The following is a 52,334-nucleotide window of genomic DNA, read 5'->3' as shown; positions in this document are numbered from 1 at the left end:
AGGTATACTTGGGTGAATTTCATTAGGGAAAAATCTGAGACTTTTGAAGAATTCAAAAATCTTTATGTACAACTTCAAAAAGAGAAAGACTGTGGTATTGTAAGAATCAGAAGTGACCATGGTAAGGAATTTGAAAACTCTAAATTTGCTGATTTTTGTGCTGCTGAAGGAATAATTCATGAATTCTCTTCACCAATTACACCTCAACAAAATGGTGTGGTTGAAAGAAAGAATAGAACCTTACAGGAATCTGCTAGAGTAATGTTGCATGCCAAAAATGTTCCTTACAAGTTCTGGGCTGAAGCCATGAATACAGCATGTTACATTCACAATAGAGTAACATTAAGGAAAGGTACTGCTACAACATTGTATGAACTATGGAAGAATAGGAAGCCTACTGTGAAGTACTTCCATGTGTTTGGGTCAAAATGCTATATTTTGGCAGATAGAGAACCTAGGAGAAAATTAGATCCCAAAAGTGATGAGGGGATATTTTTAGGTTACTCAACCAACAGCAGAGCGTACAGGGTTTTTAACTCCAGAACAAGAACTATGATGGAATCAATCAATGTTGTTGTTGATGATAGTGATACAACAAGTGCAGATCCAGCTGAAGAGACAGATGTCATAACACCTGTCCCAACACCTGATGATGATCAAACTGAACCTGAACCTGATCAACATTATGAATCTACTACAGAGGTTCCTAGACCAAACAAGGGACCATCTACCAGAACACAGAAGAATCATCCTCTTGAACTTGTCATTGGAAATCCAAATCAAGGAATTGCAACAAGAAGATTAAAAGAAGCAATCTCCAATTCATGTTTCATATCAAAGATAGAACCAAAGAATGTTAAAGAAGCTTTGACTGATGAATACTGGATCAATGCTATGCAGGATGAACTAACTCAGTTCAAAAGAAGTGAGGTATGGGATCTAGTACCTAGACCAGATGGTATAAATGTTATTGGTACAAAGTGGGTGTACAAGAACAAAACTGATGAAAATGGTGACATTACTAGAAATAAAGCCAGACTTGTAGCACAAGGATACACCCAGATAGAAGGAGTAGACTTTGATGAAACTTTTGCTCCAGTTGCTCGCTTGGAGTCCATAAGATTACTCTTGGCGGTGGCATGCATTTTAAAATTCAAGCTATATCAAATGGATGTAAAAAGTGCATTCCTAAATGGCTATCTAAATGAAGAGGTATATGTTGAGCAACCAAAAGGGTTTGTAGATCCAAGCTTTCCTAACCATGTTTACAAACTAAAGAAAGCACTTTATGGATTGAAACAAGCCCCTAGAGCATGGTATGAAAGATTGACTGAATTTCTTGTCAGCCATGGATACAAGAAGGGTGGAAATGATAAAACCTTGTTTGTAAGAGAAGAGAGAGGGAAGCTAATGATAGCTCAGATATATGTGGATGATATTGTATTTGGTGGAATGTCGCGACAAATGGTGGAACACTTTGTGCATCAAATGCAATCTGAATTTGAAATGAGTCTTGTAGGTGAGCTAACTTATTTTTTAGGTCTTCAGGTCAAACAAATGGAAGACACCATATTTATCTCTCAAGAAACATTGTGAAGAAATTTGGTATGGAAGGTGGTAGTCACAAAAGGACACCTGCACCTACACACTTGAAGCTTACCAAAGATGAGAAAGGGGTTGATGTGGATCAAAGTCTCTATAGAAGTATGATTGGGAGCTTACTATATCTCACAGCTAGCAGGCCTGATATCATGTTTGCAGTTGGAGTTTGTGCTAGATACCAATCTGAACCCAAGATGAGTCATCTGACTCAAGTAAAGAGGATCTTCAAATATGTCAATGGCACATGTGGCTATGGAATTCTATACTCTCATGGTAATGATTCTACCTTAATTGGATATTGTGATGCAGATTGGGCTGGTAGCGCTGATGATAGAAAGAGCACCTCTGGTGCATGTTTCTTCTTGGGAAACAATCTAGTATCTTGGTTTAGTAAGAAGCAAAATAGCGTGTCTCTATCAACAGCTGAGGCAGAATATATAGCAGCAGGGAGTAGTTGCTCTCAATTGTTATGGATGAGACAAATGTTGAAAGAGTATAGTGTGGAGCAAGATGTCATGACACTCTACTGTGATAATCTTAGTGCTATAAACATTTCTAAAAATCCTATTCAACATAGTAGGACTAAGCACATTGACATACGTCATCATTTTATAAGAGAGCTTGTAGAAGAAAAAATTGTTACACTTGAGCACATTGCATGGGAAGAACAATTAGCAGACATTTTTACTAAAGCATTGGATGCAAGTCAATTTGAAAATTTAAGAGGCAAACTTGGAATTTGCCTTTTTGAAGACAAATAGCAGTTACAGCATGCAATGCGTGTAACTACCTCTCATCACTTTAAGTTACACGCTAATCAAGGAAGTTCTCATTCAACTTCCCACAACCTCCATCAACCACAATCATTACTTTTCATCTATTCTCTCTCTCACGCTCACAAACTCTCTATCTTCCTCATCAACATTCCTCTGACTTCTCCTCTTCTCAGAAAACTTCAATTCCAAATCATGTCTAACTCCGCCAAATCTTCACCAACAAAGACAGATGCTACTCCATCACTACAAAAGGTGGTAATCGATGCTGTTCCTCTCACCACCATACCTTCCATAAGTCCAACTATGAGGAGAAAATCAGTTGCGAAGAAGGAAAAATCATCACGAACGAGCATAAATCCTTCATCTCCCTCCTCTTCAATTAAGAAAACGAAGAAGAAAAGCAAGAAATCGCGAACTGAATCGAGAAGGTCTTATACAATGTCTGAACTGCATGTTGATCCTCTGCCATCAAAAGATGTTCCTACTCCTGTCGTTGATACTACAGAGGACGATGTTGACACATCTGGTAAGAACTCACTTAATCAAAACTCTGATGTTCCAAATTCTGTTGAAAACCTAGGTTTAGAGAAACCTACTGTGTCTGAAAATTTGGGGAAAAGTGTTCCTAACTCCCCTGTTGCTGTTGATGATAATATTGGTGCTACCACTGAGACCAATAATGATGTTGCTGATGAGTCCATTAAGAAAACTGCTCCTAAGACTCATGTTGCGCCAAGTGTTGCAACACATGGCGCTGCGCCAAATGTGGTGCCAGATGTTCCCACATCTTTGGCACAAGAAAATCTGGTAGACTATTCTGAGTCTGATGAGAGTCCCCCACCTAAGACTACTGATAAAGAAGCTGTTTCTGATAAAGTTGTGAATGAAACTCCAGAGGTGATAATTGTTAATGAAAATGAAACTACTGTTAGTGATAAGGCTATTCCTACACATTTTGAAGCTAGTGTGGCTAGGAGGACTAGAAGTAGGGCTGGTAAAGCTGTAGAGGCTACTAACACACCTGTCCAAACACCCAAACCATCTAGGGCTGAAAAAGTTACTGGTAAAAAGCCCCTATATGGACCTCCAAAACCTGTAAGTAAGCTGGTTCCTAGAACTGAGACTAGGAAAAGGAAAGCTCCACCAACAAGTGATTCTGATTTTGAACCTGAGACAGATGTTGCTGCATCTGGCAGCACATCTAGAAAGAGTATAGGAAGGAAGAAGGTTCCTCAAACTGTTCCCTATGCTCCCTTAGATAATGTCTCATTCCATCTGGAGAATGGATCTGCAAGATGGAAGTTTGTGTATCATAGAAGGTTAGCTCTAGAAAGAAATTTGAAGAATGATATTCTTGAATGTCCAAGTGTTGTTGAAGCTCTTGAGTATGCTGGTTTGATGAAAACAGTGGTTGGTTTGGACAAGTGCTATGACAGGCTTGTCAAAGAATTTTTGATTAATGTAGCTGCAGACTGTAATGATCCAGCAAGTCCTGAATACAGGCAAGTTTTTGTTCGAGGAAAGTGTGTTAAATTCTCTCCAACAGTGATCAACCAATATTTGCAAAGGGATTCTGAAGAAGTGGCTCCTCTGAAAGTCACAGACAATGAAATCTGCAAGGTCCTCACTGGTGGAAGAATTAAGGTGTGGCCAAGCAAGGCAAAGCTGTCTGCAACTTCCCTCTCACCATTCTATGCTGTTTTAAATAGGATTGCTGCCCATAATTGGGTACCAACTACTCACTCAGGTGATATTGCAAGAGGATTGGGCAAGTTCATTTATGCTGTGGGTACCAAGGCCAATTTTGACTATGGAGCTTATGTCTTTCAAGAAACTTTGAGTCATGCTTTAACATATGCTGTTGAGAAACCAATTGCTTTTCCCACTCTGCTATGCAATATTATACTTGAACAACACCCAGATATTTTGAGAAGTTCTGATGTTCCTTGTAAAAGGAAAGGGGTGTTGGTGATTGAGCAGAGGCTGCTGGATGGGACAAATGCTGCAGCAGGTGTTGGCACATCTGTCCAGGCTGGTGTTCTTTCTAGGAAGCAGATGATTGCTGATTTGACTGAGACCAGCAGAGCTCTTGAGGCCAGGAAGCTGAAAATAGATCGTGTGATTGATGCACTCAAGGCTGAGGAAGCTGCTGATATGGCTGAGGGTGAACTAGATGGACAAGAAGGAAAAGAGGCTAGTGAGTCTGAGGATGGTTCTGAGGATGTGATGGAGGACTCTGATGAAAGTTCTTCAATCTGATTTCTGATGTTTCCTTATATTTGTTTCTGATGTACTTTTGTTAATTTTCTTGGTGTTTCTTTTGTGGGCAAGGCCCTGAATTTCTAGCACCTGTGCGTGCTCTATGGTCTGTAATAACTGCACACTGATATTCTCTATGCTCTGGTACACTATGATTTCCTATTCATGATGTTTGTCTAAATTGTGGCTAAAAAGGGGGAGTAGTGTGAGTAGTGTGTGTGTGTGACAAGTGTGAAGACAGATGTTCTCACATCTGGCGACTGTTGACTGTTTTTGCATGGATTGTTCGTATGCTCGTATTGAGGGGGAGTGTGAGTAATATGCATGTACTGAGGGGGAGTAGTGAATATTCTTTCTCTATCTGGTGTGTGTATGTATGAATTCAGGGGGAGTGTGAGTGATATTATCTCTTGATCGCCTGAATGTTTGATGACAAATGTTGTGCCAAGTGTCATGGCACCTGACTATTGAGTCCACTATCTACTATGACTGAGAATTTATTTTTCTCAGATGCTTATGGGAGTTTATTTCTCCCTTGTGTTGTTCCATGAGGCTAGTTGTTCTATTCCGCTGTTGCATTGCCTCTGATGCTACTTATCTCTTCTGAAAGTAGTTTTTTTTTATTATGTGTTACTTTCTTTCCTAGTTGTGTGATCATGTTGACTCGAAGGAAAGGTAATACTGTATCTCTCTATATACTGGTCTAATATTGTTTTAGCCAAAATTTGCCAAAGGGGGAGATTGTTGGGTTTTTGTATATTGGCTACATTTTGCAAAAACATATTTTAGCCAAGTGTTGAGACAAGTGTGCTGACCCCAAGTGTTGTGACAAATGTTGTTACACTTTGGAACAACACCTGACTCTGTTCTGCGCGCGCCAGCTGGATGTTATTATTTTCTACTCAATCTTTTGAAGATCTGTTTGAAGAATTGTTTCAAGGTTTCTTACAGAGGAAGGCGCACGTGTTTAATGTGTTTCATGAGGCAGCCAAACCCTAGTTTTATTTTCCAAAGGAATTATATTTTTGGAAAATATATTTTTGCGGTTTCAAAAATATAACTATTATTTTCAGAAATATATCACTGCTGCCGCAATTCTAGAAGCCCTAATTTTGTCTTGAAGCCCAAGTCGTTCTACTACTATAAATACGAAGGCAAGCATATGGTTTCAAGCATCTAAAATCGAGTCTTACAAAGCGTGAGTTTTTAGGGATTTTAGAGTGTTAATTGTGAGCCTATCTTGTGTCTCATTGATGCAAGCTTAGGACCTGAGTGTTATTGAGTTGTAAGTGTGAACTTCTCCTAAGCTTTGAAGTACGGAGATTGTTCTATTGTGTTGTGTGGTTTACTCGCAAGCTTTTAAGCAAGAGTGAATCCTAGTTTCTTAGGAGTGTGTCTCCACCTGTTGTGTTTGTGAAATTGAATAGCAGCGCTGTCTGTGTTGCTAAGGTGGGAATTGGGACGGGGTCTCATATCTAGGAGTTCCTAGGTAGAAGGGTCATTGGGTAGTGATTAAGTGAGAAGTTGTAAACGGGTGAGTTTAGCTTCGAAGTAATACTGCTGATAGTGGACTTCATTCCTGGATTGGTATCCCCCAGAGTAGGCTTTAGGCTGAACTGGGTTAACAACTCTTGTGTGTTATTTACTTTACTGTTTGTATTGTTTTATGTTATTTGCTCTGTTTATAGACAAGTGTTGGCGCACCAGTAACAACATCTGTCTACAACAGACAAGTGTTGCTACACCTTGAGCAACACCTGTCCACTGTGTGCCAGGAATTTCAATGCCCTTCAAAACCACATCTTGAGCATGTGATTTCTGGATACTTCCTCCTAAGTCTGGTAGTACTTACAGGTGCCTCATTGCTATCCTTCCTTCGTTGCCTTTTTGGTCTTCCTTGACGCCTCCTACATGGTGGTGGAACTGGTTTCTCATACTCAGTTTGTGTCCAATACTCTTGTCCTTCAGTTGGTTGAATGAAGTAATTGTATGATGCTTTGTATGCACCAAGTGTCAACCACCCGCTACAATAATCCTCAGCGTTGTGGTTCTTATAAGCAATTGCTGCAATAGCATGTGCACATGGCATTCCTATAACAACAAATTAATTAATCAATTAATTAATTCAGATTTTTACATCAGAAGGCAGCCTATAACAACAAATTTATTTTTTGAACAAAGCCTATAACAACAAATTAATTCAGATTTTTACATCAGTTTGAGTAAAAAAGTTAAAAATGTCCTGAGTTTGATGGTATACCTGTTAATTGCCAGAATCTACATGTACATGTCCTGGCACTTAAATCCACATCCATTTTTTGTTGCCAGTTTTGGACTTCATAACGGTTACCATCACCATCACCAGACCATATTGGTGTCCACTTGTTGCTCTCAACCTTTTGCTGCTCTAGTCTTGACTGTTGCATTGGGCACAATTTTTCAGTACGATCTTGTAACTTCAGCTTGTTAGTACCCATTTTTCTCATGATATAACATCTAATTTCTTCAAGCATGGTCAATATTGGCTTCCCACGATATTTAACTATCTTTGCATTGAAGACTTCACAATTGTTGTTAGTGATGTTGTCCACCTTACACCACTCATTGAAATAAGCCTTAGTCCATGCTTCTTTTGGCCACTTGTTTAAATACTCCCATGCATTAATACTCTTCCTTTTCAACCTCTCCATATGTGCATTAAAAATGGCAGGGGTTGTTGCTTTTGCACATTGCCATACAACTCCTCTAAGCTCCATGTCTTTCCATTGCTTTGTGAAGTTCTTCCATAGATGCATAGCACAGAATCTGTGAGGTACACCAGGCATTACTTCCTGCATAGCAGGAATTAAACCCTACAACATAAAAACAATATACTGTCATTATAGTCCCTGTATGTCACAACTTACTGTCACATTAATCCTCAACCCAATAGGTATATTATCAAAACAGTATAATTTAAAAATAATTACCTTTTGCATGTCACTCATAAAATTCCATCCATGTTGCTTATAGTCCCCCAAGTCTTCATGGAGTAGTGTGAGGAACCATTTCCAGTTGTCTTTGTTCTCTACATCAACTATAGCATATGCAACCACATATATGTTATTGTTTGCATCTTGGCCAACAGCTGAAAGTAATTGGCCACCATAGTAACCCTTCAAGAAACACCCATCAAGCCCAATGAAGGGTCTACAACCAGCCTTAAACCCTCGCTTGCATGCCTCCAAACTTATGTAGATTCTTTGGAATTGTGGTGGACCATTAGGCATAGGAATGCAATTAATCTTCACTGTTGAACCATCATTACTCCTACGCAACTCATGAGCATAGTCCCATATCCTCCCATATTGTTCCTTCAAACTCCCTTCAACTAACTCTCTAGCTTTTTTCATTGCTCTAAACAATTTGGTTTCATTGACATGAACACCAAATTCTCTCTTCATCCAATCAAAGACCTCTATGTAAGTGATATTTGGTTGGACTCTCAATTTCTTCTCTAATTTGCTCACGACCCACTTTGTATTTGCTTTAGAATTTTTGAACACCCTACAACATGAATGTTCGGTTTCAAATGTCTTAATTTGAAAGCTCCTATTCACATTACTCCATGAACAAAATATTTCCCAATGACACTCTTCATTCTTGCATTTTGCTCTTGCCCTTACCTTGTCATTCTTTGCCCACCTAAATTCTCTACCTAATGCTATAGAATAATCACTAACAGCCTTTTTAAAGGTTGTTAGTGTTTCAAACTCCATGCCTTTTTCTAGATGGACTTGACCAAATTCAGCTTCATTAAATTGTGGAAATACCTCTCTCTCCTTGCCTTCAAATTCATCATCAGTGCTAATGGGACTTTTTAACTCCTCTGAATGATAAGAATTATGTTCTTCTTCACTACTTGAATGAATAACATTTTCATGAATGATATTCTCTTGAACATCACCTCCATCATCATCATTATGCCATACAAATGCTGCATCTAAATCTGCATTCTCAGCATCAGAATCATCATCCACCTCAGTGTAAGCATCCGAATCACCATCCACCACACTATCCACCTCAGTCTCAGCATCATAATCACCATCCACCTCAGTCTCAGCATCAGAAACTTGCACCTCCACCTCAGGCTCATTTTGCACCTCCACATCAGGCTCATTTTGCACTTCCACCTCCACCTCAGACACATTTTGCACAGGCTCAGCATCAGTCACATTTTGCCCCTCCACCTCAGGCTCAGCTTCACTTGCAGGTGTGATGATTAGAGGTACCTCGATGCCATGTTCAAAATACAACTCAATCTCATTGTTGTTATCCTTAGCAACACTAACCATGTCCATAAAGTCTTTATCATTAACCAATTCCCTTAAACCATCAAGCATGGTCATCTTAGGGAGCAAATACCATATATGGCTAATGTTAAAGTAGCGCCCACACTTCTTCACCATGGCTTCTAAGTCTAATTTGTTGAGGAAATCAACTTCAAGTCCTTCCCACACACACATTTGACCTCGAATGTACTGCAAGTCGGCACTTCCAAACTTGATGAAATTTCCACCATGGTGGAAGATCAGTGTTAACTCAGTTTCAGTTTCCATCCTAAAAATGATAGCAAAACAATAATTTAAAAACACATTCAAATACATTACATTTTTATGAAACCCTAAAAAAATTCCTAATCTTAAAATACAACTATATAATATAACTAAACATCCACAAATACACTTCTACAACATCATTAAACAAAAAGAAACACAAGTATGAAAAAAGCCCTAAAATAGCAACATTGTTAACAACCACATAGACACTAACACACTATAAACTTGAAAAATGTGTTTTTGAGGAAACAACAACAACAAAAAAACTTAAGAAACTACTAAACCCAACACAAGAACACCATTATTAAGGACACAAAAGTGACGAAAAACAGAATAGATTGACGAAAAATTTTACCTTGTTTTGCCGAAATCGCACGCTGTCTCGATGATGATGAACAAAACAATGAAGTTAATAATCAATAACAATGGAGGAAGGGTGATTGATGAAGAAGATGAGTGACAATTGCTTTGTCACTTTGAGAAAGGAAGAGTGAAAATGAGAGGAGATAGAGAGATGAAACAAAATAGAACCATCTACCGTAAAAAAAAAAAAAATCCATCTACCTTTTTTTTTATTTTTTTACCATCAATTTGGTCCCTGCCTACGTGGCATCAATTTTTAAAAAGAAATGACACGTATTGGTCAGTAAAGTCAACAAAATGGCCACATCAGCACTACCAAACGGTTCTTTGATGCAAACTAACGTCGGGGACTATTCTGATTAACGGAAGTTACTTTCAGGGACCTTAAATTGTTTTTTGATGATTCAGGGACTAGTATGACAGCGAGTGCCACTTTCAGGGACCAAAGTGACAGTTTGCTCAATAAAATTCTAAATTGAAGTACTTGACATTACCAGTTGCAAATTTCTGTTTAATTTTATATTCATTTTTAAATTGTATATATAACATAATTAGAGGCAAATGATGACTTTATTTGTAGATATTCGATTCCTCAATAATATTTTATTTTTTAAGATAATAATTAGTTTTGCGTTGATTTTAATGATAAAATGAGTTTCATTTACTTAAACACTTTTATTACTAGTAATTAGTGGAATTGTTAGACTAGCACTTAAAAAGCATTAGAAATTCTAATTACAAAACAATTTATTCACAAAACTGAAACTAATTACAAAGACAACAGCCTTACAAAATTAAGATCCATAAAATTTTCGTTTCTCTTTGTGTATTATTCACCATTTTTCATATAATTATACATCATTTAGTATTATTTTTCAAAACATAACCCTACTTTGCATTGAAATACGTAAAGTTAACTATAAATACATTTTTGGCAAAATTACATCATTGGTCCTTTATCTTATTTATTTGTAACACTTTGGTCCTTTATCTTTTACCATGTAACATATAGGTCCTTTATCTTATTTATTTATAACACGTTTGTAACATTTTAGTCCTTTATCTTTTATTTTTCCCATATAGGTCCTTTATCTTTTATAATATTTACATATAAATCCTTGTTTTTTCTTATTTTTTATTAAAAATTGTGAATTTTATTTTGTTAAATAGTTTTTTATTTAAATTTAATAAATCCAGATTTTGTTGAACACTGTTTATCAATCTTCATCGATATCTTCATATATTCATCTTCTTTCTTAAAAAATAAAAAAACTTAAAATTATAACAATCACCCACATCAATTAAAATTATAAAAAATTGAATCAATTTCATGATTTTTCAAAGACTAAGAACATGTTCAAATTGAGAATAAATCAAAGACTAATGAAGTGATGCCAGTAAATGTGATATCATCGCCACTCTGCCACATGCAGTGGAGAAACTGTGTTGTTTCCTTTCCTTTTTGTTTTTTTTTCTTCATATTTGTTCAATGTAGTACTTAACTATAGTTATACATCTATAAACCCAGAAATACAAAAAAAAAAAAATTCAACATCTTCATCACCAAAAAATAAAAAATCCAGAAAAGTTCATTACCCAAAAATTCTGAAAATCAAATATTAAAAACTCAAGCTTCAATATTCAATTTTTCCCCAAATCTTGAAACCTAAAAATCTTCACAACCAAATTGATGGGTTTCACAAAAACAATTTCACTAAATTTTCCACAATTGTATAGTCGAAATATTGATAATCGTTGGATTAAAATTGAATAGTTTAAATTTTATAATGTTTATTTCAATTTTTTAAAACAAGACTAAAAAATTGAACCGGTGAAATATGACAGTTTGGTTTCAATCCACCGACGTATTATTGGGTAGATAGTTGAAATCCAAATATTTTCAGGTGTTGCCATGCATTCATTCAATTGTCATAGAAAAGAATTCCAACATGCTTTTAGTAATGCACACAAGTTGGTCATTTCATCAGTCATATGTCATGATTAAGAAAAACAAGAAAGCAACAACTCTCTATAGTACAATTGGGGACATCAATGTCTTTCATCATAACTTAAATCATTTTTAATGTTGATTCATATAGTAAGTAAATTGGTTTACGCTAAAAAAAAAAAAAAAAAGTAAATTGGCTTGCCTCATAAGTCATCAATGAATATAATCATGAAAATGGAAGGCAAAGCTGAATCAAAGTTGATTAGTTATACATAAATTTGGTTATCCTATATATTTTTTAGATAGTTGTTCTTTGTCCGTCTCAATTGATAAAAATTTCTCTCATTTTCTAAAAGATATTTTTTTTGTAATGTAAATTTTATCGAAACATATTTTCTAATAGTATAAAAATCCTATTAAAAAATATATTTTAATAAGATTTTTTTTTAGTATGAGCAATATGTCGAGCGAAAAACAACCATCTATTTTTTAATTTACTTATACAAACTCTAGTCAAATATTGATAGTCATGCTGGTTGCAACAACTCAATTAGTTTATAAATATTTATTAGAAAATTATATATTTGATGTCTTATAAAAGTAGGACAGCAGTGCATAAAGTAATAATTTTTAAAATGAAAAATATTAGTATAGTTAATATTTTATTCTTTTTAGAAAATTGAAGGACATATAGTTGAAACATGTCTAAAAGAAAGTGAGTCCAATTTTTCAATATCCTTTTAACATAAACTTTATTTGATGATAATGAAATTGAATGTTGGCAAACAGAACTAACATAACCCTCTAATGTACAATGGATCCTCACAGCTAATGCTCCTAATTTAACAACATAGAGAATTATTTTATTTATTCTTAATAAAAAGCTAATTTAATCCTAAATATACTTTCTAAGCACAACACTCTTCTCTTTGCATCCTCAATTGCTTGTAGAAATTTCCAATAAAAGCTTCAGCTCAATTTAATTAAGGATATAATAATCAAATTTCATAAAAAAATAATGAAATTATAATGGATATAGTTAACGGACTCATGTGCTTAAGTTAAAGAAATAATTATTAAGCTGAAATTTTTTCATAATTTCTCAAATTAAACATAATGGCTTGAAGTTTACTTACAAAGATAAATAATTACCCTTTTATTTCACAGCAGTTGGTATGTGTAATTTAAATTATAACTTAAAATTTGATCATTTTAAGCTATAATTTGATCGACATAATAAATACTAACTTAGTCGTTAAATCAAAACTCTTCTTTATTTAAAAAAAATTCAATCATGTTTGAAAAAATAAATTTTCTATTAAAAATAATTGTGATGCTGATGCACACAATTTATAATATGAGTATAAAAAAAAACACAATTTATAATATGTGATGCAAATAAAAAAAAGTATTAGTGGTAACTGAAACAAAATCAATATTTCTTAATAAAAAAAATCGTGGATGAAAGGCATTTAAGTATTTGAATTATTATTATTTTTTTTGCTTTCGCACCGGTTTCCGACCCACCAAAGGTGGACGACTAATCCGGCTGTGCGTAGAGGCATGCGCACTGGCCAAGCGTTGTTCCCTCTGGGAATCGAACCTGGTATTCCCCGGATACGTCCTTGGAAGGAGCTCCTTGCCACTGGAGCCCAAGCAACTTGGTTAAGTATTTGAATTATTAGTCAAACAAAAAAAAAAAAGTACTTGAATTGTTTCCTTTATAATACAAAAATTAAATGCAAAATTATAAGAAAGAATGTGGTGAAAGCAAGCATTTAATGAGGACTTATAAAATAAGCCTCAAATTTATATAATAAAGATAAAGATTTCTTTTTTGTCAAGTTAGCCTCATGATTCCAAATTATACCTAAAAGTGAATAATATATGGAAAAAATGAAACGTATCAATTTGCAATATGTTAACTTCACACAGTTTTACAATTTTTACAAAAAATTACTATTTAGGATGTTTAAAGAGTGCCCTAAAGATACTCGTTAACATTTTACTTAATACATAAAAATAAATATTAGTATATAAGATATTACATAATTTAATATTATTGATTTTTTTAATAATTTTTAATATTAAATAACTTAACATATTAATCTGTGATTAACTACTTGTTTTGGGACAAAGATATGTACAAGTCAATGAAGTCCTAGTTTCCTAGAAAAATCACCAATATTGACCATAAAATTGGGTATTAACATGATATAGTGATATCTATCTAGGCCCCTAGCTAAGAGTCAACATAAGCAAGTATGATAGAAAAACTGTAACAGGTAATAGACAAATGACAGTTGAAGAATACAAATATGCTTTTATCAATTATCTCTGATAGCTTTTTAATACAAAAAGCAACCCTTTGGTGAAGAAGAGTTTATTTTTTCTATATCTCAGATACAAGCAGAAATACACATATATATCTGACATGAAATCAAGTTGACTGCGAGATATCCAGCTAATACTTATACTTTTTTAGGAACATGTAATTGTAGTTAACATATCTATATGCTTCCTATTTGCAAACGACTTTTAATATGATTGGCATCTTCCACGATCTTTTGAATAAATTCATATTCGTACCTGCAAAAGTATGTACAAGATCTTTCAATTCAGTTATGCAGATAGTTTTGAATTTATTCAGTCAGAAAACATATAATGTTTAATATGGCTATAATTTTTCAAAAGAACAAGCTGCCACATAGAATAGAAAACCTGCACTGAAACCTCAAACAAAACTTATACAACAAAATAGTCATGTCTTTCTTGTTAGTCAAATCATGCTTAAATTAATAGCCTTTGGTCATCAACCATACACTCAAAAGTATCCAATAGATTATCCAAACCCTTGTGATTCTCCCCAACTGCCTTCAAAGCAAACACTAACAGCATTATCAGAAGGAAAAAGTAAAACCGATCCAGGACAAACCTCAAGCTCAAATTCTTCATACTCTTCCACATTTTTTTCCCCATTCAACTGCTTCCTTTGCAACTTCTTCACCATAAACCCTTTTGAGAGTGCTTCACATGCTTCAACACAAGACAAAATCTTGTCAAAACCTAACTCATTAGATTCACATTTCTGCATCCAAATATGAGACAAAGATGTAATTGAACCATATTTGGTAATAGTAACAGTAATGGCACAGGTCCTCCATAACCACTAGTTACATCATCACCATTTCGACGAATTGAAATTTTCTTAACTTCATCATTCACAACAACACCACCATCATCATCATTCACTTGATTCACAGTTTCAACCCTAGAATTATTGAAAATAACATCTTCAACATCATTTTTCAAACCAGCACTATCAATATCAATCAAGTTTGAATCTTTATCACAAAACAAATCATGGGCATCTTCAATTTCATCAGAAAACAAACATTTTGACAAATTGGAATCAAATAAGTGAATAAGGAATTGAGATTCAAATTTAACATCAGAAACAGTGGCAATTGTGAGATTCTTGAGACCCATTTTAGCAATTCTGGTAGAATTAAGAGGGTGATTACACTCAAGAGCGTGTTGAAGAATGGTTACATTGATGGAATTAGGGATTGGAGAGGTGAGGATTCGAGAGCAGAGACAAGTTCGAGTGGGTTTGGAACATGAAGGGCAAATTGGTCTTTTGGATTTTCCCTGTGACATTGAGATTAACGTTTTGAGGGATTTTGGTAGAAGGGGTTTGTGTCTGTGATAAGAGTTGAATTGAAATGTGAATTTGGTCTGAGTTAGAGAAAAAGCCATTGTTGGTTTGGGAGGGAAATGTTGGATAAAACCCTAGAATTCTAAGGAAAGGGAATGTGGGGATACGATGTCGTTTAGAGTCTTATGAATCATTTTTTTTTAAAAAAAAAAAAAAATAGTAGATTCATATCGGAGAGAGAAATTCGAAAGTCAAATTTCGACCCCTTATTAGATTTCATTCGAGTTTTCTCTTTCATGATTTTTTCATCTGGTGTTCTGTCTAGTGCGGAGTTTTTGTTTTGATTTTTCGTCTTGGTACGATGTTTGTTTTTGTTCAGATTTGCAGGTTTGTTTTGATCCAAATTCAGTGCAGATTCAATGACATTAACGTTGCAGATTCAAATACATTATTCCAGACATTTGAATTTTTGTCCTATCAATTCTACCACTTGATCAACTAAATTTTTGATTGCACAGAGAAGGAGTGAAATGCCAAATACCTCCCTTTGAAATTTCAAAATTCGTCAAATACCCCATGATATTTGGAAATAGGCAAATAGCCCCCTGAAATTGTAAAACTTCAATCAAATTGCCCCCTGCTCCATTTACTGCGTCTATTTTGATGATGTGGCTGTTAACTGCATATGTGCCACGTCACATGAGGGGAGAGGGGGGGGGGGATTGATCAAGATACACGTCACATGGGGGCGGGGGGGGGGGGGGGGGGGGGGGGGTAATAGATGATAAACTCTATGACTGAATAGCAAAATAGCAATAATATGTGAACTTTCAATAAACTCTCTGACTTCTCCATACATAACACACAGATAATTCACTGAATTTCTGTATTACACATGCAGAAAGGATACAAGGGGCAGAAACTCAGAGGTTTCACGGCTCTAAATTCACTGCAAAATAATTTCTATTTTGGATTTAAGAAACTTCTTCAAGTTGGCAACACGTAGTTTCGATTGTGGCTAATGTAATGTCCCTCAGGCCTATTTCCAGTGCAGTCTGCAAGCCCCATCTGACACCCATTGCTTCGGCCAACATTGGTTCCACTGAGATAAATTCTCTTCAACCTGTTTTAACTGCCATGATGCCATCCTGTTACATTATGCAGAAAACATCCAGTATCGACGATGTGTACATCATAGTGTTTTGATTGACTTGCTCAGCTGGAACTGGTTGCTGTTCCGATTGTCGCCTTAGGGTCACTCTTGGATTGGCTTCATTGTATTCTTATGGATTGGCTTCATTGTTTTAGAGAAAGAGCTAACGTTCGTACCTTACATAATAGCTTTTATGTGGTTAATCTTCGATATGCAAAACAATCTTTAATATGATTAACATCTTTAATATGATTAACATCTTCTATCAAAAAAAAAATCTTCTTTCAAGTCCATATTATGCTCTTCGTATTTGCAAACGACTTTTAATACGATTGGCATCTTCCACGATCTTTTGAATAAATTCATATTCGTACCTGCAAAAGTATGTACAAGATCTGTCAATTCAATTATATAGATAGCTTTGAATTTATTCAGTCAAAAAACATATAAAGTTTAATATGACTATAATTTTTCACAAGAACAAGCCGTCACATAAAATAGAAAACTTGCACCTGAAACTAAAAACAAAACTTTAACAACAAAATATTCATGTCTTTCTTGTTATTCAAATCATGCTTAAATTGATAGATATAAAGAAGACCATATTTCTTTTTTAACAAGTCACATGCTTTTAAAAAGAATGGAATTATACTATATGATGTCCTTAATCTATCACTGGCAGAGTAAAAAATGGTTATTATATGGAATAATACAAATAGAAGTTTTTTGAAGTATATTACATACCCGGTTGTATAAGCCTTTCCGGATAAATTAGACACTTCAAACAAAGCTGACCTCCATTTCTGCACTCTTTCTGAGTTAATTCCAAAATTATTTTCATGTCGATCCATGTCTTTGCCATAACATTTTCTCAGATGCCTTATGTCTGATGGGTCCACTTTGTAAAAGATAGGCCAAACTAATTGATTCTTCAACTTCATACACTCACGAATCTTGACAAGTTCTTCAAGACACCATGAGGAATTTGCATAGTTTTCAGATAAAACAATAATCGAAAGCCTCGATGCTTCAATTGCATTTACAAGAGAGGGTGAAATTTGGTCTCCAGTATGCAGTCCTCCATCATCCATGAAGGTCTTGAATCCCGCTTGAGATAAAGCTTGATAAAGATAACCTGTAAAAGAGTAACGTGTATCTTCTCCTCTAAAACTAAGAAAAATTTGCCATTTGGCCATTGAATGTTTCAGAATATCTAGTGTTGTTTTCCATTCTTCAATTGGTCTACTTTTTAAGAAAGATCCCACATCTTTAATTGTTCTAGGTAACCCTTCACATTCTAAAGCAACTTCATATGCCACATTCAATAAGTCAAATCTCGAGTATTTCTCATCATCATAAAAACATGAATGTTTTTGAAACAAACTCCAAGCTTCCAGTCTAGATAAAGGATCAAGTTGAATCTCCCTTTGACCGGACAACAAGTCACAATCTTTTTGGCAACAAGTGGTCAAAAGAATCTTGCAGCGATTACTATTACAAGGAATGCCTATATCTTCTGGGTCGAATTTTGCTGGAACATTATCAAAAATGACTAGAATTGGACAATTCATACTTTCTATTGTTGAGAATATTTCTCTGGCTCTTCCAGATTCACTGTTTTTATCAAATTTCATATTTAATGAGTTAGCAATTTCATCTTGCATTGTTCTAATATTTGAATTTTGGGTTACCTTGACAAATAAAACCTCATGAAAAATCTCTAAATACTTTACTTTTTTGGCCATTGCTTCCACCAATGTTGTTTTACCCGAGCCCTGGCTACCATACAATCCAATCATAGAACTATCATCTTTCAATGCCACAAAAAGTTGATCGGAGATCTTCTCTCTAGAATTAAAACACATTAAATTTCCTGAAGAGAAGTGTTCTAAACTTGGAATTGGAGTTGAAGATTCCTGAATGTAATTTCCTGAAGGTACTTTCGTGTTCTGTTCCATTACTCTTTTCAACAATTTTTTAAATTGTTTTCTTGTTATTGCTTGTGCCGACAGATTCTCCAACTGTTGTATGAGTATATCTGTTTCCTTTAGCCACTCAAACACAACATCGCTAACCTTTCCAGTTTTATTATGAGTTCTTTCAATTTTGTCACGCACAAAATCTCGATGTGTAACCAATCAGTTCTTTTCTTTTTTGAAATCAACTGGAAAAATAATATAGAATAAGTATATGTATATGCATTGCAAAATTTTATATAGAAATATGTAAATCAGCATAGTTTTTAGCGTGCGTGTGTATATAAGGGAGAAATCAAATTACAATTAGTAGTATTTGAATAATGTTACACTGTTCAAATAACACTTTAAAGAATATAAATTTTAAAATCTAATACCTATAATTAATTGATAGTCGTTTTTTTTTTTGACGGATTAATTGATAGTCGCTATTAAATTAATTATAGGTAATATGCTTTATATCATATATAGATTATTTATGTTAAATTTTACAAAAATTTAAAATCGTTTAATATGTTATTGAAATAGATTAAGATTAATGGTATTAAATAACATACCAAATAATTTTCAATTTCTTTAAAAAAAATTATGGATAATCCATATGATATAAAATTTCAATCCAATGGTGAATTTTGTAAAATTCGTGTTCGTTATACTATTATTCATTAATTTGTGCACCATAAAAGACTTTCTACACTATTGCACATCAGCCAAAGCCTATATATATATATAAGACCCAAGAGGACTATTTTTAAATGATTTATGAAAATATTATAAAAATATTAATCCTTTTGTAAAAAAAAACATATTTAATCCTTAAATTAAGTAAATATATATTTTGAGCATTATGTGAAATATATGGTGGATTATAGGATGAGGGCTCTATTAAGTCCCTCACCGGTGTATCATTTAATTTCACTGTTCGATTAAATTAATCTGCTTGATCTAATATTTCATCACCACACTAGATCCAATTTCTAAATCTCACTCTTTCTCTCTATGCTTGAACTTTTTTTCCTCTATGTTTCCCTCTCCATTGCCTATACAGTACTCTTTTAAATCTTAATGATATTTTTGGCCATGTGAAGTTGGAATTTAGTGCCTAGGACCAACTTGCTACGTATAAAAAAACACTTTTTACAATTGTTTTGATTGAATTAGCAGTTTATAATGTTGCTTTCCAATTTTAAGTTCGAATGATAATAAATACTAACATGTTTCTCTTTCGATGTCAATGTTTTGGGCAAATGAGTTCTCATTGATTATAAGATGCCATTGAGAGTTTGGAAAAAACTGGTTTCTATTATAGAGCAAAATTTGGTGGACTTTGTGAAATTTCACCATTGAAGCATCATGGGACGGTTACACAATTGGAGAGAGGTATAGACATGATTGTGTGTGGGAATATGTTGATGTTCTAATGTTTATCTTTAATGAATCTCAACCATTAACCAAATCGGATGGTGTATTTTGTCTACCTCACCGGTGAAGGACTTAATAGAGCTCTCACCCTAGAATCCACCAAAATATACACTACAAGAAAACACATTTTTCGCAACGAAAAAAGTCGTTGGGAAATGTCAAAAGTTGTTGCAAAAGAGCTTTACCCCAACAACCAAAAAGTCGCTGCTGGTTGTTGCGATAAGTTCCGTTACAAAAAGTTTTGCAGCGAAATTTAATATTGTTGCCGTTTATTGGTTTTTTGCAACAATATTATTTGTTGCCATTTTTTAAAATTTTGTTGGGATAAGTTAACTTTTCCAACAAAAATTGTTGTTATATCTAACTTATCTTAACAACTAAAGTTGTTGCGATAACATTTTTTTCAACAATTTGTAATCTTTGTTATTATATTTTTTTTTTCTTTTGCCCATAATAAAAGTTGTAGCCATAGAGTTTATTTATAAGTTGTAGCCATATAGTTTGACATTTAAATATAAATTATTTTCGTAACGAAAAAAAATGAACACAATATAAATAAATTTAATTAACATAAATAAATAAATATCATAAATTTGGTTTACATAAGAGTTATGTTTGTTTCCCTTCAAAGAAACACACGAATTTCTCTACCAAACTTAAAAAGAAAACAGAAACACAAGAAAATGAGGAAAAATATAAAATAAGATTACAACATATATTAATTAAATCTCCTAACTTTATCTTGACCCTCTCTTCGTAAAGTAGTTGAAGCTTCCATGATTTCCCTGCAATTTTTAGCCAAATTTTTTTTACAAGTTTAGTATGTCAATGAATAATGTATAAAAGTAAATATATTAAAAAAAAAAAAGGTCAGCTACCAAAAACAATTAAATTATTAAATAACATAATTATAGAACTCAACTTATGCACTTATTAATACAAATTAAGAGTAATATAAAAAATGTACCAAAGAAAAAGAGTAAAATAAGAAAATAAGAATACCTTTGTGCCCATATGTTACCAGTACTTTCAACTCTATGATCATGGTATGCTGCATTGTTCCTAACACTAGAAAATTGTCCAGCCTATATAAATGTTCAAATCAAAACACAAAGATCAATGAAAGATTAAAAATACTAAACTAATAAACTTGTAAAAAAATATTGATTTATTATTATTTTTTACTATTTAATCCATACTTACAGTAAAAGGATTCCTTCTAAAAAAAATATGTGCCAATTTTTCCTCAAGTTGCTTCTCCATGCGGTTATTCAAGCTGTCTTTGGGTCTCTTCGAATTGTGTTTCCATTTCTTGTCTTTTGCGACGCTCTTCTTGAAGTTGAGTTTCAACCTCTCTTTCAATTTTATTTTTATATCATGTCTCTTTTTACGTTCACTTGCTAACTCTTGATTTAAAGCTGAAGATTTTCCTCTTGTTGGTTTAATTCCAACTCCAAGACCGCGACAATACCCAATTCGCTTTCCCACAATTGATTGGAAAGCCTCATTAATAATTTGGTCTTCATCAACATCTTCATTAATGTCTTGCAATATATCAGAAGTTGCTTCTTGGACCTTCAACTATTAAAGGAAAGTAAATCAAAATTATAATTCATAATTGAAAATAAAAGTTCATTGAAACTATTAATAAATATAATAATTAAGTCATACATGAACTTGTTTGTCAAAAAAAAAAAAAAGTCATACATGAACTTCTCTAGCTCCATCTATCCATTCTCCACTATTCTTCATATGAGTCATTTGCCATAAATCTTGAAAATTAGGCTCTTTTCAAGTCTCAGGATTTCTCTAAAAATACAAACACAAAACATTATATTAATACATTATAATATAATAGAAAATTAGTAATAAATTGTCATCTTTTAATATATTATTACCGCATCATAGCTAATAGCTTGAAAAGATTTTCGTCCACATATATAATTGATGACTTGTTTTGCTTTGTTTGATTTGTTCCTTTCACTCATTGCCTAAGATAATACAAAAAAAAAAAAAAAACTTTAATTTATATTGCATTATACATCTTAATTAGTAAATCTATAATATTTTAATTCCAAAATACCTTGTACTCAGGGCTTGAAAAATAATTTACCAAATATGCCCAATCATCTTCATCCACTTCATCAGGTTTGTTCTCTAAAGGTTGCTCATTTGTTTCAAATTTTTTATAGTGGCTATGAAGTCTTGCCCTATGATTTCGGGAGAGTCTTCTTGATGTTTCAAGTATAACATCTCTATTATGCTCTCATTCATCAATGTCAAAAGTATCCTACATTTAATGACGGAAATAAAAATCATTATTAAATACTATTAACTCAAGAAACAAAAAACCATGTGTATGAAATTAAGATTACCAGAACTTTTGATACTATATTTTCTTTATCATCTTCAGAAATGTCTTTCCAATTCTCAACATTGAGAGGGGCACGCTTCTTAGTAATAGTGGAGAATTCAGTAACAAAACCAGAAGCTCCTGGCCCAACGACTACCATTTTATCGTCCGGAATAAAAACATCTAATTTTCCTGTAGCACTCTTCCTCTTTTTCTTTGCAACACCTAAACCTGCAGTTTTACCTCTTCCATTTTTTTTTTTTTGGTACATTCTTTTTATTTATATCAAGAACATAAAAAGAAGTTAAGATAGACTCAAAGAAGCATGGTTAAAAAAAAGAAGGAAATTAACATAAAAAGAAGTCAAATTATTCTACCTTTTTGAAGTAAATCCATATTAGCACTTGGAAGGGTTTGGATGAATTGAATTTGATTGATGATTTGGATGCTCCATTATGAGATTCTCATGGTGTAAGCAAGTGGAGTTTGCAGAGCATATTTAGATTCATGACAGAATGTTTATAAATGAGTAGAGGTTTGAAATGGTTTCCTATATTGGCAGTTTCCAAAAAAAGTGCAGCATATATGATTAGTGGAAACATTTGATTTTTCATCTTAGAATGAAAATAAATTCAGCAGCTAAATTTTACAATTCATTTAGCGCCTAAAAAATTATACAGTGAGAAAACTGCAATGTAAGTTCATGGCTTCCAGCATTTTCTCACCACTAAGTGAGTCACTAAGCAAGAAAAAGTGATTTATAAATTAATACGGTGGATTAGTCTGATGCAAAAAAAAAAGGGTGGGTTAGTTACCTAATTGATAGGCATGAATTTTTTTTGGTTTACACGATAGACATGAATTACTTACTTAGTGATAGGCATGAATTTTTTTTTTTTTTATAAGCACTAATAGGCATGAATTGGTTACCTGATTGATATAATTTTTTTTTTTTGTCTTCAATGTTTTTTTTTTGAACTTATTGTGGATAAATTAAATATTAAATACTGCAGCACGTATGTAATTTATTTATTTTTTTAATCCACAATATTATTTATGTGTAAACGTAATGAGCTATATGAAAAATCATATACATCCTCCATGGCACAAAACAAGTACTGATTTATTTATTTATTTTCCGTAAGAGGAAGTTCATTTCTTTTATTATTTTTTTAAGCACAAGCATTATTATTATTATTATTATTATTATTATTATTATTATTATTATTATTATTATTTCTTGGGTTTAATATAGTTTTATCCTGTAAAATTATCAAATTTTGTATTTAATTCCTATAAAAAAATGGAATATTGAATTACTAAGAGAACTGAGTTAAATTATAGCAAATTAGAGTTAAATTATTGAATTATTAGGAAGTTGTTTCTTTAAGTATTTAATTATTTTAAATTTAAATAAAATTACCACCCACTACCTAAAATTAAGGATGTGATTGTTGTTTTTAGCAACGATCTCGTTACAATATTGCTGATAATGTATTATACTTCCCAACAACACTTAAATTGTTGCAAAAAAGTCGCAGCAAAAACTATCAATTCTTGTAGTGTATATATAGTATAAAGAAAATAATTGAATTTTTTATTAAAAAAAAAGAAAAAGAAAGGAAATTGAACTCACCCGTATTGTTGCAGCAGCCTGACATTAAGGATGAGTGTAGTAACTTCAAATTAAACAAGAAAGTCAACAAATAAAAGAAGGGTGCTGCTAAACAGTGCCCCTGGGACACTGTTTAAGGAACAATAAATTAAATGGGTCCCACTTATTAAACCTTGATAAAAGTAAAAAGTCTGCAATTAATAAAACACCACCGTTTTTTTTTTATTTTTTTTTATTTTGCAAACAGTAAACACAACAAACTATGAGATCTGTTGAGCCATTGAACAAAAATCGTTCCTTTTCCTTTTCTGGTGAAAGATGATATTGAACGCCGGGGAAATCATTGGTGAATAGTCGCCGGCGAAAAGGAATGTTGGGTCGGTGAGATTCGTCAACGAAGAGATCAAGCTAGACATAGGTTAAAGCAAACCAGTTTCACCGGCAAGACGGCAGCGAAAATTTCGACCGATGAGCATGGTTGCCGGCCGAAGAGCTTATCTGCGGAAAAAAAACAAATCAATCATCGGAGTCGCCGGAAACTCAACTTGTATCAATTGTTGAATGAAGAATCGGAGAAGAAGAAGATGAGGGTGGATGGTATGCAAAGTGGTGAGAGAAATAGTACCTAGAAGAAAGAGGTGGAAAGCTAATAGACAAAGCGTTTTATATTTTTAGGTTTTTTTATTTAATTTAATTATCAGCAGATGTACTCTGTCTCTTCAACCAAGGTAAAACGTGTGGGATCCAGTTACTTTATTGTTTCTTAAACAGTGCCCCAGGGGCACTGTTTAGCATTTGCCATAAAAGAATAGGGAAAAATTGAAATACTCACTTTACCTTATATTTTCAATCACCCGTAAGCTTACAATTAGTAGAAAATTTAAGATTGAGGATTTGAGGTTGACACTGATTTTGCTCATTTGAGAATTGAGATTGAAGATGTGAATCCTTTTTGCTTATTTTAATGAGAATTTGTGTGAGAAATTAGTATGTAATGTGTTGATTGTTAGAAGGGATAGGTAGGGTACAGTCGAGAAGGTAGCTAGTGTGTTAATTCAATCTTATCTTAAAATTTTGAGGTATATATTATTTTGTTGATTTTTCAAACATTTGGAGACTATGAAAATGAAGCAGAGGGAACAAATTGTGAACTATAAATCATTTTTAACATGTAAAGCATCTAGATATAGAAAAAATGCATTTAATAATACAAAAAATTCATTGTTTAAAAAATTAAAAGCATAAATTTTAAGAAAATATTTCTACATTTATCTTCTTAATATTAGTCAAGTATTTATTAGCATTTTCCAACATAGATAAAGCGAAGGTTGACAAACAAATTTTCACAACAATAAACTGTCACAAAAATATAACAACTCTGCATTGAAATTCAAAACAATACTCATTTTTTAAGCTATGATCTATACGTGTTGTTGGTTCGATATTTCTTTTAATCAAAAACAAATTTAAATAATAGACTTTGTTTAATGTGTATAAGTAAATTAGTCTTACACAATGCAAATATTTATTTTTTATTTGTCTTTTACTATTTTATCAATAAATCTCATTATATTATATCTCAATTGATCTAATAACAAAAATATACTTATGCATTCCCCTGTCTAACAAAACGAGCCATGGATTCTGGCTTCTTGCACTAAATCATATGCTTCATAATTTTGATTTCTCCTAATGTAAGTGCCTTGCTAGATGATTTTCAATATGATTGACATTCTTTCAAGTCCATATCTATATGCTTCGTATTTGCAAACGACTTTTAATACGATTGGCATCTTCCACGATCTTTTGAATAAATTCATATTCGTACCTGCCAAAGTAGGTACAATTTCTTTCAACTCAGTTGTACAAATAGTTTTGAATTTATTTAGTCAAAAAACATATATAACGTTTAATATGACTATAATTTTTCACAAGAACAAGCACAAGCTGTAACATAGATTAATAGAAAACCTGCACTGCAACTAATTAATTTCTTGTTACTCAAATCATGCTTATTTTGATAGCTGTAAAGAAGACCAAACTTCTTTTTTAACAATTCACCTACCTTTAAAAAGAATGGAATTATACTATATCATATTCTTAACGGCCATCACTAGTAGATTAAAAATTGGTTATTATAGAATAATGCAAATAGAAGTTTTTTGAAGTATATTACATACCCGATTGTATAAGTTTTTCCAGATAAATTAGACACTTCAAATAAAGCTGACTTCCATTTTTGTACTCTCTCTGAGTTAATTCCAAAATTATTTTCATGATGTGCCATGTCTTTGCCATAATGTTTTCTTAGATGCCTTATGTCTGATGGCTCCACTTTGTAAAAGATTGGCCAAACTAATTGATTCTTCAATTTCATACACTCAAGAATCTTGACAAGTTCTTCAAGACACCACGAGGAATTTACATAGTTTTCGGATAAAACAATAATGGAAAGCCTTGATGCTTCAATTGCATTTAGAAGAGAGGGTGAAATTTGGTCTCCAGTTTGCAGTCCTCCATCATCCATAAAGGTCTTGAATCCCCCTTGACATAAAACTTGATAAAGAAAACCTGTAAAAGAGTAGCGCGTATCTTCTCCTCTAAAACTAAGGAAAATTTGCCATTTGGCCATTGAATGTTTCAGACTATCTAGTGTTGTTTTCCATTCCACAATTGGTTTATTTCTTAAGGTAGATCCCACATCTATAATTGTTCTAGGTAACCCTTCACATTCAAAAGCAATATCACGTGCCACATTCGATAAGTCAGATGAGGAGTACTCATTATTTTCATGAATGACGGAATGTTTCATGAACAAAAACCAAGCTTCCTCTGTAGATAAGGGATCAAGTTGAATCTCCCTTTGACAGTACATCAAGTCACAATATTGTCGGCAACATGTGGTCAAAAGGATCTTGCAGCGATTACTATTGCAAGGAATGCCTACATCCTCAGAGTTCCAGTAACTTACGCCCTACTACCATTGAATCCAATAATGAAAAGGCTACCTCGAGTAATATACTTGATGGCGATTTCAGCAAGTGTACTGAATCGTACAAGTAGTAAAATTAAAACGGTAAGACCGAGTGTCGAACTCAAGGATCGCGTTATACTGTTAAATTGTATTTTTGTAACTTAATTGAACAAAAGGTTCCGAGTTTTTTTGTTTGCAATAATGAAATTATAAAAACTAAAATTGATTGAACTTTAATAATAATGAAAAGGTCAGGGATGAGTTCCACTAGACTACTATTTTGAGTTTATGACTTGATTATGACTATTGAATCTATTTATTAAATTATTACCGAATTCTCTAATTTATTCGTGCCCTAATTCCTTAGTGACAGAGTCATTAATCCTAATATAACCCCTAATTCCTTAGTGAATTTAAGATTAGAATTAAGCATGAGTGAACAAGAATTCTTAATTGGTTTCAAGGGTTTGCATCTATTCCTAGACTACAAAGGCAAGAATTTCTTATCTCAAAGCATTCATAAATTCAACTTCCGTATGACAATATGAACCACAAATCAATTTAACGGTGATCAATCGATAAAAGCATTAAGCACAGATATAAGAAAAATAATTCAATAGATTTCTTCAATAATCATAAATTAAATCATATAATGAAAATTATCATCTAGGTTTACTCATCTCTAACAATAGGAAATTTAGCTACTCATAATCTTTGATTAGAGATAAAAGAGAAGTGAGAATTACACATAAAATTATGGTTGAATGTGTAGAAAGTCACTTGAATCACAAAGCAATTGCTCTCGGCGTCGTTCTGTGTGCGTGACTTCGTTTTTCCTCTCTCAGTCCGTCTCCCCCTTTGCTGCAGCGCTGGTTCTTTCTTTTATATAGGGGTGTGCAAAATATCCGGTCATATGGATATGACTATATCCAAATCCAAAACCAACTCCAAATAACCAGTTATTTGGAAACAGATATTAACCAGACCATTCTAAAAATGGTTGGGTATCCATTACGTAAATCTGGTTTTTTAATTAAATGCCCATATCCATGTCCAAATCCATTAGATTAGACTTTTTGCGCATTTCTTCATTTTTTGATATGAAACTTTTGACTATTTTTTTTACGCTAATTATCCTATAAAAATCTAAAATCGGCAGAAAAATCCTAAAATTGGCCAAAAGCCCAAAAATCGACTATAAACCCTAAAATCGGCCAAAAATCCAAAAAATTTGCCGAAAAACTTAAAATCGGCCAAAATTCAAAAAATTGACTATAATCCCTAAAATCGGATGAAAACCCAAAAAAATCGGCCGAAAAACCAAAAATCAACCGAAAAACCCAAAAAATCGGCCGAAAACCTAAAATCGGCCAAAATCCAAAAAATTGACTATAAACCCTAAAATTGGCCGGCAACCCGAAAAATCGGCAGAAAAAACCTAAAATCGGTCAAAATTCCAAAAATCGACTATAAACCCTAAAATCAGCCGAAAACCCAAAAAATCGGCCGAAAAACCAAAAATCCACCGAAAACCCAAAAAATCGGCCGAAAACCTAAAATCGGCCAAAATCCAAAAAATCGACTATAAACCCTAAAATCGGACGGCAACCCGAAAAATCGGCAGAAAAACCTAAAATCGGCCAAAATTCCAAAAATCGACTATAAACCCTAAAATCGGCCGAAAACCAAAAAAATCGTCCGAAAAACCAAAAATTGACCGAAAACCCAAAATCGGCCAAAGAATCTAAAATCGTCCCTAAACCCAAAAAACTCGGCCGAAAACCTAAAATCGACCCAAAATCCTGAAATTGGCTATAAACCTCAAAATCGGCCGAAAAACCTAAAATCGACTATAAATCCATTTTTCGGCCGATATTAGGGTTTATAGTCGATTTTTTCATTTTTCGGTCGATTTTTCGTTTTTCGGTCGATTTTAGGGTTTATAGTCGATTTTTGGGTTTTTTGCCGATTTTAGGTTTTTCGGCCGATTTTTTGGGTTTAGGGTCGATTTTTGGGTTTTCGATTAATTTTTTGGGTTTTCAGCCGATTTTAGAGTTTATAGTCGATTTTAGGGCTTTTGGTCGATTTTAGGTTTTTCAGCCGATTTTAGGTTTTTCCGCCGATTTTTTCGGTTTTTCGGTCAATTTTTGGGTTTATGGTCGATTTTATTAAAATAAATAAAATTAAATGAAGAAAATTCAATTACATTATCCAAATAAAATATAGGAATTTATTCTATGTATAAAATTCTGATTTCTTTACTATTTTTTTGACGCAAGTTTTACTAAATTTACATTTTTTTCAAAAAAAAAAGATTTTTTTAAATTGTCTTAAAACCAGTTTTTAAAATGAAATAACTGATTTTTTTTATCAGATTTAAAAATAACCGGTTAAAAATTGAATTTAAAAAATGACCACTTTTAAATTTGGTTTGGTTAAAATAACTGGTTATATATCCATAACCAAATTTATAACTAGTTTTATAACCGGTTTATAATAAAATATGGTTATGGTTATGAATCCAAATCCAATTAAATGGTTTCGGTTTGGATATGGTTTGGTTTGTCAAATTATCCGACCATGCACACCCCTACTTTTATATATATGTGTGAGACTTCCTTTTCTTTCTGTTTACGTCAAACCAAAGTCCACTTCCTTGAATTTTTGTTTCTTTTTTTCTCCAAGTGATGGTTTCTTCTTTGGGCCAGGCCAGTGTGGCCTTTTTCTTGTTTTATTCATTGCACCCCCTTTGACTCAATTAAAGTATTACTTATGTTTCTTTCATCACAACTTTGACGATAATGCTTCACTCAAACGATTAACCTGTTTAGCTGGACTAATGAAACGAAACAAAACAAAACAAAAACTACGCAATATGTCCGGTTAATAATATATAAAATTGAAGGCATAATCACATAATTAGCTCATGAATTCAAAAACCACAATTTATTCAAATTGACTCTAAATTAAATATTAAACTAATAAAAACCACTAAAATTTAACTAAAAAGACTCCTAAAAATTATTATATTTGATGAGAAGTTATCAATACTAGATTATAGTATCTGCTGCAAAATTTTATATATAGAAACATCTAAATCAACATAGTTAAACAAAAACAAAAAGAGTTCTGATTTTAGCTATTTTGAGCATTATGTGAAACATATAAAGAAGAGAATTAAAGCGATAGAAAGGATGTTGAACTCACACTTATAGTTGAAGCTGCAGGCAGAAAGGATGATTCCAGTTTGCATGATTGTCAAGTGTGTTGTGAATCCATTACTTTACTCATCTATATCTACTTGTATTGTATTTGTAAGATTTTCCAATCTTTGCATTTAATGCACCGTTTGAAAAACTCAAGTTGCTTGCTTGACAATTGCTCGACTATAGGTAACAGTTTGCTCAGCCTCTCATCTTTACATCGCCTTTGGTCTCTAACCATGTCCTCAAAAGTATCCATGAGATTATCCAAACCCTCGCGATTCTCTCCAACTGCTTTCAAAGCAAACACAACGCTCTCAATGGTTGACAAATTAATAACCAGCTTTCGGCTGATTCCTCACTTCACCATATTAGCTCATTTCATTCACTTCCAACTTTAAATGCGGCAAAATATTTAAAGCTACATTCACATCGAAGAGGAAAAATTTGAGATTCAATTCTTGACCCCTCAATAATGTCTCTAATATCTACTAATTTATTACGTCTCTAATATCTACTAATTTATCTCTATTGGACTACTTTTGTTTTCATTCATTACATTACAATCATCAAAATTCATTTGTTTGGTTACACATTTTTATAAGAAAATCATTTTTGTTTGGTTACACATGTTTGGAAAATACAATCAACTTTTAGTAGTATTATTTTTTTTGGACTAATTTAATAGTATGATTTAATTCATGTTCATTTTCATTTCATTTTTAAATGTAGAATTACTTATATTTCAAAGTAGAATAGATGAGCCACTTGATCAACTAAATTTCAAATCCACTCTCATATATGTATGTTGGTTTCCAATTGAGATGCAGACAGCACCAACTAACCTTATAATTTGACAGTGTTGGAAGAAATGATCATATGTTTCATTCCCTTGTTTGCAAAGAGGATATAAGGGATCCAAAGCTATGAAGCATGAAAGAGATACAGATAGAAACTCAAAAGAGGACATAGGAATATATATATATATATATATGTCAATAAAAGAAATAATAATTGTGAACAACTCAAACACATCATTCATTTTGAAGTCTGTCATTCAACCACTGATCATTGTTTGTACCACATCAGTTGTAATAGGCAAACACTAATAATAGACAAATGATATCAATTACTCCTATCTCTGATAGCTTTTATACTTTTTGGGGTACATGTATGAGTAGTCAACATATCTATGTTCTTCGTATTTGCAAACAACTTTTAATAAGATTGGCATCTTCTACGATCTTTTGAATAAATTCATGTTTATACCTGCAAATTCATGTTCATAACAAACAATATTCAAATTTCTTCACAAGAACAAGCTTTCATATAGCTTTCACATAGAATAGAAAACCTGCACTCAAACTAGGAGCAAAACTTTTTTTTTTTTTTTTTTTTTAAGAGCTAACCACACCAAAATATTATATAAAGAGAGATAATAAAACAAGTACAAAAGGAGGGGGCCAAACCAAACTCCATTAAGCACGACAAATTCTAAAACTAGGCATTCCTAGTTTGTTCTTATCAAAACAGTCACTAATAAACAAAGGAGTATCATTCCAATACACAATGGAGTTTAAGGACAAACCATGATTAGCCATAAGGTCAGCCACCTGATTTCCTTCTCTAAAAATATGAGTAACAATGCAATTCATTTGACTGATCATGAACAAAACATTTTTCCATCTATTCCTTAAAGCCCAAGAAACAGGTTTAGAAGGATTATTAAAAGTTGAAACTACAATGGTTGAATCTGATTCTAACCAAAGAGATCTCCAATTCTTCTGATAAGCAATTTCAATGGCTCTCATAGCACCACAAAGCTCAGCAAAAACAGAAGATGCAACACCTAAGGGCTCAGCAAATCCATAAATAAAATCAGCTTCATGATTCCTGAAAATACCACCACATGAAGCATTACCTGGATTTCCACAAGAAGCACCATCAATATTGCACTTTATCCAATTTAACAAAGGTGGCTGCCAGTAGATTTCTTTGATAACCGGAACTTTTGGGTGATGGATAGTAATTCTAAACATCTTCAAAAAGATAAAATCTTTGATAGCATTAGAAGAAAGTTTACTAGTATTGTTACCAGTCAAAGAAGTATCAACTATGATCATGGATATAGCAGATTTCCAAGATATAACCGCATTATTGTACCTTGCTTGATTTCTTACTAACCAGATGGTGTTCAACAAATTAATGATTGCCGCAGTCAAAGTGACTTTACACTGAGGAGACCAATTCAAATCACAAAGTTTCCATATGTCCTCCATTGATGTGAATTGCAAAACCAAGTTTAAGCACCTAGCAAGCCAAGACCAGAGTTTAATTGCAAATTCACACTCAAAGAAAATATGAAAAGAGGATTCCACATGATTATTACAAAGATTGCACATAGAGGGAATTGAACAACCTCTAAGCATGAGATTCTCATCCGTTGGCACCTTATCATGCATAAGTCTCCAGACCAAAAGAGATTTAGATGGAGGTATATCAGGACTCCAAATGATTTTTGCCCACTGCAAGTCCTGATACTGTTGCATTTTAAATTGATAAGCTTCCTTGAGCTCCAAATCCCCAGAATCAGTATGTTTCCATAAGAGTTTGTCTTGAGATTGATCCATGGGGATTATAACTTGATGAACAATTGAAGTAAGATTGTCGAACGCCTGAGATAACTGAGGTGGAATATTCCATTGACCATTTAAGATGTAATCACTCACTGTAGAGGAAAGCAAGTGACTAGTTTGAAAAGGAATATTGAACTGATCAGCTAAAGGTGCTCCACACCAATTATCATTCCAAAAATTGATCTCCTCCCCATTGCCAAGAAGCCAAATAGTGTTTTCCATAATCACCGCAAATTCATCCTTTATACTGCTCCATATAGAGGAGAAGATGTGATGCCGAATAGTCTTACCTTTTCTGAAAACTCTATCTCTTAACAAAATTGCCCAAGAAGTTTGAGAATTAAAAAGATTCCAACATAATTTGAGATTAGTGGCTTTGTTCAACTTAGACAAGGATCGTAAGTTTAGACCACCTTGAGAAAGAGGCCTACAAATCTTCTTCCAAGAAGTAGTTACTAGTTTTCTTTTGTCAATGTCTCCACTCCATATAAAATTCCTAACACATTTCTCAATATCTTTAAGTAAAGAAGCAGGCCAAGAATAGAGAGATATACTGTAGGTTAGCATGCTTTGTATCACAGATCTAACTAATTGAACTCTTCCAGCTATAGATAGAAGTGAAGCTTTCCAAGCTGAGAGTTTCAACTTAATTTTATCTGCAATTGGTTGTAAGTAGGAAGCTTTAGGCTTACCTTTAAAGATTGGAACTCCAAAATAATTGAAAGGAAGAGTGCCTATGTTGAAATTAAGCAACTGAACTATTAAATTCAATCTGCCTTGAGTAATGGAACCCGAAAATATGGTTGATTTTGAATTATTAATAACCTGACCCGATTCAAGAGCATAGGTAGAAAATAAATCCTTCAGAGCTTTAAGACCAGCAAGATTACCTTTGCAAAAGATCATCAAGTCATCCGCATAGAAAGTGTGAGATGGGACTTTGACATTTCTTGTGCCCTTAATGAGATTAATTTTGCCTTCAGTCACAAGATTTGAAATGCTTCTACTTAAAACATCTTCAGCCAAGCAAAAAAGAAGAGGAGAAAGAGGGTCCCCTTGCCTAACTCCTCTAGTACAGTTGAAATAACCATGTGATTTACCATTGAAGGAAACAGATAAGAAAGCTGATTTGAGAATGACATGAATCCAATGGCAAAACATTTCATTAAAACCAAAAGTTTTAAGCACCTTGAGAAGGAAAGACCAATCTAAAGTGTCAAAAGCTTTTGTAATATCAATTTTGAGAGCTAAATTGCCTCCATAGGACTTGTTGTGAAGGAGATTAGCAGCTTCTGAAGCAATACACAAACAATCCTTAATGTTTCTATCGTGAATGAAGCCCTTTTGTTCATCAGAAATAAGAGAAGGCATTATGGAAGCCAATCTGTCAGCAATGATTTTGGATATAATTTTGAACTTAAAATTAGCCATGGCAATTGGCCTGTACTGATCTATGGAGGAAGCATCAGGAATTTTTGGAATAAGGGCGATAACATTAGAATTGAAACCGGGCAAAATCGAACTTGAAGTAAAAAACTCCAAAACAGCATTAAAAACATCAAACTTAACAATGTCCCAGTAATGTTGGAAAAAGAAAGCACCAAAACCATCTGGACCTGGAGCACTGTCCTTATTAAGTGCAAAAACAGCAGCTTTGATTTCATCATGTGATGGAAGCATAGTCATGAGAGCATTGGTTTCCTCCGTAACAAGATTTGGGATTACTTCCTCAGCAAGCGAAGAATCCTGCAAAACAATGTTAGTACTAAAAAGATTTTGATAATAATTAACCACGTGTTCAGATAAAAGGTTTTGATCAGTGATCACATGTTCACCATCTTGCAGGGAATTTATGAATTTGGTAGATGATTTGATCATGGCTATTCTATGAAAGTATTTGGTGTTTCTATCTCCCTCCAAATGCCAATTCACTCTAGCTTTTTCTTTCCAATACACTTCCTGCCTATTCAAAGCATCTTCATACTGTGCACTAGCTAATTTCTCTTCATTTAAAAGTGCCTCAGTGTGCCCATTGTGTTGGATTTGAATCTGAATCTGATGAAGTTTTTGTTCAGCAGAGATGACATGATTATGAACGTTACCAAAACAGTCCTTATTCCAAATCTTAAGTTTATCCTTAAGAATTTTCAACTTCTTGCTCAAGATAAACATAGGATGACCTAACACCACAGTGTTCCAACAATCTAAGACAATGTTTCTGCAATCCGGATGTAAGGACCACATTCTTAAAAATTTGAATTGAGAAGCAAAAGATAATGTGGTTAATTGAAAATCAAGCAACAAAGGAAAATGATCTGATCTGAGCTTAACAAGAGAGGAAACTGCCGAGACACAAAACAGATCAACCAAAGATTGATTACAAATAACCCTATCTAATCTTCTTTCAGTGTGTCTGTTACCTCCTCTACCATTATTCCAAGTGAATTCTGCTCCTCTAGTAGGTAAGTGAATAAGGTTAAAAGAATCAGTCCAAGCTTGAAACTCAGACATAGGTAATCTAGCAGGAGAAAGTCTACCCCTATGCTCATGAGAGCCTAAAATAACGTTAAAATCTCCCATGAAACACCAAGGTAAATCATGCTGAGTTTGTAAAGTGTTCAAAGAATTCCAAAGTTTTCTCCTATTCAAGTAATTGGTTGAAGCATAAATAGCAGACAACGCAAAAGTTTTATCATGTTCAATAATAGAAAAAGTAACATGCTGATCATCTAATCCTAATATAGTAGGATTTAGTGTTAATTTACAAAGACACCAAAGGTTAGGCAAAAGATTATTTCTAGAGTTCATAGCAAAAAGTTTTAGATTCAAGTTAACTAACCATCTGCTAGGCAAATCTTCAACGTTCATCCAAGGTTCAGAAAGCAAAACAAAATCAGGTTTATGTTGATTAATGAGTTTCTTCAAAGCTAATCTTGAAGGGGAATTAGCTAAACCCCTTGCGTTCCAATAAATGCACTTCATTTCAAAGGTTTTGAGGGAACCTTTGATCTGGTAGCATATGAGTCCTTACTAGATTGTTTCAACTTTTTTTGAGCTTTTTTCTGATTTTTGGACAGTTTCACTTGGAATCCTTCCTCTTGGTTATCCACAGCAATATCTGAATCCTGTAACGCAACTTGAGCCTCCTCTTCAGCTTCAGTCATGTTAGCCCAAGACTCATTAAGGAACTGTATATCTTTCAGCACCCTATCAGGTGTATGGTTTAAATCATTTCTCTTACTAGAATCTTCTCCAGTGTCAACATGTTCTCGAGTAGCCTTCACAAATGAACCTAGCGAACTGGATTCAGAAACATTCGAATCATTCGCAGCATCCATATCTTTATTAGTATTCAAATCTTCCTCCAACTGTCTATCTTGTTCTTTAAGCACAGCTCTAGGACTCTTCACATAAATCCTTCCACTTTCATCTTGCCTTTCTAGTGTTTCTTCTTGTTCCTTACTAACTAAATCAATCTTATCCTGATCTTTGTCTACCATGTTTACATGTTGAGTTTTTTCACTAACTTCTTCAACATTAATGACTTCTTTTTCAACATTCGCAACTTCATCGGGTTTGCTTTGTTGCAATCTACCATCTTTAGTTGGAACAAAGATTTTTTTCGGTTCTGCAGGTTCTTTCTTCTTTGTGTTAACAACTTTATCAGCCTTCAAAAGTTCTTCTTTCTGCCATTTTTTGCAGTTGTCAATATGATGTCCAATAACCTTGCAATGACTGCAAAAATCTGGTATATGTTCATACTCAAGATCCACATAGAAAGCATAACCTTTCCTTTCAACAAGAAGCCTATATCTAAGGGGTTGTAGAAGATCAATATCCACCAAAACCCTAGCGAATTGACCAAAAGTTCGCTCCATCATAGGCTTTGCAGTGACAGAGTCAGTGCATATGGGGGTTCCTAGGCTACCAGCAATTGTGAATAGAATACTTTTATGCCAATACTCCTGAGACAGACCGAAAATCTTAACCCAAACTTGCACTGAAGTGTTGTGTTGTAATTTAGGATTAAAATCTTTGGACCAAGCAAACAATTTAAGCAAACCAGGATTCAAATTCCAAGAGGGAATGGACCTAACCCTTTTAACATCTTCTAAAGAAGAAAAAGTGAACTCAAAGAAACCCTTACCAAGTGAAAGAACACCCCACTGTGCAAGATCCTTCCAAATCAGAGAAAGCTTCTCTTTCAAAGCAGCAACCGACAAAGGTGTGGAACCCTTTGGCCAAAGGATCCTCCCGTGAAGATTATGTTTGCAAGCTTCTAAGCAAGCTTGATAAGCTGTTTCTGGGATCTCAATCGCAAGCTCATTCCCTTTAACTACTGGTTGTTGGAATTGCGAAATTGGAATATCACACAGGTTAGAAACGGCTTGAGCGAAGGTTTTTTGGGGTTTGGAAGATTCGCTGATTTTGATTTTAGGTTCGATGGAAGAATTTGTTTGTGGTTCAGAAGAAATATCAAGAAATTTCCATGGTATATTGAAAGAATCCATGAGAATCGGAGCAATTGAAGGGAAGCCGGTGAAAAACCGGTGAAAAACGGTGGTGCTAGAGGTTGAAGATGAACAGTGCTATGTAACGGTCACCGTCTCTCTCTCTGGAAAACGCATCTCTCTTCTTTCAAAATTTCAAAGAATATAAAGAATATTAAAACTCTTTTAGTTTGAAAACATAGAATATTATCAATATTAAAAACATAAAAAAAATGATTATTATAGAATAATGTAAATGGAAGTCCTTTGAAGTATATTACATACCCGGTTTTATAAGTTTTTACGGACAAATTAGACACTTCAACTAAAGCTAACTTCCATTTTAGTACTTTCTCTGAGTTAATTCCATAATTATTTTCATGGCGAGCCATGCCTTCGCCATAACATTTTCTCAAGTGTCTTATGTCTGATGGGTCCACTTTGTCGCCCATTGCTTTCACCAATGTTGTTTTACCAAAGCCCTCGCTACCATACAATCCAATCGTAGAACAACTTTCATCTTGCAGCGCATCTAAAAGTTGATCAGATGTCTTCTCTCTATAATTAAAACACACAATATTTCCTGAAGCGAAGTGTTCTAAAGTTGGAATTGGAGTTGAAATTGGGTCAGGTAATTTCGTGTTCTGTGCCATTACTTTTTTCAACAATCTTTTAAATTGTTTTCTTGGTATTTCTTGTGCATTCAGATCATCCAATTGACTTATGAGTATATTTGTTTCCTCTAGCCACTTAACCACAACATCGCTAACCTTTTCAGTTTTATAACGAGTTGTTTCAACTTCTTCTTCTTTTTAGTACACTATCTCGATTTGTAACCAATCGGTTCTTTTCTTTTTGGAAATCAACTCGAAGCAACAGTAACGCACACCCTCGTACCACTGGAAAAATAATATAGAATATGTAAATCAGCATAGTTTTTATTTTAATCCGATGGCTATTAACGAGTCACTTATAAAATCAAAAGATTCTATTAATAAATTAAAGGATCCCATTTTTTTTTTTTTCTTTGCCTCCTTTTCTTTCCTTTTATAAGGAACGTATATTACTCAATGCTCAATGAAACACAATTATTTTGTTTTAATGGTAGAACAGAACGTATTTTGATTTTTGGGGTTTGATTTGCCTCCTGATTCTATTAATAAATCAGCACAATGAAACAAAAATTGCATAGTCAAAATTACCCAATGCTCAATCAGCTGGGATACCCAAAATGCCAAGCAATATACACCAGAGTTTACAATTATATGAGAAATCTCAAGCAGCAAACAGAGCAACTAGTTGACTATGCAATTTCTCCTATGATTCCAAATAGTTGTAAACAGAGATTGTATGATTCCAAATTACGTTGTAATTTGATCCCTCCTTATATATATATATATATATATATATATATATATATATATATATATATATATATATATATATATATATAATTACACCGGTGTAACATTTGAGTAATGTTACACTGTTCAATAACGCTTTAAGGAATACATATTTTACAAAATCCACCATTGGATTGAAAGTTGGGTTAAATACGTTTTTGGTCCCTATAAAATGGAGACCTTCTAAATTTAGTGATAAGTGCCAAAAAATCTTTATTAATATATCCCCTTTGTGTAAATATTTGTGTTTTGAGCACAAGTCCAAAAATAATCACCACGAGACCATTAAAGATTTATTTCTTTCAAATAATTTAATGGTTATTCACACACTAAATATGGAGAGGGAAAATATGGAGATTCAATAAGAGCATAAATATCGCCTGCAAATTCATAGTTCCTACAGTGTGCTTCACGTTTCTTGTGTCAGACTAACCGATAATTCACTTTTAATGGACGTGCATAATAATAGTGGTGGATCGTTGGTATGCAGAAGCACGGTCCTTAACAATTGTTGGACCAATCAATTAACAGAATGAATTAAACTTATATTGTAAAGAATGCAGTGTAAGGTTATATAATTTGTAATTGTGGGGTTCAGTGAGACCTATTTGAGAGTTTTTGATGAGTTGTATGGATATTTAAGAAATGTGGTTGAATTGTTTAAATAATTGGGAAGTGTGAAATAATATAAAGAATGAAATGGTCCCACTTAAAGAACTCATATAAGTTCATGGGATAATGGTGCTCTAACATCTCTAATATTTAGTAAGCTATTTCTATGGGACTACTTTTGTTTTGTTTGATTACATTACATTATAATCATCATAATTCATTTGTTTGCTGTCAGCTAGCCTTATAATTTGACAGTGTTGGAACAAATGTTCATGTTTTTCCTTCCCTTGGTTGCACAGAGAGGACATAAGGTATCCAAAGTTATGAAACACGAACACATAAAGAGATACAAATACATACACTGTCACGTCAACATCAATAAAAATTTGAAAAAATGATTTAATTTAAAAATGTAATTATATGTGTCGGTATGTTGTTGGTGTCAAACACAAATGTGTGTCACACACAAAAATGTCTAATAAAAAGTGTCTGCTTTATTGATTCGCAAAGATTTTTTTTTTTTCCTCTACAAATTTGCTCTAGTGGGACGAATGTTTTTGTAGCTCTCCACAAATTTGTTTTGAAGATCCTAGTTGAGGCGTTGAGCTAAGATTGGAAATACATATCGTAGTGCTTATGTTAGTATCATAAAAAGACAGAAAAAAAGAAGATAAAACCAGGATAAGAATTTGAGTGTTCAAAGATATTTCTCTTTATTTTAATAACATAAAAAGAATGTATACAGGAATATGTCGATGAAAGAAATAATTGTGAACAATCCAAACACAGGACAGTGATATTGAAAAAATTGAACACTGCATTCAACAACTCAATGTTGGTACACATCAGTGGTAATAGGCAACCACTAATTGGCAAATGACAGTTGAAGAATGCAACTCTGCTCTTATCAATTAACTTTGATAGCTTTTATACTTTTTTGGGTACATGTATGAGTAGTCAAAATAACTATATGCTTCGTATTTGCAAACGACTTTTAATATGATTGGCATCTTCCACGATCTTTTCAATAAATTCAGATTCGTACATGTAAAAGTATTGTACAAAATGTTTCAATTCAGTAAAAAACATAAAAGTTTAATATGACTATCAAATTTTCACAAAAACAAGCTTTCACATGGAAGACAAGATTCCATTAACAATCATCATCACTAGTAGATTAAAATTTGATTATTATGGAATAATGCAAATAGAAGTCTTTTGAAGTACATCAAGTTGAATATCCCTTTGACAGTACATCAAGTCACAATCTTGCTTGCAAAATGTGGTCAGAAGGATCTTGCAGCGGTTACTGTTACAAGGAATGCCTAAATCTTTTGGGTCAAATTTTGCTCGAACATCATCGAAAATCACTAGAATTGGACAATTCATACTTTCTATTGTTGATAATATTCTACTGGCTCTTCCAGCTTCACTATTTTTATCAAATTTCATATTCAACGAGTCAGCAATTTCATCTTGCATTATTCTGATATTAGGATTTTGGGTCACCGTGGCAAATAAAACCTCATGAAAAATCTTTAAATACTTAACTTTCTCACCCATTGCTTTCGCCAATGTTGTTTTACCCGAGCCCTGCCTACCATACAATCCAATCATAGAACAATTATCATCTTTCAGTGCCACGAAAAGTTGTTCCGATGCCTTTTCTCTAGAATTAAAACACACAATATTTCCAGAAGAGAAGTACTCCAAAGCTGAATTGTGGTGGAAAATGGCTCAGGTTGAGTTTGTATTGAGTGTCTTCATTTTTTCTAGCATTTCATCGTACATCCCATATCTCATCTCATGATTGGTACACAATACCCACACACCCGCGCCAGGCGCGGCCGTCCGCGGCGAATTCCCATTATTCACAAATTTTCGGCGCCAGGCGCTATGCATCCTGCGCCAGGCGCGGCTTCCTGCTTCAATTTTCCAACTTTCTCTAGATTTCTTCCAAACCAAGTAATCTCATATCCTTGTGCAATTTCTTTTATTCTAAGCTCAAAAACTAGACTTTTCTTGATAAAATTCCATTAAAAATGGATACTAATGTGCGTAATAACGATAGTTATCACAACCTCAAACTTATCTCATTCCTTGTCCTCAAGGAATATCTTGGTCTCTATGAAAACAAATCACTAGCTCAACAAATTTGGTCAAAAATCTCAAGCACAATAGAGAAGATAAAATTTCATGACACATCAATGATCACTTCTATTATGGCTTTCTTGCACATGGATTCAAATTAAGAAAATAAAAGAACTTCTATCAAACATTGACTACACCAAATCACTTCACACACTCACCAAACTCTCCTGTTTAATGTATAATTCACTCTAATCAACACAATCATAACCATTCTACCATAAGCTTGCAATCATTCTAAAAATCAATCAATTAACATATGAGTACACACTTTTGAGGACTTTAAGGGTTATAACTTGGTCAAGGTTCAAAAGGTGGGGTTAATTTGGGAAGGTAGTAGAAAAACTTGGAGTTTAAGATACCTATAAATCAAGAAGAAAATGAATCCAAAACCCCTTTTTGTAGAACCTACACTAGAGAACATCTTTCATCACAACTTTCTTTTCATTTTGGGACACCAATGCCCAATGCAATCAACTATATTTTTTTCTTTTTCATTCTTTTCTTTTCAAAGAGGTCAACAAATAACTTCTTTTTTTTTTTTTAAACATTTGACCTTTTCTTTCTTTTCACCACATCTCACATTTTTATGAGTGTCTTTCTTTTTGCACAACTTTTTCAACTTTTTCAAATTTTTGATTCAAGTTCTCTAGTGTACCCACCCCAAACTTAAAGTGTTGCCAATTCCAAAGGCAACCCCAAACTTAATGTTGAGCATTGTGCTCCAAACATTAAGGAAGTAATCTAACTCCAAGAAAATAATCTTTTTTTTTTTTCAAAAGCAAAGAAGTGTTTTAGCACAAACACTTGGGTTAAATTTAGAAACACATTTTTTTTCTTTCGGCTCAAAAGGGGTTAACTAAGGAATAAACATGCAAGGGTGGCTTCAAGGGCTCTCAAGGTACAAAGAAATTGCCTCGTGTGTAAGACATAGTCATTAATCAATTAAGAGAACAAAAGCAAGTTCTAGAGAATTGGCTAAGTTGCGGAACTCTCATGTACAAGAAAAAAAAAAAAAGAGTGTATGGGCTCAAAATCTCACGGCTAGGCCGGATTTGTGAGCGGTCAATGTTTGAGAGATTCCCTAAAACTTTCTTAACATGCAAACATGCAACAAACATAGCCAATTAAGAACTTCACATGTCAATATCATTCAATTAATCTATCAAAGTTGTACCTAAGAGCAATGACCAAATCTATTCAACTAGTTCCAAGTTTTCATTTAGGCCAAGACATTCAATTAAGACAACAAACAAGCAAGTAAGAAGTCGTAACAACAACAAGTACCAAGCACTTATTCCAATAAAACGGTAAAAGCTAGAGATGAGAAAAACCGTAAACCATGGGTTGCCTCCCACGAAGCGCTTCTTTGACGTCATTAGCTTGACGAATCTTCAATCCGAGTTAGGGAGGATATTTGAGATTGTTTTCAACCCGGCTCCTCTTTTGTTCATTCTTCAAGGGAGCCACATTATGATCAACAAGCAACATGTCCACCATTACCGGACGAGTATTGAGTTTCTTCCTTTTGTTTTTCCACTTCTTCTTTTTCTTCTTGGGTGCTCTTTTTGGGACTTTTGTTTTCTCTACACCCTCGTTCTTCTCTTGAGTAACATGAACCACTGATCACGGTCGTTTCGTGATCAAAATAATTTTAAAATAAGTAGTACAAGGTAGTGACCTTGGTCGTTTCGCAAGGACTCACGATCGGTTTAACAATATTAGAATGAATTTAAAGGTTGCAATTTGGGGTTTTTTGTTTGTGGAAGCAATAACAGAGATTACGAATTTAATTAATATAAAAGCAATCAATCCATTGGTTTTAGGCAACTTTGTTTATCATCTATCATGGGTTCTTATATGAATATTCATACAGTTTATGCTTCGGCTGATTATAGAACTAATTTAACAAGCGAAAATCAGTTTTATAACGAATTCGTTGATTAAGCACCAGCGTGTTCGACTAACTATGGCGATGATCAAGCGTCACCAATAACACAGTTAAAAATCATAACAATAATTCGGCAGCCCTATTTTGCAAGCGAAAATAATATAACAATTTCCTATTCAGATTAATTTGAACAAGCGTGAATTAATTTGAATCGTCTCAATGTTATGAACGTGAAACAAAATAATTAAGCATCAATTGCATCAACTCATACACAAAAGAGAGACAAGAAAATTGATATATGATAAGCATAAACATAACGATTTGCTATTAAAACCGAACCTCAAGATTCGAGAACAAAGTTCCTTACACCAATGGATCAATAGAAGTTTAGTTCTCCATGGAAGATGACGGCTGCTCTAGGGTTTGAATATTTAGTGAACAGTGGATGATAACCCTAGCTGCCTTTTTTCGGTTTAAATAATACATGGAACGGGCCTCAAAACAATTGGGCCGAAAAATATAAAGTTGTGCTGAATTAAATTCGTCTGGAACATAAACGCAATTATTTGACACACTTGCGCTCCGAACTGGGTTTTGGCCTCAACATGAAAGTCGTAGCTCTTGATCTCAGCTTTCCAACGCATCTTCCCGCGCCTCAATCCGATATTTGTAACTCCAGTTATGACCTGCGGACCGGAAGGGTGTCAAAGTGCTATTTATTCATGAATTAAGTGCGAAAATAAAATAGAGTTAGAAATAAACTTAAATATAAAAACACCTTAAAATAGTGAAAATAGTAAATTAAACCATAGGAATACACTAGTACAATAGTAGAAGAATGTGCATTAAAATGCACTGATCAAATTCCCCCACACTTGAACTTTTGCACTCCGAGCAAAACTCAAATGAAAAATTTAAAAATAAATCACAAGCAGTCAACATATTCCAGGTTTCAAGCTTCAAACCTTGGGTCAAAATTCAAAGATTGGCACAATTCTTATCTATCAACTTTCAATAATAATCTTGTGTGTGTGTGTGTACTGTCTCCCACTGTCAACCAATGTAATGTCAAGATCCCTCTCTGAAACTACCATTCTAGATGCTAAGTTGTCATTCTTTTCCTATAATTTTGGATTTAACCAGAATTTCAGACTAGGGGGGGCTATTTCTTTTCAAGAGATCAAAAGCTTTTCAACATCAACTCAGGGGCAACTACCTTCAAGCTTTATTATAGTTTATTATTATTTATTGTTTTTAAGCTTTAGGTACTACTCCACCTTTTCACCTGACGGGATCTTACTTGTAATAAGTCCAACCTGTTACTCAGAGTAGAGCATCCTACACAACACTTGTTCCTCCAGATTCGGGCACAGGAACTTATTATATTCATTAGTTTTAGCTCTTAAACAGTTTTCCTTTTTCTCAATTAATAGCAATGATCGGTCTATCTGTTACTCTAGCCTTTCCCCCACACTTAGTTCTAATCATACCTCCATTATATTCAAATTAGAGAACTTAGTCTAAAGAATAAATATTTCAGAGATTTATCTAGACATAACTAAGTTTGACAGTGTTCAAGCAGTTGTGCATTAAGTTGCAAAGACTATCATGTCAAGTATCAAAACAAAAAACTCCAAAAATTTCACTGACCCTACAGCTATCTGCCCTAGCCTTAGAACATGTGACTACTCATGATGATTTATTTTATTATTATTATTATTATTTTTTTTTAAAACACAAAAATGTAAATGTAAATGTAAAATGTCCCTCCCCCACACTTAAACCAGACAGTGTCCGCAATGTAATCTAAACATAAAGTGAGAGTAAAGGAAGGAACACACCCGAGGGGCTAAGGTGTAGCGGCTGGTGCTGGTGCTTCGATGTCTGGTGGTTTTGGTGGAAGCCCTTCCACACTTTTATGGAGCAGCTTCAACCGCTGTCCTTTTGCTTTGAAAACCTTGCCAGTACCTGTACTTTTAATTTCTATAGCACCAGAAGGAAAAACATTAGTCACGACAAAGGGGCCAATCCACTTGGATCGAAACTTACCAACCATATCTTTCAGGCGAGACTTAAACAGCAAGACTTTTTGGCCAACAAAAAATTTCTTTTTGGCCAACAAAAAATTTCTTTTTGGAAATCATCTTATCATGGAAGTGCGTAGTCTTTTCTTTATCATGGGAGTGTTTGGTTGGGGCAGCCGGAATGTCAAGAACTTTAACCGTACAGACCGCCTCATTGACAACAACTTCACCTGTATGAATGTTATTATCCTGCAAATCAGATTCAATCTTAGCACAAACAGAGCAAAGGTTAGTGTTAGTAACTAAATCCATATAAAAAACAGAATGTTCTTCCACGGGATGTTTCATGGCATCAAAAATGTTAAACTTAGCGACAATGTCGCCAAACTCCATGGACATGGTTCCATCATAAACATCAACTTTTGTTCTTGCCGTTCTCATGAATGGTCGGCCTAGAATGATGGGTGCCCTACTGGAATTAGTTTCGCCCTCCATGTCTAGAATGTAGAAATCTGCAGGAAGAATCAAGTCATTAACTTGAACTAGGACATCTTCTACCTTCCCAGCAGGGCGGGCATTGCTCCTATTTGCTAATTGCACGATTAAACCTGTAGGCTGCAAAGGACCAAGATCAAGGTTATTATAAATAGAAGTAGGCATAACATTAATACCTGCTCCCAGATCAAGCATACAATTTTCAAACTTGCGATCCCCAATGGAACAGGGAATAGCAAAAACTCCTGGATCATCACACTTTTCTGGCATGGTCTGACTGATAACTGAGACATTAGCTGAGGAACCAATTTTGGGCTGAATGAAAGCAGAAACATTTCGTCCCAAACTGACTCTCTCATTTTCCTTCAACTTCCTCTTGTGTGTGCACAAGTCTTTCAGGAATTTTGCATATTTAGGAATCTGTTTAATTGCATCAAGGAGAGGAATGTTAACCGCACATTTTCTGAATAGATCTAAAATCTCCTTGTCTTCCTCAACTGTCTTCTTGATATTTTTCTGCACCCTTTGAGGAAAAGGAATTGGTGGCACATATACTCTTTCTTTTTCGGGTTCGGTCTCAATTGTAACAGAAGGAGGTTCAGGAGCAGATGATGATGCAACGGTTTTCTTCTTCTTTTTCTCTGGAGCTGGTTCTAACACTCTTCCGGATCTCAAAGTAATTGCACTCACATTCACATTCGGATTCGGCATTGTTTGTGCAGGAAGGTTTCCCGAGCCTTGAGCTTGTAGTTGGCCTATTGCATTGGCCATTTGTCCCATCTGCGTTGTCAGGTTCTGAATGCTAGCATCTGTTCGTTGTGCCAGTTGCTTGACAAGGTCTTCCAGTGAAGAAGTGGCTGGTGGGGCAGCAGGGGCTGCAGCTTGTGACTGATCCCCATATTGGAGGTTTTGATGATTCCTCCAACTAGGGTGATATTTGTTGGTGGAGAGGTCAAGATTGCTGTACCTGTTTTGATTGTAAAGGGCTGTTGCTGCATATGCTTGAGGAAGCTCAGTTATTGTTTCATCTTGTAGAATGGGGCATGTATCAGTCGGGTGCTCAGAAGAAGTACAAATACCACACACTTTTGTTGGTTGAGCTTTGCTAACTGCCAACTTTTTCACCAAGGAAGTAAGTTCATCAATTCTAGCATCAAACTTGGTTTCGAGCGCCTTGATGGAGGAAGAGGAAGACTGAATCTCATTTACACTTGCAGAATTATTTCTGGTTGTAAACTGTTGCGAGTTGAGTGACATGTTTTCGATCAAGGCCTTTGCAGCAGCTGGAGTTTTATCAACAAGTGCTCCACCACTTGCAGCATCCAAAATGTTTCGATCCATTGGTCGCAACCCTTCATAGAAATATTGGATGAGTAATTGCTCGGTGATCTGGTGTTGGGGACAACTGGAAACTAGATGTTTGAATCTTTCCCAGTACTCTGCCAATGATTCGTTTCCTTGCCTAATGCCGCATATTTCTTTTCTGATTGATGCTGCTCTAGAAGCGGGAAAGTATCTCTCTAGAAAGACCTTCTTCAAATCATTCCAAGTTGTGATAGAATTCGGCTCAAGATAGTACAACCAATCTTTGGCAGCACCCTGGAGCGAGAATGGAAAGGCTCTAAGCTTGATATGATCCTCTGTTATACCTTCAGGCCTCAATGGTGTAGAACAAACTACCTGAAATTCCTTCAAATGCTTATGCGGATCCTCACCTGCAAGACCATGAAACTTGGGCAACAAATGTATCAAACCAGATTTCAATTCAAAAGGAATATCAACGTCAGTATATTGAATGCATAGACCATTGTAATTGACATCAGGAGTAGCAAGCTGCCTTAGTGTTCTTTGTTCAGCCATGTTATCAAAAGCAAGTTTAGAATCAAATAAAGTATGCAAAGAGAAACTATGTAAGAATCAGAATCAGACTCGTTAATGAAACAAATAGAAAGAAAAGATATGGTTAAAATAGATTCAAAAAAATATAAAAACACGAAATTTAGTCTAATTAAGTAAAATAAGAATTTTGGAAATTAGTTTGGAATTTTCTGAAACTATAAAAACAGAAATAAATTAAAATAAAATAGTAAAACACGGAATTTGGACTTTTTAGGTTGCCGTCACCTATTTTGTCTCAAAATAGGGGATTTTAAACTCTGATTTTTTTCTGATGAACAAGTACAGGAAAAACTCGATTTAGAAAAGATTTTCCAGAAAACTGTTTTTTTACGAAAACTGATTATTAGGGCACATAAAATCCAGAAAACACGAGAAAGCAAAGGCTAGAACGCAACCACACAGAAACTGAGTCTAATATTAGCTAAAATCAATTGAGAGTCCCCGGCAACGGCGCCAATTTTGATCACGGTCGTTTCGTGATCAAAATAATTTTAAAATAAGTAGTACAAGGTAGTGACCTTGGTCGTTTCGCAAGGACTCACGATCGGTTTAACAATATTAGAATGAATTTAAAGGTTGCAATTTGGGGTTTTTTGTTTGTGGAAGCAATAACAGAGATTACGAATTTAATTAATATAAAAGCAATCAATCCATTGGTTTTAGGCAACTTTGTTTATCATCTATCATGGGTTCTTATATGAATATTCATACAGTTTATGCTTCGGCTGATTATAGAACTAATTTAACAAGCGAAAATCAGTTTTATAACGAATTCGTTGATTAAGCACCAGCGTGTTCGACTAACTATGGCGATGATCAAGCGTCACCAATAACACAGTTAAAAATCATAACAATAATTCGGCAGCCCTATTTTGCAAGCGAAAATAATATAACAATTTCCTATTCAGATTAATTTGAACAAGCGTGAATTAATTTGAATAGTCTCAATGTTATGAACGTGAAACAAAATAATTAAGCATCAATTGCATCAACTCATACACAAAAGAGAGACAAGAAAATTGATATATGAAAAGCATAAACATAACGATTTGCTATTAAAACCGAACCTCAAGATTCGAGAACAAAGTTCCTTACACCAATGGATCAATAGAAGTTTAGTTCTCCATGGAAGATGACGGCTGCTCTAGGGTTTGAATATTTAGTGAACAGTGGATGATAACCCTAGCTGCCTTTTTTCGGTTTAAATAATACATGGAACGGGCCTCAAAACAATTGGGCCGAAAAATATAAAGTTGTGCTGAATTAAATTCGTCTGGAACATAAACGCAATTATTTGACACACTTGCGCTCCGAACTGGGTTTTGGCCTCAACATGAAAGTCGTAGCTCTTGATCTCAGCTTTCCAACGCATCTTCCCGCGCCTCAATCCGATATTTGTAACTTCAGTTATGACCTGCGGACCGGAAGGGTGTCAAAGTGCTATTTATTCATGAATTAAGTGCGAAAATAAAATAGAGTTAGAAATAAACTTAAATATAAAAACACCTTAAAATAGTGAAAATAGTAAATTAAACCATAGGAATACACTAGTACAATAGTAGAAGAATGTGCATTAAAATGCACTGATCAACCACATTTGCAAGAAGGCTCTCGGAAATAGAATTCACCATATAGGGTTCAAGAGCATGCATTAACTCTTGCTCCCCCAAATCATCTAAAGAAGGTGTGACCAATTCTTGAGAGTGGACAACCAGATTAAGATTTTCTTCCTTCTTCATCATATGAAAGTAAAAGATAGGAATTGTACCATTCAACCCATCCACTACGGCATCATAATCCTTTTTCAACTCTTTCATGAAGTCTTCTTCTTCCAAGGAAGTGAGCAAATTACTAATAATGACCGGTTGCTTATAGTCTTCACCCAAAAACACATACTTCCAATGAGGAGGAAGTTCTTGTAAGATCGGAGGACTTGGCTTAAACTCTTTTGATCCTTCCTCTTCTTGACACTCTTCCATTTGTTGAAGAAAAATGTCAATCTCACGCTCCCACTCTTCTTCAAGCACATCTTTTACCACTTCTTCAAGCACTTCGACTTTGAAGCATTCCGGAATCTTACCATGGAACTTGGAGGCTTCAAACACTTTAAAACACACTTGTTCATCATCAAGCCTAAACATAAGCTCTCCTAATTCCACATCAATTAATGCTCTTCCGGTAGCTAAAAATTGTCTTCCCAACAAGAGCGGGACTTCGGCATCCTCTTTCATATCAAGAATCACGAAATCCGCCGGAAACACAAAGTCGGCACACCTAACCAAAACATCTTGAAGAACACCGTAGGGATAAGTGATTGACCTATCGGCAAGAGAAAGTTGCATCCTAGTAGGCTTTGCCACGGCACCCGGTATGCGTTTCATCATAGACAATGGCATCAAATTAATACCTGCACCCAAGTCGCACAAAGCCTTTCCAATGTGAAGATTACCAATAGAACAAGGAATTGTAAAGCTTCCCGGATCCTTTTGCTTTTGTGGAAGCTTTCTTTGAAGGATAGCGCTACATTCCTCATTCAAGTTTACCGTGTATTCTTCAAGTGACTTCCTTTTCTTAGCAAGGAGCTCCTTCATAAACCTTTTGTATTCCGGCATCTTCTCAAGTGCTTCTACAAATGGCATGGTCATTTCAAGCTTATTGAGTATTTTTATGAATTTACGAAACTCCATGTCTTGACCCTTGACCTTCATCCTTCTTGGATAAGGAATATGAGCATAAGGTGAAGGATTTTTAGACTTTGAGGCATTCACAAGAGATTGTTTCCCTTTCTTGGTACTAGACTTTTTCTCCACCTCCTTCTCTTTTTCGACTTCTCCCTCACTCTCATTTTCAACTAATTCTTCCATCTCACCATCAATGTCATTTTTTTCTCCACACTCTTTTGAATTTTCAACTACAACATCTCCTTCATTCTTTTCAACTTCTCCCTCACTCTCACTAGACACTTTCTTTTTCAAGATACTCTCCTTTACAACCGGTGATGGCACTTCCCTACTCCTCAAACTAATGACATGACAAGTTTCATTCTTAGGGTTGTCTGTGGTGTTGCCACCAAAACCACTTTGATTTTGTAGAGAAGAGACTTGTTTTGAGAGTTGACACATTTGATTTTCGAGAGCAATTGCCTCGAAATTCCCTTGAGTCATCTTCATGAAACTAGTGAGAGTTTCCTCCATTTCGGATGGTTTCGGAGGAGGAGGATTTGAATTGTAGCCTTGACCTTGATTAGAGTTGCTCCCCCAACCATTTGGATATGGTTTTCGAAAATTTGCCAAGTATTTAGCTTCTTCCGAGCCTTCCGGGAAACAACCCCCATTTGCATGCCCTTGTTGGCAAAAGTCACATCTAAGCTCTTGAACCTCTTTGACTTGTTGTTGCGGATCAAATCGCTTCATAAAAGCCTCCATTTGGTTGGAGAGAAGCTTAGTTTGAGCAAGGACCGCATCTTGAGTATCAAGTTCAAGCAATCCACCTTTTTTCTTGGCTCCACGGTCATTTTGCACACGGTATTCGTTATGAGCCATAGTCTCAATGAGCTCCTTAGCTTCCATCTCATTCTTATTCTTCAAGGAACCACCCGCCGATGCATCCAAAAGCATGCGGGTTTGAGGTCTAAGCCCTTGGGTGAAGTATTGCATTTGGGCAAGATTATCTAGCCCATGGTCGGGACACTTTTTCAAGCTAAGCTTAAATCTCTCCCATGCATCATGAAGTGTTTTATTATCACTTTGCTCAAAGTTTTGTATTTCCTTCCGCCTTTCTACAAATTTGTGTAACGGGAAAAATCTAGCTTTGAACAATTGTTCCACTTCACCCCATGTGTTGATTGTACCCGGAGGAATGGTATCGAGCCAATCTTTGGCTCTTCCGGTAAGAGAATGCTTGAAAAGACGAAGTCGCTTGTTCGATTCACTAACTCACGGTGGATCCGTATAATCACATGCTTCATAGAAATGGGCTAGATGTAGATTTGGACATTGGGATTCCGCACCGGAGTATTGATCCTCCTTCAACGCACTCAAGACGGTGTTCTTGATATCAAAAGCTACCAGGTTTGCCGGTTGAAAGCCCAAATTGGCCGTCTCACCATTGTCCCGCTGACCGTAATCACCTAGTGTTCTTCTTGGTGGAGGCGGAGGAGGTACTACATGCTCTTCCTCCATTTCAATTAGTTCTTCTTCCGGGAAGAATGAGCTAGATGAAACTTCCTCTTCACTTAATTCTTGTTCAAAGTGTGCTTGGCTAGCGGCTTCTTTCGCTAGCTTTGTTGCTTTTCTATTTGCCTTTGCGGTCTTCTCAATTTCCGGATCGAATAGTAGTTCTTCCGGTGCTTTACCTCGCATAAACAAAAACAACAAAATACCTCAATAGTATTGCTCAAAACAAAAATTAAAGACTAACACTAATTTTTTTTTGGTTTTTCAATAACAAAAGTAAAAACAAAAGTCCAATTGCCTTGTTGAAATTATCAACAATCCCCGGCAACGGTGCCAAAAACTTGATGACAATTCCGCAAGTGCACGAATAATCGCAAGTAGTAAAAATATCGATCCTCAGGGATTGTGTAATTTTAACAATAACGAATTGGACTAAACTTAAAATAATAAATTGTAACGGACATTGGGGGGAGTTTTTAAGATCAAATATCGCAAAAATGAGTAAAAAACGCGTAGAACTTTTTGTAAGGAAAAACGGATTGGTCTAACGTCGGATCCTTCACTTCTCACAAAGTCGTGCAACTTATTGTATGTAACGAATCATTCAATTATCTTAAGATAGGATTAGCAAAGTAATTGATTCCAATCTCTTGGATAATCA

General features: G+C 34.3%; 4 protein-coding genes across 7 annotated transcripts; all 4 read right to left on the bottom strand.

The window, feature by feature from the left end:
• Positions 1-13,849: 13,849 nt before the first annotated feature.
• Positions 13,850-15,863, bottom strand: LOC123910062. The gene is made up of 2 exons (XM_045961097.1): positions 14,482-15,863; positions 13,850-14,135 (listed from the first exon to the last, which is right to left on the bottom strand). The coding sequence occupies exon 1, from the start codon at positions 15,303-15,305 to the stop codon at positions 14,613-14,615; it is 693 nt and encodes a 230-aa protein (XP_045817053.1). The 5' UTR covers positions 15,306-15,863; the 3' UTR covers positions 13,850-14,135; positions 14,482-14,612.
• A 139-nt stretch (positions 15,864-16,002) lies between these two features.
• On the bottom strand, positions 16,003-24,847 carry LOC123910043 (probable disease resistance protein At1g61190). 3 transcript variants are annotated; one of them, XM_045961072.1, is made up of 4 exons: positions 24,561-24,847; positions 23,745-24,221; positions 17,102-18,521; positions 16,003-16,731 (listed from the first exon to the last, which is right to left on the bottom strand). In XM_045961072.1, exons 3-4 carry the CDS (start codon positions 18,313-18,315, stop codon positions 16,653-16,655), a joined length of 1,293 nt encoding a protein of 430 aa, XP_045817028.1. In that variant the 5' UTR covers positions 18,316-18,521; positions 23,745-24,221; positions 24,561-24,847; the 3' UTR covers positions 16,003-16,652. The 3 variants fall into 3 exon arrangements, with proteins under 3 accessions (XP_045817028.1, XP_045817035.1, XP_045817043.1); XM_045961079.1 differs by lacking the exon at positions 24,561-24,847 and adding an exon at positions 24,349-24,548; XM_045961087.1 differs by lacking the exon at positions 23,745-24,221.
• Positions 20,308-23,746, bottom strand: LOC123910069. Of its 2 annotated transcripts, XM_045961107.1 has the most exons (8): positions 22,486-23,746; positions 22,131-22,380; positions 21,839-22,045; positions 21,654-21,746; positions 21,463-21,564; positions 20,959-21,336; positions 20,758-20,840; positions 20,308-20,540 (listed from the first exon to the last, which is right to left on the bottom strand). In XM_045961107.1, exons 5-8 carry the CDS (start codon positions 21,514-21,516, stop codon positions 20,474-20,476), a joined length of 582 nt encoding a protein of 193 aa, XP_045817063.1. In that variant the 5' UTR covers positions 21,517-21,564; positions 21,654-21,746; positions 21,839-22,045; positions 22,131-22,380; positions 22,486-23,746; the 3' UTR covers positions 20,308-20,473. The 2 variants fall into 2 exon arrangements, with proteins under 2 accessions (XP_045817063.1, XP_045817072.1); XM_045961116.1 differs by lacking the exons at positions 21,839-22,045; positions 22,131-22,380.
• A 497-nt stretch (positions 24,848-25,344) lies between the features above and the next one.
• On the bottom strand, positions 25,345-45,136 carry LOC123890665 (probable disease resistance protein At5g47260). Its single transcript, XM_045940324.1, has 4 exons — positions 45,049-45,136; positions 40,367-40,756; positions 25,904-26,666; positions 25,345-25,551 (listed from the first exon to the last, which is right to left on the bottom strand). Exons 1-4 carry the CDS (start codon positions 45,134-45,136, stop codon positions 25,473-25,475), a joined length of 1,320 nt encoding a protein of 439 aa, XP_045796280.1. The 3' UTR covers positions 25,345-25,472.
• Positions 45,137-52,334: the final 7,198 nt, after the last annotated feature.

The sequence above is a fragment of the Trifolium pratense genome, linkage group LG1 (genome assembly GCF_020283565.1).
Source record: "Trifolium pratense cultivar HEN17-A07 linkage group LG1, ARS_RC_1.1, whole genome shotgun sequence".
In the NCBI taxonomy this organism is placed as follows: Eukaryota; Viridiplantae; Streptophyta; class Magnoliopsida; order Fabales; family Fabaceae; genus Trifolium; species Trifolium pratense.
This window is presented reverse-complemented; position numbering and strand designations above follow the sequence as displayed.

Bases quoted from the DNA above. Each gene is read 5' to 3' on its own strand.
- LOC123910062 (XM_045961097.1), bottom strand. From the start codon at position 15,305: ATGGCTTTTTCTCTAACTCAGACCAAATTCACATTTCAATTCAACTCT.
- LOC123910043 (XM_045961072.1), bottom strand. From the start codon at position 18,315: ATGGAACAGAACACGAAAGTACCTTCAGGAAATTACATTCAGGAATCT. The intron at 16,732-17,101 runs GTATGTAATATA...ATACTTTTGCAG, and splicing joins GGAAAGGCTTATACAACCGG to GTACGAATATGAATTTATTC.
- LOC123910069 (XM_045961107.1), bottom strand. From the start codon at position 21,516: ATGACTCATATGAAGAATAGTGGAGAATGGATAGATGGAGCTAGAGAA. The intron at 21,337-21,462 runs GTATGACTTTTT...TTCCTTTAATAG, and splicing joins ATGGAGCTAGAGAAGTTCAT to TTGAAGGTCCAAGAAGCAAC. The intron at 20,541-20,757 runs GTATTCTTATTT...TAAAAATTGCAG, and splicing joins GGTAACATATGGGCACAAAG to GGAAATCATGGAAGCTTCAA.
- LOC123890665 (XM_045940324.1), bottom strand. From the start codon at position 45,136: ATGGTTGGTAAGTTTCGATCCAAGTGGATTGGCCCCTTTGTCGTGACT. The intron at 40,757-45,048 runs GTACTGGCAAGG...ACCACAATTCAG, and splicing joins TATAGAAATTAAAAGTACAG to CTTTGGAGTACTTCTCTTCT. The intron at 25,552-25,903 runs GTATGTAATATA...CTACTTTGGCAG, and splicing joins GGAAAAACTTATACAATCGG to GTACGAATATGAATTTATTC.